The sequence below is a fragment of the Nelumbo lutea genome, chromosome 4, assembly GCF_056320005.1.
Source record: "Nelumbo lutea isolate HS-2025 chromosome 4, American lotus-T2T, whole genome shotgun sequence".
NCBI classification, from domain to species: domain Eukaryota; kingdom Viridiplantae; phylum Streptophyta; class Magnoliopsida; order Proteales; family Nelumbonaceae; genus Nelumbo; species Nelumbo lutea.
Window position 1 is genome coordinate 58,586,390 of NC_142687.1, and position 72,089 is coordinate 58,658,478.

Consider the following 72,089-nt stretch of genomic DNA (forward strand, 5'->3'; position numbering starts at 1 on the left):
TAGGAAATGAAGGGCCCCGACACCTCAACAGCTCACCTCAACCTCGTCCAATTGATTTCTAACGGGGGTGGAGAACAAGCTAGGAGAGCTAAGGACTTCGCCTCCCTTTCCTCCCATCTGAGGAAAGGGGCCCCGATCATCTCGGTGGCACAGCTTGGCCTCAACCGAACTCCTTTAACTTAACTTCCTAAGAGAACGACTGTGACAAGCCATCTCCGGTGGTAACTTCTTCACTACTTGTGACCTCTTAGAAGGGGGCACTGACCCCTCAAAAAAAAAAGAAAAAGAGTACAAGTGCAAGAAACAAGTAATAAAGGCACAAGTTACGGAAAAAAAAAGTACATTTCATTAAGTTTGATTGTTTTACTTTACAAAATGTTGTCCTCAGATGGGGAGGCCGAGCCTTCTACAAAAAGTAACTTGAAAAAATTATAAACAAAAAGAAAGGAAGAAGAAGAAAAAGGGTAGCCTACTCAGCGTCCTCGGCGGTGGGGGTAGTGACCTCGGCAACTTCAATGGCTGGATCCTCGACAGCAGGAGAAGTTGGGCCCTCGGTAGCAAGAGCAGCTGAATTCTCGGTAGTAGGGACTTCAACTTCTACTGGGACCTTCAATCAATCCACTAGGAAGTTCGGCATCAGCCTCAACACCTTGAAATTGATATCCTTGATGCCCTCCAGATAGGAGTCAGCCCCATATTCGATGACACAATGCTGATATTCCTTCGTTGTCTTCTAGATGGCGACGACATCCCTAGCCCTCTCCTTGGCCTCCGCCACTTACGCCTGAGCCCCCACCAAGGCCTCGTCAAGGCAGACACGCTCCAACTTAGACTTCTTCAAGTCCTATTTGAGCTCGACCCTAAGGTCCTTCTCTACCTTGAGGTCCTCCTCCAGCATACTCTGCTCCTCCTTCTCCTCATTCACAGCCGAGACAATAGCATCTCAGCCGCTCTCAATCTCGACAACCCACACCTTGAGCTGCTTCTTCTTATCCTTGGCCTTCTTCAGGTGTTGGACGAGAAGCCCAACCCAGTCACCTAGGCTAACGAAGTATCGAAAAACCTACAATGAAAGCACCTTCATCAATAAGTTAAAGCCAAAAAGAAAGCACCAACTAAAGAGGTGACAAAAGGAAAAGCTTACCTCGGCCAGGTGGTCCAAGACTTGGTCTCGGAGGTCAGACGGGCTCTCGTTCATCATTGCTAGATGATCCCCTTGAGGGATCATCCCCCTTATCAGAGCCCTTCCAACCCCCTAGGTGTTAAGGGAGTCCCCCTCTCGGACATCCCATTGGGGCGAAACATGCGCCACGCAACTAGCTGCCCCTCTTCTCGTAGCTCTGGCGAAGATTGGGGGCCAAAAGGACAAGGCCCCCTCGGCGTGTTGATGGTCTCCCCTCCTCGAACACTGCCCTTAGTTGGGTGATCCTTGTATGCCAACCTCTTCTCCCAGGGGGTTGTGGTGCATCGGCTAGCCTCTTCTGGCCAGTCTCTCATTGTTGGCTCCCCTCAATTGGCCTTTTGCCTCGGTGGGCCCCAACATTGGTAGGAACAGGAGGCCGAGGCATCCTCTCGATAGGCGTCCTCCCCCTTGGCATCTACCTCTCAAACAGGCCCTCGCTCGGTGTCCTCTTCTTGGCCTGGGCCTTTGCCAGTAGCATCTGCTTCGCGTAAACCGACATTTCTGCAAGAAAACAAAACACACATCAGTACCTCCAAACAGAAAGAAGAGCTGATGTTTTAAGAGCCGATAGCAGGAACTCCCCTACCGAGGTAGGTGGGACTGAGCCCGGTGAAAACCAAAGGGAGCTCTTCCTCTACTAGGGGCTTGATTCGAATCATCCCCAACACGCGAATGTAAGTAATCACCTCGGCTTCATCATCCTAGAGAAAGGGTATGGGCTTTTAACAGGCAAGCACAACTCCCCCTAGCCCGACCTAAACGACCAACCCTCAGGACAAGACATAAAGAAGAATTTTCTCTTCTAGTTGTACACAACCGAAGGGTTCTCGACGGCTCAACCGTCGTGAGCCTAGAAGTAGTAAACGCCCCTCTCGATGGGATGTGACCTTAGAACAAACATGGCACAGAAAATTTTTTGGGTCAGGTTCACGTCTTGGAGCCGAACCACCACCAGCATAACAATGATAGTCCTAAGGGCGTTGGGGGATAGCTGACTGATTGAATGTCGTACCACCTCAACAACTCGAGGATGAGAGGATGGAGGGGAAACCTATGGCCAAACTCTAAAAGGTGTTGGTAAACACAAATTTCCCCCTCCTCTAGCGTTCATGGCCGATCACCTACTCGAAGTAGAGGATACTATCCTGCTCTAAGCGTGGAAGGCATTCTATGGTCACCCCTTGGGCTGAGCTCGGGGACCTCATCGCCTTCAACCATGTCAAGTGACCCCGAAAACCCCTCTACCTCCCTAGGCCTCGTAGATCTGGCAATTGGAAAAGTTACCACCCCTTGGCTATTTTAGTGCCTACAGAGGCAGTCCTCTCCCTCACTACCTCGACCTTGGGCCTCGGAGCTGGGACCTCAAGCTAACTTGACACATTTCCACTACTACTAGCAGCTGATGGACTTCGGAAGGAGCTTGCTCCCGAAGGATCTGGGAGTTCATAGCACTCTGGGTCGAAGTCTAACAAAGACATAGCTAAAGAAGGGTTCTTTACCTAAGGGTATGAGGTCTGTGGAAGTCTAAAGAAAACTAGAAGGAAAGCTGAGGACTCTGAAAAACTAGAGTGCTAGGAAGAAAATGGTGGGGGTGAACACGATTAAGTTCCCTATTTAAAGAAAAACAGACGGCCCAAATTGCCTCCAATCCAATGGCCATGGAGCAACTGCCTCCATGGCCTCGTCGAACGACTAACACGTGTCACTCACCTCAGGAAAACGAAATGATGTCGGGTGAGCTGACCAGTCCGCTCGCCGCATCAGCTGGTCTGCCCAGTGACTCTGAATAGGAAAAAGCGCAACCTAGTTAGCTCTGTGCCCATCTCGCATATAGATATGATGTATCACCTCGAGCCCATCTCGAGTACGGATCTAACCCGACAATGCGAGAACTCATAGCGTGCATGGTCTGCACCTGCCACCGAAAGTCGTTCCTGACATGGGCTACGACTTATCCGTAGCGAGACCCGTCCTACACACAGTGAAGCCACGACCGCCTGTCACCAAGTGTTACCCTCGACGACCCCAGCCAAGGCCAATGCCTCACGCAGACTCACCTCGGCACCAATAAGACATAAGACAGGGAGCAAGCACCCCTTACACCCATATCTACTACATAATTGAACTTGCGAACACCAAAGCCAAGGCCTCTAGGGAGAAAAAATCTCTACAGCATCCCTCGAAGAAAAGAGTGAAGACCAAGTCGATGCCACCACAACAAGGAGAACCCTTCAACGCCTTCCAGTGAAGACGAGACATCATCTTCGGCCGAGGCTGAGGCCTTTGTCGAAAAGACCCACTGACGCCTCCTTGTAGAGATGACTCACTCTCTTCGGCTAAAACTGAGGTCCTTAGCTTAGACCTCCACCACGGCCTTGAGAGTGGAGGGCAAATGATACAAGCGCACATGGCTCGAACCAATAGCATGCATGCACGGAGCAGATGATGATGCTCAGGGCAAGCCCAATGAGGGTGCACGTAGAATAGAGATCAATGCATAGAACGGAGCCAATGGTGCGGCCGCATGCGGCAGCCTCGGATGGCCATGCTTCTTAAGGCCAGACTGCATCCTAGCTATTCGAGCCCACCTACCTCCGGGCAACCTCAAGTATAAATAGGGGGCAACCCTCTCCAAGTAAACATCTAGACTCTGGACTACTAAGAGATTTACAACTTCTCGTGTGACCTCGTCTGAGCACTCCTTATTCAGGCCTCGTCCACCTCCTACTACCCCCGTACTAACTTGACCATCGGAGTCTCCACCTCAGGTTAGCACCTGAGGCCTCTGACGTCTTCTCTCTCTCTCTCTCTCTTCACAGGTCTGACTTACCAACCCTTGGCCACAACAAACCTTGGACTCTTCATCTAGCCCTCTGCTCATAAGCAAAATTACCTTGTTTCCCTCGGCCCATCCTAGGCTGCAACAGGATCATTGTTCTAGTAATTGGTAATGATATAAGAAGCAAGAATAACAACTAGAAATAAAACAATGAATATTTGGATTGTAGTCATCCTTTCAATAGCTAACTTATGTGACCATGACAGTTTTATAAACTCCCATTGTCTCTAACAATTAGCGACTTCTCTTTCCAAGTTTAAATACATTCTAAAATATTTTCCCTATTGCTCATTGGTGATGTAATCTCATCGGAATACCCTGAAGGAACTGCCCACTAGAAAACTTTCCATTTTCCATCAATATTAGCATGGTTTGCATTTGACAGGTTTGCCTACATGTGTTCCAATACATGTAGTAACCTCTGGTTGCCAAACAAGTTTTGTTGGATACTAGAGACTTATTTATGGTTCTTAGTAACCTGAATGGTTCTGTTAGAGATTAGTGGAACCTTGTTTCTAGTAATGAAGGTGGGGGATCAATTAGTTGCCCTTATAGAATGGAAAATTTTATTTTCAGCTTTGGAAAAATCGTAATGATAGGGTTTTTAATAAAAGAAATGTGGCTCCTTTCATTATTATTGAGAGATCACGAAATTGTTGGGAGGAGATCCAAATTAGTGAGGAAAGGGATGTGATTGATCAGAGGAGAAGAGAAATTATTCCTATTAGTTGGTCGAGTCCTAGATTTGAGGTCATTAAAGTCAACTTTGATGCTTCTTGTATTAATGGGAACTGTTCGGTAGCTTGTATAGCTAGAGACCATATGGGCCGAATATTGGACTTCAAGGCTTATAAATTAGGCATTTCTACTGTCAATGTGGCAGAGGCAAGGACTACGTGGGAAGCTCACAATGTTGCTCTTAACTTTCCTAACAGGTCCATTATCATTGAGGGTGATTCTAAGTGGAGAGTGAAGCTGATTATTGATGGCTGTAGGTCGCTGTTTGAGAGGCTTCAAAGAATGGTGGATTACCGGCATGTCTTCAGAGAGGGGAATATGGCTGCAGATTGGCTTGTTAATCATGTGCATTCTAATGAAGTCTGCAATAGTTCCATTCCTAGGGATTTAATTGATATCTGCCGTTGTGCCTTTTGGGGATGTGCTACCCCCCCCCCTGTTTTGTGTAGCCCCTTTTGGTTCTATAAAAAAATACAAGTATTTACATTTACATATAGTTTTAATAATAGTAAATTTTTAAACAAGAATGTTTCATTAATACATACTTCAAGTTTATTAGGGCAGCTATAGAATATCTTCTCAAGTTAGGAGTTTCAGATATTTGAATGATGCGTTTCTTTTTACAATAATAATACTTTCTATCATTCTTCAAATTGCCATGGAAAGGAGTTCCACTAGTCAATTGGGTACTTATACTCGTTGAATAACATATCCAACAAAACATATGAAGCAATTTCATGAATAAGTGATACTAGTGCAAATGTTTTACAACACTAGATAGAAGCCACAAATCAACAAAGACTAATGAACAACTATCACAAGATAAAAACAACCACCGTATCCAAGCAATGCAGTTATTGAGCTCAGCATTACAAAATGTACCCCAACATGGTGTGTGGTTATCCCGCCAAATAAAAGACAGTTTTAGGGCAACATGGACTTGATGATACTAAAATGTATGACATTAACATAGACACTAAAACTTACATTATGTTTGGTTTGAAGGAAAAATGTAGGGAAAGACATGGAAACTATACAAGATTTGTAAAGGTTTTCCTATCTTTCCCTTCTTTTCCTTGCATTTTCCTTTAGGATCATTCAATTGAATATGGGTTATTTTCCTACCACTATATACAATCCACATTTTCACTACCTACTACATGCCAACTATTTACCACATTTCTAATGAAGAGAATTGCCATCCATCAATCAAATTGGACATCCCCAACCTTCCATTCACTTCATGGCTTCCACTCATTATCTATTAATTGGATATTTCATTTATGTTGTTTAATGTTGTCTTCCTTTCCTATGTTAACAAATGAGAATTGGGATTACTAGAAAGTGTCATTAATTAGTTATCTGCTTTAGCCATTCCCTAGTCTCCATGACAAATCTTGTGACCATTTTCTACCTTCCACTGTAAATTTAGATGTATTCTAGCCCATATACAATACAAATAATGTTTACTACCAAATGCAATATTACATTAGATTTTAACGCTCATTTCATAATTGGCATGGGGAAAAATTTACATGAAAGAAAAACCCTAACACAATACACAAAGAAAATAGACAACTAAGAAGAATTCACTTGATAAAATTCATCGTTGAGGGCTTTGATCTTATACAAATTCAACACAAAGCACTAACCACTCGTTAAAACCAAAACTAGTATACAAGCAAAATCAACACACTAAATAAAATTTATAAAAATACACTGATCAACTCACCTTACACTCTAGACATAACCCAAAATATATAAGGTGCAAGCGCTGGTGATATTAGGGGTGAGCAAAAAACCGAAAAATCCGATTAAACCGAACCAAAAAATCAGTTAACTGAATCGACTGGTATACATATATTTTCATATATTTTATATATATTTATATATATTATATATTTTTTATATATTATATTATAACAAATATGCATTATATATAAACATATTATTTATTATTTAAATTATAATATTTTAATAATTTTGTATTATATATTTATGTATATTTTTATAATATATATTGTAAAAACTAAAAAACTGAAAAACCGACGAATTGAACCGATGGTTAACCAACTGGTTTCGGTTCGGTTCTGGTTACCAATTTTCCAAAAGCCGGTACTACCAGTTCGGTTCAAAAAAATGCCCCACAGTTCATCGGACCGTGAACACCCCTAGGTGATGAGCAAAAAAACTGAAAAATCTGATTGAACCGAACCAAAAAATCAGTTAATCGAACTGACTGCTATACATTATTTCTATATATTTTATATATTTATGCATATTATATTTTTTATATATTATATTATAATAAATATGCATTATATACAAATATATTATTTGTTATTTAAAATATAATATTATATATATATATATATATATATATTAATAATTTTTATTATATATTTATAATATATATTGTAAAAACTAAAAAACCAAAAAAACGATGAATCGAACCGATGGTTAACCGACTAATTTCGATTCAGTTCCAGTTACCAATTTTCCAAAAGCTGGTAATACTGATTCTGTTCAAAAAAATGCCCCACGGTTCATCGGACCGTAAACACCCCTAGGTGATATTTCCAAGACTAGTGAATGGACTATGGTAGACGAACGACAATGAAGATAAACCGATGAATGGACTATGGTAGAATGTTGGGTTAGAATTTCAATAAAACAAGAACTCGGTTGATGATGCCCAAAATGATGGAAGTACATCACAACTTGAACTTGAATGGAGTGAGTAGGGACTAGTTCTTTGGGATTGCACAAAACGAAGCCCAATCTAACATTAGGTTTGGATTTGGAGGGAAGAAGAGCTTGGGTTGGGGAGATATATTAAAAAGGGGCAAAATAAGGCTAATGTGTTGAGGGTCATCCACTTGGGTGGAGCTCAAACAAATTAAAATTCTATCTAGGGGTCCGCAGTCCAATGAAATGATTAAGTACAGTGCTCCCAAGCATAATACATTTTGCACAGGAGGTTTCTATAAATTCCCCTTTATTTTAGTTAGTTGGTTTTTCTTTAGTTGACGGTGTTAATTTGCTTCTTGATTTTCCGTGATTTAGTGACCTAACTCTCTAGCTTTTCTTATCCTTGGAAGACTGTCCTTGCTCCATTAGCTGGTTTGGTGTTGGATCAAGCCCAAAAGAGATATTGGTAACTAATTATGATTTTCGTGTTCATTCGTGGGTATATTAGGTTCTAATAAGGTGTAATTTGGCCCTTTAATGATTTTGCGCCAAGTGGCATTTCTGAACCGTTGCATAACACCTTAACACCATATAGGCAGTGACATGTCCTTATCAGGTCAGTCGGAACCAGTTAAGACACACCTCGGACACCTCGAGAGACTAATGCAAGCGCCCAACATCACCTTTGCTAGGGCCAAGGAGGACATAGCCTTACACGTTGTATGAACCTCAGTGGAGCATGCTAGAGACCTTGATAGGAGGGCCGATCTCTTGTCAAGTACTCACCAACCTGACCAGGGCCCAAGGTAGTGACCTACGTGGCGTGGCGACCAACTTCCGCTATGTGCGAGTTATCATCTTTGATTCCTCTAGGACCACATTGCCTGACTAATAGAAATGAGTTTTGTGCCACTCGCTTTGGAGATAATCGATTAAGCCTTATCGCTATCCGCTAAATCTATCTTCGAGGATGGTAAGTTGATAAAGCACGTTCCTCGAGAGATCTTAGATGCACTACATGAGACCAATAACTATATAAAGGCACCTCCTTCTCCTATAGAAGGTGCGTGCAATAGTGCACTAAATTCACTCTTGCATTCGAAGCTCTTTGCTCTCTTCTTACTCTCATCACTGATTTAAGCATTGGAGTACCCACCCCCGAGTAAAGCATCCTGAGCACTTTGACACTATCTTTCTTATAACTTGGCCTACTAACCACATTAACCGACACCCAAGCTGCCCTCTGGCAAAGAGATTCCAGATTGCACACCATCAATTGGCATTGTTTGTGGGAACTGCTACGAAAAGTATAGTTCTCACCATCTTTCTACTTAAAACACATCCAATGGCTTTGACAAGAAACAATAACAACAACAACAATGCCGATAATGTCCAAATCGATAACACTTCAACTGAGGTAAAGAATCCACCTGCCTAGGACACATTGAACCAGAACATCTAGATCGGGAAAATCTCGGTTCCCTTGACGGGATCAAGCATCCCAGTGTTGCTGGGGCCAAGCATCCTAGTATTGCCTGCTTCGACTATGCCCCCTCCGTAGGTCGAGTGGCTCCTGCTAGGGTTGATAGCCAGCAGTAGGAGCTAATGTTGTACATCCACAACATTGACTTGCAGATGCAAAGGTGGGAAGATCGCCTCGCCGTAATGACTTAGATGCAGCATCAGTTCATGCTTGGCCTATAGATGCTGTAGGTGCCTCAGAAATATGCTCCAAGCTAGAATCCTACTCAAACGGTGGTGCTAAATTAGCAGCCCGATGACCAGAACAAGACCCGGGAGCCGCTCCATCAGCAGAACATCCCCCGATGAACAACCAAGCACTGACCTGGCAAGAACTTGCACGTTAGAAGCCTGGAACTCATCATACATCCCTAGTGAAGAAACTAGTTAAGCTACTTCCTCGATCGGGTCCATGAATATGACCTCCATTTAGGGGTCCCAAAGAAGACGTCAAAGATGTGTCTGACGCGAACCTACTAAGAGAAATTTCGTGCCCAAGGATGAGGAAACCCTAAAGAATGATCCATAAGCAAGCCGAACTGGGATGTTGCTCGTGCCGCATATCTCTCATACGTCTCCGCTATCGATCAAGATCCTTGCGGCCCCTCAGCCCAAGGACTTAAAGGCCCCCAACTTCGATCATATGACAATACTAGCAATCCAGTCGACCATGTGAAGAGCTTCCAAGCTCTCATGCAGATATACGAAGCAACCGAGGCCATTCTTTGCATGGCCTTCCCAACCACCTTCCGAGGCACAACTCGGATTCAAACTTGGAGGAAGTTCGTAGACCTGTTCGCTACCCACTTCACCACTAGCAAACGTTGCCCCAAGTCTATGACAAGTTTGATGAATGTTGTCCAATGCCTTGATGAGTTGCTCAGAGGCTATGTCAAGTAGTCCAACTAGGAGCATTGCAAATTCTGAACTCAACCTTGCCATTCAACTCACTGTGGTCAATGACGTTTGACACCCTGACCTGTGTGTGGACGATTGAGTTGAATGCCCATGTTACCATGAAGGAATTCCTCAATCAGGCTAGCAAGTACATCAAGGTAAAAGAATCACTTGGTTTCCAAAGCGAATTGGGCAGAAAAAGAAGGAGGTCAAATGATGACCAAAGGGGGGAAGAAACAAACACTGGAAGAGAAGTAGATTACTTAGGTACAGTAGGTCACCCAGAAGAAGCATGTCTCCTCACCACCGAATGAGGTCCTCCCCCAAAAGATCTAGGTAGTCCACCCGACACTCTTGGACTCCCCCTATCAAGACCAAGAACTATACACCACTAAATGCCAGAAGGGGTGAGATCTTGATGGAGTACTTGAAGTGGTCGGCTCATTTGAAGGTAACCCAATGAACGGGAACCAGGATAAGTATTGCCACTTCCACAGAGAAAGGGGGCATGGCACTAAAAATTGCCAGAACCTGAAGAACGAGATCGAGGAACTCATCAGGCAAGGCTATCTGAAAAAGTTCATCAAGATGGATGACCATTAGGTTGATTGATGAAGGAGAGAAGAGGCTCTACCAAGGAGAGAGCAGCCCCCAGCAACAACAGAATTATTCATCGACCCGTAGAGTGATCAACATTATCACGGGGCAGATCCATAGTAGTGGGTTGTGGCACCTCAGTTGGTGAAACCTTTGTTTGTGAGATGACTCACAAGGAGGAAAACCTGCCAAAGCGGCCATTAGTTGAAGAAGTGATCTACTTCACTAAAGATGATACATGCAGGGTCCACTACCCCCACGATGACATCCTCATAGTAAAGCTCATCATTCATGAGTATGAGGTGAAGTGTATTTTGGTCGACTTTGATAGATCGTTTGATATACTTATCTTAGAAGCATTTGAGTAGATGGGATTGTAGAGGAAGGACCTCGCCCCAGCCGACATGCCTTCGGTTGACTTTAGTGGAGAGGTAGTCCGACCTCTAAGAAGGATAAACTTGTCGGTAACAGTAGGGTCTGCATCGAACAAGACTAGATTCAACTATGACTTTTTAGTCATCACAACATCATCACTATACAATGTCATATTAGGTTGACCAAATCTACATGCACTTCAGGTTGTAGTGTCCATCTATTACTTAGCCATGAAGTTCCCTGTGGACTATGGAGTGGGAGTGGTGTGCGAGGACCAACTCAAGTCCCGAAAGTGCTATGTGGCGGCCTTGAAAGGAAAGGGGAAGCAAGCATTGGAGGTAGATCTAGAGCCGCTCCTGGAGAACGAAAAAGACAAAGTTTGCCTGATGGAGGGCATTGTCCAGGTGTTGATCTCAGATACCAACCCCCAAAAGACAATGGAGATTGGATCTTGACTCGAGAAACCACTACGCTCTAAACTGGTAATTTTATTAAAATCAAATATTGATATATTTGCTTAGTCGGTTATCGACATGCCCAACATAGACCCCTCTATTCTCATAGACTAAATGTTGACTCCCTAGTTAGACCAATCAAAAAGAGGAAAAGGAACTTTGCCCCATAGAGGTAGAGGGTAATTAACGACGAGGTCGGGAAGATCCTTGTAGCAGACTTCATTAGGGAAGTCAAATACCTAAGTTGGATCGTGAATGCGGTGTTCATGAAAAAGGCTAACGAGAAATGGCACATGTGCATCAACTACACCGACTTGAATAGAGCCTGTCTGAAAGACAACTGCACACTCCAATGATAGATTGACTGGTAAATGCGACCTTGGGGTTTGAATTACTAAGCTTCATGGATGTTTATTCCAATTATAACCAGATCCAGATGGATCATGTCGATCAAGAGAAGAAAGCTTTTGTAACCGAAAATGGTTTATATTATTATAAGGTCATGCCCTTTGGCCTAAAAATGTCGAGGCGACCTACTAGTGTCTTGTAAACAGAATTTTTTTGATTTAATTGGCAATAAAATTGAAGTTTATGTTGATGATATGGTAGCAAAAAGCAAGTCTTCAAAATCTTTAATCGTTGATTACAATGAAGTGTTTGTCGTATTAAGGAAATTTAACTTGAAGATCAACCCAATAAGTGTGTATTCAGTGTCACATCAGGCAAATTCCTTGGTTACTATCTCCTCATCGCTTAGCTCGACGGGTCCAAACTCCAATCTGGTTCTAGGTTGGTGACGAGAGGTCGATGCCTCTTTTTGGGACTATCACCGCTCTTGAGCCGAGGAGTGGCCTGGTAGTACTCCACCTTCGACTCATCGAAAGACATAAATACTAGAAAGAAAAGAGAAAAGGACTCACTTACAAGATTGAGAAAAAACTGGACCTACTTTATTGACCTCAACTATGTTTGCTGAGCTCTCCAACCTCTCTCATTTCTGCTCCAAAAAAACTCTAGGAAAATGTGCAAATGGGACCCCCTAGAGGGCCCCTATATATAGATAGAGAGGACCTGAGCAACCGAAGCTGCAATGCGTTTAATTTGATGACTCACAAGGATGTGTTGCGTGCCGCTTCAAGTTCCAAGAACGATTTTGAAGTTAAGGCTGCGTTTGGTTGCAATGCAAACACAAATATGTACATGACATATTTACCCTCTTTTCAATTCATGAATACAAACATGGTTCAAATTTTAAACCGTTTTTGCACTCATCTTGTTTGTTTGAAATCGGTGCTAAGTGTGGGTACATCATTAAATGCTCCAACTACCTTATGCTCCAATGCCTTAACTTTGGTTAAAAAGTTGATTATCAAAAGAATACAAAATTGTATTAAAAAAAAGGTATAGTAATGCTCTCTTTTCAAAGTACAAAAATGTCAGAAAATACATTTTTGATCTAATAATCATTACTTTTTTACATGTCAAACAAATGCTTGCAAAGGCGTGAACCATAGTACATAAATACCCTGATTTGGTGTTTGTATTACAAACAAACAGAGCCTAAAAGCAAATTAGAACATCAGGCTGTTAAATCTACAAGACACGTCAACCTAGTCAGATCCCTTTTGTATTTTCGGTGGAAAGATTATTATTAAATGTAATTACTATTTTTCCCTAAACCCATGCGTGGTAGCAAGGGAAGATTTCTTTTTTTTTGGGAAATTGTCTAAACTAACAAACTTTTCAAAATGTCTAAAAGTCACCATGTCACTAACTTGACGTTAAACAAACTAACAGGTGTTAATAAATGTATTATCATTTTAACCTTCATATAAAAATATAAAATATATACATATATTTTAATAATTAGACATGAAAACAAGAAAATGCTCAAACAAATATTTTCAAATATAAAATACATAAAAACACAGAAATTTCAAAAAATATAAAAAATTGTAGAAATTGCAAATAAAATAAAAAATACTTTCAAACTATAGAAACTATAGAAATTGAAAAGCAAAATCAGAAAATAAAAATTGTAGAAGAGCACCAAAAAACACCAAAAACTATAGAAAAACACAGAAATTGTAAATAAATAACAAAAAGTATAGGAAATTTTATAGATTGTAGAAAATATAAAAATGTAAAAAAAATTATAAAAGAAATATTGAAAATTATAACAAAACACTAAAAATGTAAAAAAAAACATGAAAATCAAAAACTGAAAAATACCCTTTTCCTTTAACTCACCATCCAAGGGTAATTTGGTAATGAAATTGCTATTTATGCTGATGTGGGCACCTCTATTAAGAAGCATTAACCATGCACTAATGGAAGGTAAATTTTGAAAAATAAAAATTAACATGGTAAGTTTTAAATGTTTTAAAAAATTGTGATGAATTTAAAAAAAATGCTGAAAACTCATGATAAATTTTAGACATTTTCCATTTTTTTTAATTCATTTCAACCAACAAGCGTAAGATACTTGTTGATAGCAACATCTCCCCCATTATTGGGTGGGCCCGAATTCCAAATCTACAACCACCCGTCATTTATTTATTCCTTCGCATGTTGCTTGCTCGTAGTGAATAGGAAACGCAACTCTGGCTAATTGGCTGAATTGAATGACTTAAAAGCTGAAGTGGATGAACTAAATAACTTATTGGGCATCTGATCAAACGGGTTGGCCCGAACCCAACACTGGCTCTGAATCCATATTAAAATGGGTCTGGGTTGGCAAGATTAAAAGGGAAGTGAGGAGTATTGGAGAAGGGGACAACCTCCCGCTTCGACAAATGTATAAATTGAGTCGGAGTTTTCAATGGCAGCGTTCTTGCAGAGTGCTGCTGCTTCCATGTGAGGATTCCGAAGGTGAGATTTCTTTTTTTCTTTTTTCCTTCGATCTTTTTATTTTTTAGGGTTCTCAGGGGCAAAGCATTAAGCATGAAAGCAGTGAGATTTTTTCCCATATTGACCCTATGGTCGTTTCCCTCTTGGGATTTGAGTTTTTGCTATGAGTCTTTTTTCTGTGTTTGTTTTTGCTGGTTTTTTTTTTCTTTTTTTTTTTTTATGACTAACAAGGATTTATTGGATTTTGTTGAAAAGCTCTTCTGCAGGAATTGTTACATTGAAGAAGAAATTTGGGCGTTTTTATCTACCTTTGCTGGTTTATATTGTTCGTCTTTTGTTTTATCGCTTTAAGCGTTTCTTTCTTTCAAATTTCCCATCTGGTTGTTTGCAAATTCTGAAGTCCTCGGCTATTAATTATGCCTTCTTCTTCTTCTCTCTCTCTCTCTCTCTCTCTCTCTCTCTCTCTCTCTCTCTGTGTCATGCGTGGGCCTGTTTTAAGTCTAATTTTCAGTTTTATTTGAGCAAATTCTTTGTTCTTTAGGGGGCGTTTTATTACAGCTGAATTGGTTAAGTTGAATGACTTTGTTTTCTCATTACTAAAAGAAGACAGAATAAGTAATTCAGTCAGCCACTTCAGCCCTTATCTCTCACTTTTATATTCATTGGTAAATTCTATGACTTTCCTTGTTGTTAATTGTTGTAATTTCACGGCAGGAACTCTGTTACGAGAGAAGGAGTGTGCCTGGTGGAGATTATCGGGCTGTCATCAAAGTATGACAGCTCGATAACAACTTTGAAGCAGAAGCCATCCTCTCTTTCCATCTTATTAACATCATTAGCATCACAGCCTTGTCAGCATAGCTAGTAAGATAAAGACCATAATTGCGTTTAATTTTCGTTTTTTCCCTTTCTTTTCTGTTGGTAAGGATGCGCATGCTTGCTTAATTCATGGCTTTCCGAAGTTTCTCGTTTTCTTCATTTTTTAATTTTCATCTTTTGCAATAAGAACGTGGTCGCTTCTTTTGTCTATTCAATCATGATCTGGATTAGCCGCGTGTTGAACTGGTCGGTTGCTTCTTATTGTTGATTAAGTAAAATGGTAAATTAGGGAAGGACCCTTTTGATGATCTTTGCATGGTTATCTCTACTCTTTTTCTTCCTTATTCTTGATTAGTTGAATTGAGAGAGAGACTTATAAATCCTGCATTTTCAATTATTTGGTTCAAGCAGGTAACTCAGGTCGAAGTTCTTGTTGGGTTGCCGGATGCAACTGGCGTTGTCTACGTTGCAGTTGCAAATGTGCTTTTTTGCTCGGATGAACATTATTTGATATTGGTATGAGAGAACTTGATTGTTTGCAAAATGGGTTCCTTGTCTGGAATCCTTCAGCGACCTCTAACTGCAGTGGCTGCTGCTGCCATAGCTTCTGTCTCTGCTGACATCTCTGATAAATTTCCACCACCCAGATCATCGGATTCCAGTTTCTTTACGGAATTATCAAATGCCACCACAGGAAACTCAGCTTCAAAAGCGAAGTCATGGGTGTCTACAATTTCGGTTTCTAAGCTTACAAACTTGTCATTTGCAACAAAGGTTCAGATTCCCATACCTAATATTAACTATGCAGTTCCTAATTCAGGCCTTCCTAGCACTCAGAGTCTTCTGTCCAACTCACGTTCTTCCTTGGTTGCTTTTCCTTCTATCCTTCTTACCCTTTATCATTCTGCAAAACTGGCAAAAACCCCAAAACCAATAGAACTTACATGCTCTACCCCTTTATCGTCCCCTGAGGTAATGTACAGATGGCATTTACCAGAATCTTATAATTATGGTGATTTGCGGAACTCAAAATGTTCATGTGCCAAATCCAGGACAGTGGTGGTTCTGCTTGGATGGTTGGGAGCAAAGCAAAAGCATCTGAAGAGGTATGCGGATTGGTATACTTCAAGGGGGTTCCATGCCATTACCTTCACTTTTCCTATGGATAAGATCCTCAGCTATCAGGTTGGGGGGAAAGCTGAGCAGGACATTGAATTGCTTGTGAACCATTTGGTTGGTTGGTTAGAAGAAGAGCATGGGAAGAACCTGATTTTTCACACTTTTAGCAATACTGGGTGGCTAACGTGAGCTCTCTCTCTCTCTCTCTCTCTCTCTTGTATGTGTGAGGAAGATCACACTCACAAATACACAAATCCATAAAAGATTTTAAAATCTGGGTTTTTGATGGTTTGCAAACTGGCTCAGGACGGAAACCTTTTTCTGAAATTTGGTAGAATTTCAGGTAAGAAAATCAATATCTCTAAAAAGGTGATTCATCAATTGCAGCTTTTCTCCTTTTCTGTTCTTTTCTTTTTCAGCAGTTGAAAGTATTTTGTTAATGTTATAAGAAGAATGAAATACCATCTTGTACTCCATTCAAGCACCTCTTTTGGTTCCTTTTTCTTCCTCTTTTAAATTTTTAGGCCATCTCTTTCCGGGTCCTATCTTATCTAGTTATTTAATTTTTCATTTCTTTCTCAATTATGGACTGAAATTAGAAAACTTACTACTTTATGTAGTTTACTTTTTGGTCATAATCAAAACCGAGACTAAATGTTAGAATTTTAAAATTCATACAAATTTTTAATCACTGACACATGCTTACACAAATTCACACAAAACCACTACATTGCTTTCTTGTAATAAAGCCATGTGTTTTTGTTATTTATGCTGTATGTAACATAGGTATGGAGTTATTCTCGAGAAGTTTCAGAAGCAGGATCCATCTCTGAAGGGAAGGATTAGAGGTTGCATTGTTGATTCAGCTCCAGTTGCAGCTCCCAATCCACAGGTAAAGGAAATTTGGGTTCCATAAGATTTGTTTTTTAACATCATTGGTAAAAGGTTTTGCTTTTAATATAGTACTAGATACCCCATATATATATATATATATATATAAAACTTTTTTTCCATTGTCATGTAAGATGCTCTCAAGTCATTCTGTTTCTGTACTGATAAAAGTAAGCTTTTTATACCAAGAAAAAAAATAGTTATGCTACTTATGCTCTGTGAACATGATTATCATGTTAGTGGTAATGTGTAAAATAAGATGCATGAGATTTACACCACATGGTTTGCGTTGCATCAAGGTGTCTTATGTTAAGAATGCACATTTATACATTCATCAAAATGGGTTTCACATGACAAGACAGCCAGAGATCAACCTTTTTACTTTAAAAAAAATTAAAATATTTATCTTGTAAACTAATATTTATATTTTATAATCAGTTTACATTAACACCTTGTACAGTTATATATTATGTTTAATGTATTTAGGGTATTTAAGCTGCATTTGGGAGGGCTTGTTTTTGTTTTTAATCTAAATAGGTTTGCAAAAATGCCACTTTCTCAAAAGAGCATTTTTTCTAGATGTCAGTTTTGAGCATTTGGTAAGATGCTTTTTGGCAACAGCTTTTTCTTAGAATGGCTTCCAGAAAATGTAAAAGGAAAGAGCCTTTTTTTTTTTCCAAAATGGGCTTCTGCTTTTTTGTCCAATAAAAGCCCATTTACAATTTTTTTCCAAACGTTTTTCCTAGATGTCAGTTTTGAGCATTTGGTAAGATGCTTCTTGGCAACAGCTTTTTCTTAGAATGGCTTCTCGAAAAGATAAAAGGAAAAAGCCATTTTTTTCCAAAACGGGCTTCTGCTTTTTTGTCCAATAAAAGCCCACTTACTTTTTTTTTTCCAAACATTTTTTTTGCACCCGATTTTGGCTTCCACAACTCAATAAGCCAGAAAAGCCTATTAAAGACCTCCTCCCTCCCCCAAATGCAGCCTTAAACACTTTGAAATTTTATTAATTTTACATAAAAACTACTCCAATGCTCAATGAATGGTGTAGGGTTGTCTTCATAGCTTTTCGTTGTTTGTTGAAATGGAATTCTACAATGCCTATGCTGTCTGTTATAAAATAACGAGTAAACATTATTTGTTTTCAATATGCAAGTAAAAACTGAGAAACCTTAATCCAGGCACTTTCTTTGTCTTTTATAATAATTATTTTTTTATGGTTCAGTCATTTATATATCTTATTTTCGTAAATTCTGGTCCTTATTTTTATGCATATTTCTAAGTTTTTCTAATTTTAATTCATGTTCCTAGCAAGAATTAAGTGTTTGAGCCTCCAGGCCTATATGCCTTTGTTTTCTAAACATTGGTAAGAGTTTTAGACACATGACAAAACACACATCCAGGATTTTTAGACACATTTACTTATTATTATTGTTGTTGTTGTTGTTGTTTCCTAGGAAGAATACAGCATTATAGCATTTTAAATGTTTACCATGCTTTGTATAATGCTTATTATGGCCTACTATGGAACAGTTCTATCCTCCATGAACATATGGGTGATTTGCCTTTTTTCTTAATTCATTCACTCTTTTGTCATTCTAAAAGATATCATTGTCTTTGTTTCCTTTCTCTAGGTTTGGGCCTCAGGTTTCTCTGCTGCATTTTTGAAGAAACAGAGTATTGCAACAAAAGGATCAATTAGCTTAAAAGAATCTGGCAAAATTTTGATTGGGACAAGAAGTTCAATTGAAGCCAAACCTGCATTAACCGAGGCAGCTTTGCTGGCAATTTTGGAGAAGTTCTTTGAAGTGGTTCTTAATCTTCCAACATTTAACAGGTAAGGTGCCCATTCCCGATTATCACTTGCTTTTAGATGCAATCATAATTTTTCTACCCATTCACTGTTATATTATGTATTATTGGACTTGTAATATACACATCTTACTATTGTTACTTGAAAATTGTTCTTATTGATCTGCATGTAAAAATATGTTGAAATAGGAATGAAAAAAAATTTGATTTTACATGTTTATGTTTGTGCCTCTTCCTCCCATCACATCCCCTCTCTTGTCTTGTGTTATTCTTGATGTACTATTTACTATGGTCAAATCCTAAGGGAGCTAGCTGGACTGAGAGCTTGGAGGTTGAGCCCGGAGGATATATTGCAGCTTTAGAGAAATTGTTGAACCTATCCAAGATATGTGACTTGGCCTACAAAGGTTTCTAGATCAGAGCAAACTATAGGTTTCTTTGCAGATTGACCAATTTTGTGCAGTTCAAGAATATGAATCTAAAACTGATATTTTTCTATGGACTTTTATGTGTACGTTTAGAATAAACAAATGTACAATGCTACTTAATTTGACGGGGTTCTAAGTGGTTTGGACTTTGGAAACAAAAGGATGAAAATCCTCCTTTTGGGAGAAGACACACTTGGAAAATTGGAGCCCTTAATGGAGATTTTGGTTGAAACTTGGTAGGATTATTTATAATAGAGAATAATGATGGTGAATTGAATTTCAGAGGGATTTGAATTGGCCATGCACAAAAGATATGAATTTCCTAAGGAGAAAGCCACATGGAAAGACTGAAACTAAGGAAGTTGAAAGGGAGGAGGGAAAGAACTTGCTTGGATTGTTTGACTGGTTTTAGTGGTTGATTTGAAGAAAGGAATGAAACTGAACAACCTCTTGAACAGAAGATCTTCGTCAAACCTGCCGGAGAACTAGGAAAGAAGAGAGAGGATATAGCATGAAGAAAGAAAAGAGAGAAAAGGTTTGACTCCCTTGTTTTCTTGTGAGGAAAAAGGAATACACAAGGAATAATTGCACTACCCAAAGAAACACTTTCAGTGCATTCTGCTTCAGATTTGACTGCCTTGTTTGCTTGTGAGAAGTAAAGTAGGAAGTATAATGATGTGGTCCCCTCTTTATGTAAAAGAGAACGGAGGCAGGAAGAGGATTATTTGTTTGGGAGTAAGGTAGGAAGATGTGGTCCCCACTTTATATGAGAGATAATTAAGGTAGGAGGAAGTTTTACGAAAAAAAAAAAGAATTAAAGTAGGAGGAAGTTGCTGCAAATTTTCTGGGGCAGCCACTCTGAAAAAATGCCAAAGGGAAGAAGATTAGTGAAAGGAATGATGAGGAGGATGGAATTGTGGAGGTTTTGCTCCCTTGCAGAGTTGGAGGTTGTGATTGCACAAGGGAACGAGACTAGTGAAAGGAACAATGAGGATGGAGTTGTGGAAAAGGATACTTGAGACAGAATTTTACAGAAGTTGTAGTAGGGAGAGTGGGAAGAGAATTGGGTAGAAAGAGGGTGGAAGCAGAAAAGGAGGGTCAGATAAAAGAAGATGGAAACAAACACAAAGTTCTATTGAAACCAGAAAAAAATTGAAGGCTTCAAGTAATGGTCAGTTGATTCATGTTACTAAGGTGTTTTCCAAATTGAAAGAAGGCCTCGTTAGAGTAGATCCTTGCAGCAATACAAGAGGATTTACAGGAGAAAGTGTGTGAAAGTCAAGGATAGAACTAACAAGGAGGTTGGAGGATTGTCGTCAAATCAGAAGGGATGGAGCTTCAAAATTGTGAAAAGTTGATGGAAGGAAGAAAGTGAGAAGGAAAAGAATGCTGCGGGGCAAAAGGAGGATGATGAGGAAACTTTAGATTGGGTGAGAAAGATTGAAAAAGAGGTGGATTTGGAAAAAGATTGTAGAGATGGAAATCCAAGTAAAACATTTGAGACTTTTTTTTTCTGGGAGGGGAAGATTTTGCTAGAAAATATTTTTGGAGATGGAAAAGAAGAGTTGTCAGTAGATTATCTGTGATTGTAGGTGTCTGGATATGAAGTATTTGGGCCTATAATGGTGAAAGTTGGGTTTTGTGCACGTAAGGAGCTCTGGTTGTGGGATTTTTTTCTGTAGGTTGGGTTGGGGTCCTTGGGAAGTGGTCATGTCCAAAAGTTTTTTTGTTTGGAAATTGCTTTAGGGTTTGTTGTTTTCTTTTCCTTGGATGATATCTTGCCAATTTTCCTGTATGCACTCTCTTCTTTTAATATATATATATATATATATTAATTTTTACTTAAAAAAGGCCCGAGCTTGAAGCAGTGTAAAATGCTAACTTGGACCAACCCAAATTGCACCCCTACTACTAACAAGATGCTGGACACCAGTTGTAGTAAACAAAATTATCAAAATAGCCCTGAAACCAGAAACTAATCAAAAAGTCAGAAAATGGAAAATATTCTATCATACTCCTATACCTGATTCTATGACCATTGTGACGCCAACATTAATATTTCTTAGGGTAAAAGACTTAAACCTCCCTTGGCTTTTAACATAAATACTTATACCGCCTTTCATATTTATTGTAAGACTTAAACCTCCCCTATTAAAATAAGACACCGTTATGGTTAACAGAATCATTGAAAATACATTTTTGCCCTTCATTATTCTTTAAATTTTTAAAGAAAACCACAGACTGTAACTCAAGGAAAAAAAACCAGAATGGGATGGATCTACCAATGAATGTTCGAGATACTTACAACCACAAACAAAGTGACAAATGAAAAACAGTTTTCATAGAAATGGAGAACCACAACGAAACTGAAAAGTGGAGTCAAAAGAGGAGCTCCGAGGTTGCAAATTTGTGTCACCCAGACATGCTTCCCCAAATTAGCTGAGTTGGGTTCCCATCAAGAAGCAGCCCAATGTTGACCCACAAAGCTATTATTTCCCAGCAATTCTTGTTGTTTAATCTCCACCTATCAAATCCTTTCTCACAATCACATACTTGTAGTCACATACTTGTAGAGGCTTGGCTCCATTAGATCATCGCTCAAGACTACCTGAGAATCCAAAAAGGCTATTAATTTAGCCACCATTCTCCTCTTACCAATATGAAAATTGAAAGAAACATTCTTGTTATGAAATCCATCTTCCCCGGAAATTTTGTTTTCTGAAAATGTATAGAGAGATAAGAACTGGTGCAGGAGTTGAGGTCAGCAACTGCTTCTAATATGGAACAGATCTAACACAGCTAGGAGAGAAAAAGCAGTGGTGTTGTTCTGCTGGTTGATGTTTTGAATATGTTCAAGCAAGGAGGCATAAGAGTTGGGAGTGAGATGACTGTCTGGGTTGAAAGCCAAGGCAATTTGATGAGTCTGAATCTCCTAGAGGACATACTTCTTTTTAATGTTTGTTGGTATTTCTTTAGCCTCTGCTCCTCCCCAAACTTCTGCTGTGTCTCCTTTGCTCTGGAATTCTCAGGTCTGTGACCATTAGCTCCTGTGGAGGATAATTACGATGGTGGGCATTCTAGTTGGAAACTCAATCTAATATTTGTAGGATTGAGAATAAGGCGATGTTGCTGTCCTAAGCACACCACCAACCTCAACGCTTTTCTTCACTGAAACCTTTTTGATCCCAGTAGAAGTACGGGGATGGCAGCAGCAGCAGCTGTGGAACTACCGTTGCTATTATCATAGGTGTCATTTTTTAACGTTATGGTGATTCTAACTCTCAAAAGAAGTCATTCTTTTAACATTATGGTGATTCTAATTCTCAGAAGTCATTCTTTTAACATTATGGTGATTCTAATTCTCAAAGGAATAGTTGTTTTGTTTTTGTTGTCTGATTGAATTTTCTAGGTGGATAAAACTGGGATTTTTAAAAAATTTAACAAGTACTGAAGTCATATGCAAACGGATTAGGATGGAGGGGAGTTTTTGTCTGATGACGTCACCTAATAGGGGAAGTCTTGGTCCAATTTGAAAAGACGGAATGTTTTCAGTATTTACAAGAAATCTTAAGGGATGTTTAAGTCGTTTACCCTATTTCTTATCTATATTGCTCAGATATAAAGGCTGGTGCAAGTTAAAGTACTCTTGACTATGCTACAGTACAGATGAGCCTACTATACAGGACAGGTAAACTGAGAGATTGTTCAGGACTTCTAGGTGAAAAATTCACTTTAATCCTATCTTGCCTGCCGTCATCTTTTTCTCATCTTGGCTGGACAGAATAATGTACTAAAAAGGGTGTTTTCAAGCATTTGATGACTTGTCAGGAAGTTGAATTAGATGAAACACACTAACCATATATGTTGCTGTCCAAGTACAACGATGTTGAAGAATGGTTCTTTGACTGACACATGGTACTTTTTTTGCACCGATCCTGTAAAGTGCACTTGAAATATGGATTAAATAGTCCTGTGGTTTCTAGGGTATTTATCTGGGTATAATAAATCTCAGACCAGAGCTTTTGTCTGCATCTTTCAAATGGATAAGCAATACTTCATCTTAGCTATCTATGTATTCAGCACATAAAATTTCTGGGAATCAAAATGCACTTGATTAGTTATCACGCAATATTATCTTCACCAGTATCTGATTTGTCTCTGATTTTATTAACAGGAGGCTCTCTGATGTGGTGGGTCTCTTGTCATCAAAACAACCACATTGTCCCCAGCTATATATCTACAGTTCTGCAGACAGAGTTATTCCAGTGGACTATGTTGAATCTTTTATAGACGAGCAGCGGAGGGCAGGGCATGAGGTCAGAGCATGCAACTTTATCTCCACGCCCCATGTTGACCATTTCAGAAATGATCCAGACCTTTATAATTCTCAGCTGACCAACTTTCTGAAGGATTGTGTGCTGACTTGTTGCGAAGATTCTACTTAAATGAGACTACCTAGCATGTCCCAAATTCTATCATTTCGTACTTGTAACAGGCCATACACTTCAATATCAACTGTAGTTTCCTTTTTATTCAGTTCATTGTTGTAGAGGTTGTTGAATGCAAAGAAATCAATAATCACTAGCTTTTCTTTTATCATAATTTATATCTGATGTACAAACCATAAAGCAATGCGTTGATATACATAGACGTGATTCCACTGATACAGAACTAAGTATTACTTTTTACTGTATTGACTTCACGCCATTGTCTTTTTTATCTTCCACTGTAACCTTTTAGAGCCTTGTAACAGTAGAGAATAAAGGAAGAAGCGTGTTTTACAGGGTAGATGAAGAAAAAACCCTCCTGCTTTGTTCGGTTTAGGATGAGATAGATAATCTCACCTAACAGGTGGTTGGGTATTTATATTAATCACTAATTGTGTTTAGTATAAAATAAGGATTGGAGTGCCCTGAATAAAGAAGAGACCAAAGTATACTGCTGACGGACACTACATAAATAACCTATAAATAGTTGCTACAGACAATATATTCTGACATTAAACCAAGGCCAACAACTCAACGTTTCCCTCAAGTTGAGGAGTATATCATATAATCTCAGTTTGTTATTAATGATAAGGGATTTCCTTCCCACGAAAACTCTGAGCACTCTTAGCATTGGCATCCACCAGACCCATTCAAAGCCTCGACAAACAAGTTAGTAGAATTGATTTTTACACTTCATATTAGTGGGGTAGTGGGATGCACTGAAAAACTCCATATCTAATATGATGACAAAAGGGATTAAAAGGAAATGCAAACCTTACATCATTTGCACCAAGAAAAATAATAAATTAATGTAATTAACAATTTGAAATTTGAAATTAATGTAATTCATAATATATTACTCTTGAAAAAAATAATGTTTTTCGAATTCATGTTATTTTTTGTTATTTATAATTTTTTGCTATTTACAAAGTTACTTTTAATAATTAAATATTTTTATTATTTATAGTTTTAAATATTTTTTATCATTAAAATTATATTTTATTTAATAAATCCAATCATTATGATTTTTAGTAAATAAATTCAGAAATTTATGCCCAAAAATATGAAAGACAAAATAATTGGAGATGATTTTTAAATATAAATAATAGGTTAAATCTATTTTGATGTATAATTAAAATAATATAAATATTATCATATATATAATAATATGTTTAATATATATAATTGGGGTCGGAGTGGGGTAGGACTTCACTCCAAATCCCTGACCCTATCCCTGATTAGGGATCCCTATTAATCCCCACCCCATCCCTGTCCCGCCAAGGCAATCTCCACCCTTGACTCCATTAGGTCAAGGAGGCCAAATACCCAGCGGGGATGGGGAAAATTGCCATCCCTAGTAAAATGGTCGGGCCAACCCAAGTTGCACCCTTATGTATAGATTCCATAGTACAAGCTTACCTCCTTTCCATCCAATGTTTTTCAAAATGAGATTCATAGGTTTAAAAGAAGTTGCAATAAAAACAAACTAAGAGAAAAGAAGAAAACTAACACATGTATGCTGTTCAAATTGCCTCTAACATTGTTTTCAACCCACTGTTGACCTAAATGGTTGAATCGTTCAAACCATCACCCGACCAAGATTTTAGGTCTGATTTTAGTAAAACCTGGAAGATGGCCAAAACTATGGACTTCGTCAAATCGGTGATGTGTCATCCTTTGACCCACTCGACCCGGATGGTCAAACCAATGACTTGCAACCCGGAGGCAAAAACAATTTGGCCTCTGGGCCTGTTTTAGAACATTGCTCTATAGGATATCTTTTAGGTTATTTGGACCAATAAAGGTGAAAGAAAAAAACAATTGTAGATTACTATTTTAAAGGGTCTACAATGAAGTTGTATAGCTTCTATAGCAAAAAAGTTCATCGAAAATAATCAATTCAAGAATATCTTTTGTAAACTCCAAAATCCAAGCAATGGAGAATTTTGTAAGAGTTTTAAACCAAACTAGCAGGGACCCGTGCAATGCACGGGCTTTGTTAAGCGAAAGCTAAACAATAAAAGCACATAAGAGAAGACAATTGCTTTATATTTTAACCTTCTAAATAATTAATAATTAGTTATATTTTATATATTATTTTTAATATTTTTTAAAATACAAAATTAACAATAATTAATTCAAGCTATGTTGTTCATCAAACCGATGAAACCGACCAACACAACCCAACTTGACTCGAGTTGGTTGGTTTTCTAATATTTCTGGTGGGTTTCAGTTCAGCAATTTCCCAACCTAACTAGGTTGGGTCAACTTCGGTTTGGCCATTTGTAAATCGACAAAAACCACATCAACCCAACCATATATATAATATGGAAAACTCAGAATTTTTCCATATTCCTTAGTCTAAAATATTTTATATTGTAAAATTAATTTTTTAATAATACCACTATAATTTTTAAATTTAATTTTTTAAGTTTAAATCTTTTGAACCAACCAGCCATACCAAAAATTGGCCCAAACCAATATAGCCCGAGTTGGTTGGGTTTTACTAATGGTTGGTTGGTTTTGGGAGACCAACTCCCCAACTCGGCCAGGTTAATTTGGTTGGCCAAACAACCTACAACTGAATCGAACCAACTTGTGAACACTCCTAATTTTTGCTAAACTAATAGTTTAATCTCTAATAAATAACAATAGTTTAATCTCCAAAAATTATTGAAAATTTTCTATTAAATAACAAAACAAAAATAGATTTATACATAATGAAAATATGTTTATCACAAAAATGCAATAAATATAAATTTTAGTATATATAAATATATAATAAATATAGATTAAGATTTTAAAATTATTATTAATAAATATCAATTTTTTGAAAGTTAATTGATATAAGTGAAATAGTGTTTTCATAATCAATACATTAATAATTGCAATTATTACTATATTTTTTAATATCTATTAAAAACATTTTTTTGAAAGTTATTATCTATCAATACATTAATAATTGCAATTAGAACCTCTTGATCTTGGACGGGATCTTTTTCCTCGATGGGGAATCAGAGGGTAAGACACCCTCCTTAAGATAAGCTATGTATACATCTCTCCAATCTACATCACTCACAGCAAGGCACTCCTTGTCAGTCTTTGATATGCACTTATCGTGATCATTTTGTGCCTTGGTTGTGCCCTTTTTCATCTCAGGCCAATAGTACCCTAGTCTCTATAATCTACGGTATAGTAAAGTTGTGATATCTCCACAGTAGGTTTCATGGGTCTCCCTTAACACTTGTTGCTTTTGTGGATCCTAAGCACCTTGCTCTAATTCCATTTGTCATTTTGTGATATAGTACCAATAGATACGTAGTGGTCGGTCAGACCATTAGAGTACAGAAGGTGTTGAATTAATACCACACAGGTGCTTACAATGAGTTCACAACTCATTGGGCGCTTGCGATGAGTTCACAAATCACCGCATAATTGCGACAAATCCATACCTAAAACAGGTTGTGATGAACTTTAGCCAGAATATATCTATGATAAGCTTTAGACACCCGTAGACTTGCAATGATTTTTAAACATGCACGATCACACAATGAGCTTTGCACACACGCGGATTTGCGATGGGCTTCAAAGTTATTGCAAAATTGCGAGAAGCATAGGATCACCACAAACCAAGAATAAATGTTAGAAACACGTGCCTTTCTAATTTATGCACATGACGGGATGCTCTGTGGGTCTAATGAAGATGCGCAAGCTAAATAATGACATCATTTGTGCCACATCGATTAAATGGATCACAAAAGGAAATAACACACGCAAATTATGAGAATCCTCAAACGAAATGAAAGTTAGTCCCGAAAATATCTCGTAAGACACGTGGCAAAATCCTAACAGTGTTCCCTGACAATTGATAGCGAATTCAATATTCCCTTTCATAATGGGAATCAAATGCTTTTAGCTTCTTTCTTGCAAGACCTCGGGATCCCTCCCTATAAATAGGGGTCCATCTCATAACGAGGGGATCATCTTATTATTCACATTTGCCTTAGCCTTTAGCCTACCTCCTGCACCCGGTCTTCCTTTGTCCTTCGAGGAGACCCTCATACGTAGCCTCACCACCGCACTTACAGTTCCCCGTTCACTAATTAGTAGCACAATAGCACTTTACTATCTTATGTTGTGGATGTGGAGTTCCTAAGTTTTTCAATGATGGCTTGTCTCCAATCATCTTTCTCGATAGTGTCTATGGACTCAACCCAACGCGCTACTTTCTGTTGACGGTTCACCTTGCATCTGAATAGTTATGCCGATTAGGCTTTCACTTGATTGAATTTTGGAAAGGGCAATGTTCACCTTGTCTCCAATCATGGGTACCTATGCAGGTTCGAGAATGGAAAGGGCAATTTTCACATGTACCATCCCTAACGAGATTTATGTAAATTTTATTCCATCATTATCACCATCATTTTATTCTTTTTGTTGTTGCACTTGCATTTTTGGTTGAGAAAAGATAAGTAAAAATTTAATTTAATCTTGATTTAATTTTTAATACTTCAGTATTTTTGCATTAGAAAAGACTCTTACCAAAAGAAAATATCGGAAAAGGCATCTCCTTCTCACCTTCAAACATTTCTTACTCTTTGACCATGCTTAGAACAACTTATATGTGACAGTTCTTTAGTAAAATGAAACAAAAGGCACATAGTTGTTGGCCTATATGTACCATCATATCAACTTAAATATACACATTATTATACAGAGGAAAGTCCTTGCTAGATAATTTTAAGTGAACTTTATGGATGGGAAACTAAAGGAAATTTTGAAGAAACACAAGAAAGGCAGCTAACCTCCTCAGCTAGTATCTTTCTGCCTCATTTTTTCAATGGACTCCATGGCTTCTTCAAATGATTTCTGCATGCCAAACTTAGTTTATTCAACAAAACATCTTAAGGGAATTCATTCCATTTGTTTAAAAGATCATGCTTTGAAACGCAAAGAAGGAACACGTTTTCTTTAAAAACAAAAAAAAAAAAAAACAAATGTTTCCTTCATAATCTGTTGCAATTCATCTAATTAAAAACTTCCTTGTATGGATAATTTGGTCCAATAGATGCAAAGATTAAACTACATACGGTCAAAGTAATATAAATTCATTTATTATGAATAAAAATGAAAACCTACTTTAGGATAACTATATCGCAATTATAATACCTTCAAGAATTCAGAAATAGTATTAGTACCTGTTGTATTGACATCAATATCAGATGACACTTGTATCTTCTGAGGTTTGGATTACTTCTTTCAACATTTCATTATAAGTATTTATTTGTTAATAATTATTATAAGTTATTTCTTTGATAATAAAGTTCAAAAACATTTCATGGGTCTATGCTTGTACAATCTGATCTCTATATTCTTTTATTCTTTAATTATAACTGGGAAAAGGAACTAAACCTGGATGTTACCATGCAAGCATTAAGGCCATAATTCTCTCCTATGCAAAGCAGATGGACAAAATAGCTATTAGGTTGTAAGGTAATAGCAGTTTTGCATCCATTTGCAGGTCCATCTGTATTGACTCATAAGATGTCCCTTCTAGGATGACTAATACAACTTAAAGATGGTCCCAGGGCAAAAAATTTGAAGGTAACAAAAGAACATTTAGTAGTTACACTGATGGGATGGTAGGCAGTAATGGTTCATGAATTCCAAAACTCTTGGGAATCTCTTAAGAGCACATTGGCTTGCATGCAAATCTTACTTCAGGTGTTGTTCATATGCTACTAGCACTACCAGAAGTTCAGAATTTAAAAGCCCAAGTATCTTTACTTTTCTAATCTTGAGATGTCCAGGTACCTGCTGAACTGGATGAAAGTTAGGGTGGACAAAAATATCCTAATTGCATTAGATGGGCAGAGTTTGATAAAGCACATTTAACAATTCTACAAATCGGAAGGAAATATTTAACAGTCTTGTCAAATAATGGGAAAAGGTGTAGTGGTCAACCGATGAGAAACTTTGGAGAACATCCCCAATCCCGTTTGAATTGATTACTGAATTCAGTGTGCAGTAAAAACAGTTTGTCACAGGAAAACCAATGGTTGACAATTAGCAGCCAGCCAACTGTATTCAGAAACTGGTTTCAATTACCACCCTGTCTTCCTTTTTTGTCAGATGGAGAGCAAATTGGGAACAGTATGAACTCAATGAATGAATTGAAACCAAATAAGACTGAAGAATAAGAAAAGAGGGGAGAAAGAGAAACCATTGATTAGTGAGGAAGCAAGGAGATCCACGTGTTCTCAGATCGGCCTAGGTAAGTCTGATCTAACTCAAACATGAATGGAATGTTTTGGAATATGGGAGGGATTAGTAGCACCCCTACAATGAGAAGATTAAAAAAGTTGATTACACTTCATGGTGTTGCTTTATTTACTGATGTGGAACCAATAGCTGATCCATCCAAATTATTAGTTTTACCAATAAGATATGGCGTTTTTGGAATGATGAATTTGATATAACTTAGTTATTTGAATATGTTCTAATAGTAGTGGCTCTAGTTTTTTTTTTTTTGGATAGGAAACGGTAACTTTCAATAGATTAACTTTAAAAACATTACAGAGGTTATGCCCCATAGCAAAGGGTACTAAAATCACAAAAGACTTCAGAATTACAGTTCAACCCAAAGCAATCCAACTCTATTTACCACTTGTCTTGCAAATCCATCAGCCAAACTATTTGCTAACCTCCTAACCCGCTTAAAAGAAACATTAATCTCTCTTGAAAGGCTTCTGCTGAGGCCAAAAAAAAAGAAACATAAAAAATAGAGAACAAAAGAAAAAGGAATAAAAAGAAGAAAAATGAAAAAAAAAAAACATGAGAATGTATTCTGTTTTCCATGTTTTTTGTAGTAAGATCCCAAATTGTTGTTTTTGGGTAGCTTTGTTGACAGTTTGGGACCAGAGAGGAATTTTCACCATTTTATAATTTAGATTCTGGTTAGGGGCAATTGGGTGCACATCTGTTGGGTTTTGGTCTCTTGGGTCTTTTTGTAACAAAAGTTATCTTTTGGGGGGTTTGTTTGAAGTTAGCTTTGTTCTTAAGGAGTTGTTTGTGAAAGGGAAACATTCTAGGGGCTTATGTGTAAATATTTTAATTGGTTTCTCAAACAAGCCATTGAGTCTTATAAAAAAGAAGGGGGTTGTTTCTGTAGTTTAGTTCTTTCTCTCTTGTTTGAGTTTTAGCTCAGCCCCAATTAAGGTTTTCAAGTATTGGGAGCTTGGGTTTTGAAGAGTCAACCCATTTTGGCACCTTCCAATCCCTCTATTGTTGTGTGTCCGTGCAAGAGGCCAACTTGATGCTATTTGTTACTGTAGCAGAACCGTTCCAAGAATTTTACTTCAGGTTCAGGTCTGAACTCCCTAAAAATTCAACTTGTTTTGTTGTTTTCAGCTTGGTATTTCTTGTGCTTAATGATGTACACTTTAAGTGTTGCATGTAATTTTTTTTCTGCCCACATCAGCTTCTAATCTCCCTTAGGGTCTACCTATAATTCCATATCCTCATACTGCCTGGTTGTAACCATCCTATTACCATCTTTGAATCACCTTCTACTCCCACCTGTCTAAGACCCAATTGTTTCAATAATCTTAGCCTTTGGGGAAGAGCTAAAACTTCAGCCCTAAGAGATCTCCCTCCCCTATAGGCCTGGAATATAAAACCACTAGCTTGTTGTCACCATCTCTTGTTACTTCACCAATACCCGAAGGACCCTGGTTGCCATAAGAGCTTCCATCAAAATTTAGCTTGAACCTTTGACTTGTTGGTGGGGCCCAACTCTCTTGTATCAAAGCCTTTATTGCTGAAGAAGTTGCAATTGCCATCCAACTCCTTAAAATATCATCAAATGAATAATCTTTGAACAACTCCAAAGTTTTCATCCAATTAGTAACCTTGAAGGTGATGATATCTATTAGCTCTTCCTTTGATCTTGCCTTTTCTTGGAAGATTCTATTGTTTCTTTCTTCCCAAAGAACCCAAACTATTGATGCCCTTACAGCCCTCCACATTGTTCTACCCTTTTTCATTGGCTGCCTAAAAACGTTTGTATCAAAAAGACCAGAAACACAAGTAGAGGTAACCACCCACAACCAAGAAGATTAGAAAATCATATCCAAATACAAGAAGCAATGAAGCAGGAGAATAGTAAGTGGGTTGCTGTCTCATCACAGTCAAAGCAGAGGAAGCAGATGTAAGGGGAGACACCAATTTGGTCTCCTCTTTTATAGCATGTTTTATAGAGCACCAAACCTAATGAGCACCACTTCCCAGTAGAAGGCCCTAACTCGTGGAGATACTGGAGTGCACCAAACCTATTAGCTGGAAAAGATATTCTTGCCCCGAGGATTGGAGGACGGCATAGGGCATTAAAGAAAGAGGCGTAAGAAAAAAGATCTAAAGCAGAAATAGACCCTTCTCAATTGTCAGACAAGCAAGGATCCAAGAAAACATTACTCAAGAGAGAAAGCAAACCATCCAAACATTTCCATTGTAAAGGACTGTTTTGATCATAATTCATAAAAAAAAAAGAACTTGAGTAGAATTAGGGTTTCCCTATTCAGGGTGTATAAGTATGCACTGTCTGCTTAAACCCCTAAATTATATTCCATGAAGGAAATACCCTTTGATTTTGATTTTATGTGAAAGAGCTACTTTGTAAGGGTCAAACCCAAAAACAGGTATAAGTAGTCCCATCAGCTTGGACTCTTAGTGGGTTATATCCATGAGTGGGCCCCACAATTGGTAAATAGGTCATGGGACCCATGCACCATTGGGTACTTATGTATTTAAACTTATACATCTTAACAGTGAGTCCCGTTAATCAGTAAAAAGTGGGACCCACTATACTGATTTGGTGGTGGTTATGACCCACCTTAATATTTTTAAACTTAAATATTTTGATAGTGGGCCCCACTGACAGGTGGGACCCACTAGTTTGATTTGATAGTAGGCATTGCCCACTTTAATGTTTTGAACTTAAATATTTTGACAGTGGGCCCCGCTGATAGGTAGGACCCACTAGGTTGATTTGTTAGTGGGTGTGGCCCACTTTAAGATTTTAAACTTAAATATTTTGACAGTGGGACCAAACTTAAATATTTTAGCAGTGAGCCCCGCTGACAAGTGGGACCTACTAGCTTGATTTGTTAGTGGGTGTGGCCCACTTCAAGATTTTAAACTTAAATATTTTCATAGTGGGTCCACTGCCAAAATATTTCCACAGTGAGTGTTTATAGGTGGGATCCACTGCTAATTTGGTAGTGGGACCTATTATGCTGAATGGGACCCAACTAAATCTTTTAACATTGTTATGATAGTAGATGGTCCATTGTTGACCATCTTTTGAGGTGGATAAGATCCATCGAATGTGACAATGAGTCCCCCAATTAGGGGTGTAAACGGTATTCGAAAATCCAATTTCGAATTCAATATTCGACATAATCGAATCGAATTCGGATAAATCGAATATCTAATCGGTCGAATTCGGATATGACCTTATTCGATTCGATAAATATCCGAATTCGACCGATTATTTAATTCTTATATATAATATATAAAATACTTTACATGATTTATAGATAATAATTAAGTTATATAAATAATTTATATACTTTATATCATTAAAATATTTATTTTATATATTTATTAATTATCTAAAATAATTAATTAATCGAATTCGAATACAATCAAATATTTGAATATTTAATCAGATTCGAATTCAAATATTAATTTTCAATATCCGTCGGATATCGAATATCGGATTTTCTAATCGGATTCGAATTCAGATATTGCCTGCTCCGATTCGAATCCAATCCATTTACACCCCTACCCCCAATTATGGGTGGAACCCATCAAAACTTGATTATGTATCTGTTATAATAGTGGAGTATATCTTTTCAAGTGGATGCGACCCACCGAATATATTATGCTGCATATTGACTTTATTTTGTTTTTGTTTACAAATGTCAGTACATTTGTTGAAATACTTGACAACCCATTAATCATAGTGGGTCCCAAGCATGACTTTTTGTTTTCCTTCTTTTGTTTTTATTTGCTGTAATACTGGGCAGTTCACTGAAAGTTCTGCTCTTCTAAGGTGGATAAAATCCATCGAACCAAACAATGGGTCCCAGGTATTGGTTTTATTTAAAGTTTGTTGTAACAAACTAAGAAATCCACTGAGAATCCTGTTCTTTGAGGTGAATAAGATCCACCGAACAGGGCAGTGATTCCCAAGTGTTAATTAATTTTTTTATTTGTTTTAATATTTCTTTTGTGGTGGATAAAATCCACCGGATATAATACAACTAATTAAAGAAAGAGTGAAAGAAAGAACACTAATAAAACTCTAGTGATAAGATTTAGAGTTCTAATAGAACTCTAGAGAGAGAGAAAGAGAGAGAGAGAATAAGATAAGGATTGAAGTAGGTAAAATTTAAAATTTAAAAGGATAGAGGAAAAGGATATGATTTATACTTGTGTAAGCCTATCCTTACACCTCAATCAGCCAAACTTCAAATTCCCTCCTCTATTTCTTCTCTTCCTCTCTCTTCTTTTTTTCTCTTTCTTATCTCTTTCTCTTCTCCCTTCTCTCTATCTGCCACTCAATTTTCTTCTCCTCTCCCCCTTATATAGAGGGAGACAGTTATGGGGTAGGGAGGTTAGAGCAACCTCCTCACTCTTCATACGTGGGGTGATTGCTTAACTCCTCCCCATAACCAGAACAACTTAAATTTGAATTTATGTGGAGTTGGCCATCTGTCAAATCTGCCCCCCACCCTCAAGTTTTATATTTATTTATATTGTTTTTTTACATCATATATTTTTAATCATAAACAAGGATTAAGGAAATTGGTTTAGTTTTATACAAGGAAAGGGAGTAGATAGAAGAGAATCTATCCTTAAGCGAGGTTTCCCCTAACCAAATGTCTTCCCAAAAGCACATTTTAGTACATGAACTGTTTATATTTGACAAAAGGAATAAACAAGGGAAGAATACCACTAATTGCTTTCCAAGGGGAGGAACGTAAAGCTCTCAGATCAAGGCCAGCATCTGAACTGTTTATAACTTGTCCATTGAATGCTTATGATCACCTTCTGCCACAACCTATCCTACTCAAAAGGAAAGCTCCAAATCCACTTTCCTAGAAGCGCTAGATTTCTCAATTTTAGGTTACCTATCCCAAGACCACCCTGCTCTCTACATCTAGTCACTATTTCCTATTTAACTAAATGATATTTCTTTAAGCCTTCTGGATTCCACAAGAAATCTCGCATTGTTTTTCTCTATTTGTTTGCAACTCCCATAGGAATGCTAAAGGTGGATAAACTCTCTTAGCTCTCTCCAAGATGACAAAAGAATACTGAAGTTACAGAACAGTCCAAAAAAATTGATCCCTTCCCACCCCTTTCTTTTCCAAAACATCAGCAAAAGGATTTGCACTCCTTTTAACCCACTGCAATTTGATATCTATATTTTGTGTCAAACACTTGAACTTCCTCCTTTCATTGATAAAATTCCACCAACCAATCCCTTCTTTTTGCAGCTAGTTTACTATCAACTTTGAATCCCCTTCTATGATCACTCTTCTGATTCTCATCTCCTTCAATTTTTTATTCCTTCCATCACCGCATGATTTCTGCCCTCAAAGAGTCTCCCACATCTATTGGCCCGTGTAGAGAGCAATAATTCCACCCTCCTCATTCCGAAAAACACCTCCAGTACCTGAAGGGCCCAGATTCCTCTTTCTACTACCATCAAAATTCAACCTAATAAACCCACAAGGAGGTGGGAACCAAACCAACCTGATAACAACTTTTGGAAGAAAAGAATCAGCTACCTCCTCCCATTCTAAGCAAGTCATTAGTGGAAATATCACCAAAATTGCTCAAGGACTTAACCCAATGGATCACTCTAATGGTAATGGCTTCAGTGATTGGTTCTCTGCCCCTTATCTGAGAAAATTCTTCGATTCCTTTATTCCCATACTGTCCAACATACTACTGCCCTTATACACCTCCATAGAATTCTCCCTCTCTTCTTCCTCCAGCTGACAAATGAAGAATCGAACAAGCCTTATACACTTGGTGGGGGGTTCCACTTGCACCCAAACAAAGAGAAAAACCATTCCCAAATAGAACAAAAAAGTGCAGGAGATTAATAAGTGGTAGCAAGTCTCACCATTAGCCTTACAAAGGAAGCACCAATTTTGTCTCTTTCTTTGAAGAAGATCACAAGTATTGATTCTTTCCAAGAAGACTCCCCAATTGATACCACTAACCTTAGGAAGAATAGGGTTGTTCCAAACCTCCTTAACTGGAAAAACCATCACTGAACTATTGTAAGGGTGGGTCAGGGCCGAGAAGAAAGAAGAACAAGATAAGGAACCAGGAGAATCAATATACCAGATCCCACTGTCATACAACCAGTTCGTACAAGAGAAGAAAATACAGTTCTGGGGTGAAAAACTAAATCAATTGACCCTACCCCAAGAGCTAGTATATATATATATATATATATATATATATATATGAAATATAAGCTATTTACAGAGAAGTCCTTATAGGATTAAAGAAGAAAATAAATATTTACATAAAAGCCCTCAGAGGACTAAAGAAGAAAATAACAAGAAGGAAAATACAGTACAATAGGGACTACAGAATATGAAACATCATTGGGACTCTTCGCACTTCCCCTCAAACTAATGCAAAAGCATTAGCATCAGTTTGCCCACCAGGAATAAATGTCTAGATCTCATCATGGCCTTTGTGAAGATATCAGCAACTTGCATCTCAGAAGCAACATGAGGGAGAGAGATAGAGACAACAAGAAACAAATCTTGGATAAAGTGGCAGTCCACCTCAATGTGCTTCATCCTTTCATGAAAGATGGATTAGAAGCAATCTTTATAGCACTAGTGTTGTTTGCATACAGAGGGATAGGAGTAGAGAAGGAGCGACCCAGTTCCCTGAATAGAGATTGAAGCCAAGTAATTTCACTGCATACAGATGACATTGCCCTGTACTCTGCTTCCGTAGATGTCTTGGAAACAGTTTGTTGTTTCGTGCATTTCCATGAGATAAGACAATCACCCCAGAACTGATTTAAAACTTCAACGGAGCAGTTGTGGAGTAGGAAAGCCCTAGGGTGACACCAAATCTAGGGTCCAAGAAGAAGAAAAACAAGTTGAGTGAACAAAAGAGCGGATTCACCAACCTGGTGTGTGCAGATTTTCAGAAATTACCACCCTAGAGAGGAGAACAGAACTCCCACAATACTTGTGGGTGACACAACCAGTACAGTTTCACTTCAGACAACAGCCTTTCCAAAGAGTTATGTTAGGTCTTCTCTTGGTGAAATTGCAGAACAGGGTAACTCAGGTGTACAGTTGATCAGAACCACCCTAGCTTCAGTTGATGAGTCCAGAGACCAGCAAGCTTTGAAAAATTAGTAAGTGAACTTGTTGTAGATACAGACTATAGAGCAACCTGCTCTGATACCATGTCACACAACCAGTTCGTACAAGAGAAGAGAACACAGTTCTGGGGTGAAAAACTGAATCAATTGATCCCACCCCAAGAGCCAGCAAATATATATACGAAATATAAGATATTTACAGAGAGCCTTACAGGACTAAAGAAGAAAATAAATATTTACATAAAAGCCCTCACAGGACTAAAGAAGAAAATAACAAGAAGTATAATACAGTACAACAGGGACTATAGAATATGATACATCATTGGGACTCTTCACACCTACAATCCGACTCTGAAGGGTTCAAGAACACACAATCCAAATGATGAAGTAAAACTTAAACACAACTCAATTCAGCATCCTTAAGACCCCTCCTAAACCCCAGATTCCCGGCATAGCCTGAACTTGAGCTAAAAGGTAACAAGAAGGAATAGACAAGCTCATCCTTAAGGTTAGACACGTTAAAAAGAGAAGGAAATTGTTCCTTCAAAGGTGAGTCACCCAACCACAGATGTTCCCAGAATTTAACAAGGTTACCCAAGCATAGGCTGTATCTAATGAATGGAAGGAAAATGGAAGAATATCTTGGATGGATTTCCAAGGTGAATCTCTTGTTGCTCTATTCCACAATTCAGTATCCCATCCGTTAGCCGCAAGCCCATGAATGCTAATAATCACCTTAGCCCACAACTTATCCTTTTTAGCTGGAAATCTCTACAACCATTTCCCTAAAAGAGCCATGTTCCTTTTTGGGATATTCCCCAAACCAAGACCCTCAAATTTCTTACTTCTCACCAATTCTTCTCCTCACCTAGCTCCCATAAAAAGTCCCTAATTAAATTTTCCGATTTTCCATTCACTCCTTCAGGAATTTTGAACACTGACAAGTAGTACATTGGAAAATTGGCCAAAGTAGACCTAATCAATGTGATTCTTCCCCCGAAGGACAAATAGCTTTTCTTCCAAGAAGCCAACCTTTTAGTAAATCGTTCCACCATAGGATTCCAAAAACTAACACTTCTTGGATTATCACCCAAAGGAAGCTCCAAATAGATCAAAGGCCATTGAGACACCACACAATCTAAAACTTCAGCATTTTCTGATATCTCCCTCTAATCCATATTTATCCCTGCAATGCAACTCTTATCAAGATTCACCATTAAGCTTGGCATTCTCTTGAATAATTGAACCACCATTTTCAAATTTATTGACCACTTACTATGTCCATCTTCATAGAACAAGATAGTATCATATGCAAACTGTAGGTGAGTGATTGGCACACACCCCTACCGACTCTCCATCCACCAAGTTCCTAAAATCTGCCCCAGAGATTAGTCTACCAAGAACATCTGCAATCAAAGTGAAGAGGAATGGGGAAATTTGGTCCCCTTGCCTAATTCCTCTAAGGGTAGGGAAATGATCAACAACTATCCCATTCACAAAAATAGAGTAATGACAAGTCTTGATGCATCCCTTAATCCATTTACACCATCTGTCTCCAAAACCCAAAACTTCTCAAAACCTCCAATAAGCAATCCCAATCCGCCAAGTCCTAGGCTTTCTCCAAAATCTAGCTTACAAACAAAGCCTTTTGTTTGAGCCTTTCAGGCTTACACCACAAAACGCCTCAAGGCTTAGGCCTCACCCCTATCACACCCAACCGCCTTACCTCCAGCTTTAGCCTTTCAAAACCTTGTATACAATTAAACCAAGTAATGGCTCCTTATTGATGAATTGATGGAATAACCTACATAGAAGGTTGAGGATGGAAGAATAAGCTTCTGTTAGATAAATGGTTGGACCAGGGTCCTTTGGTTGATGTTGCAAATGGTATAGAGGACTGAGGACAACTACATATACTAAAGAGTAGAAAGACAGAGGAAGCATACAAGATGGGAAAGTGTTTTGTTCAACTACCAAGTAGAATACGGAGATCACAGTGGGAAAGAAACAATTTCTGCTTGAGGAAATAAAAGCCAGAGGCTACATAACTAGGGATGGCAATTTTCCCCATTTCCCCAGTCCCCACGGGGACCTGTCCCGGATGGGACAGGGATGGGGAAATTTTCTTCCCCGTTGGTGGGGATGGAGTGGAGACGGGGAGAGCACTCCCCGCCCCATGGGGATCTCCGCTAATAAATATATATATATATATATATATGTATGTATGTATGTATATTAGTATTTTTAAAAATATGGTTGAATATGTTTGAATATATTTGAATCCTCGTCAATAGAATTGTAATTTTTAATTATTTTATTTTAAATTTTTAAATAAAATAAAAAACAAAAACAAAATAGCTGACAGTATAAAAAATCACGGGGAATGGGGATCCCTGCAGGGATGGCCTTGTCCCTGCTAGCGGGGGAGGGGACTGGGACGGGGATTTTCGTGGGGGCAGGGATGGGAAGTGGCTCCCCGTCCCCGTCCCACCCCGTTGCCATTCCTATACATAACATTGAAGAATAGAGAGGACAAGAGATATACAGTGCTTCTGTTTTGGGATTTAGTTGAATGGCTGAGAGGCTTCTTGGATGGAGAAGTACAGGCAAGAAGTATACAGTTGAGAAAAGAAATAACATTAATCGTCAGTTCATTATGCTCTGTGAAAGACTTGGAAGAAATAGGAGGAAGATTGTATGTTTCCCAGAAGGGCGAAAGGGACATGATTGGAAGATTATGACAGAGACTCTAGACAAGTTTATGGCAATAATCTGGAGCAGCTATAAGGATAACAAGAATCGAAAGGAAGAAGTGGTTGGTCAAATTGAAGAAAGCAAGGAAAGTATTGAAGAGGAGAGGATCTTAACGGTATGTCCTGTAACCACACCAAAGCTGATTTAGGAAGGAAATAAAATGTCACCCCCACCAGATTACAGTAATGTAAGACGACGAAAAAGCAAAAAACAACACTTCAGTAGAAAAACCTAATATCCTGATGATCCAGGAATCAGAGCTGCAATTAATTGATAGAAGATGGATTAGAAGCTTATGGGGTGAGATGGCACCGTACTAGGATGCATCGGAAGGAATAATGACTTGTGGCAAGAGGAGAAAATGGAGTGTTTAGAGGAACTTTTAGGGAATTTTACTGTTTCATTAAAATTAAAGAATGTGGAGGATGGATTTTTGTGAGTGCTAACCAATGTCTATGGCCCTAACTCGTATAGAGAGAGAAACATGATGTGGGAGGAATTGGCAAGATATCAGGGGATTGTGAGATGGGCCATGGTGTTTGGGTGGAGATTTTAATGTGATCAGGTTTTCAGATGAGTCTAATAGACCACGACAAAGGATAACAACCAGTGTGAGATAGTTTAATAGCTTCATTGACTCATTTCAGCTTAAAGAAATATCTTTGGGACAAACAAAGTTTACCTTGTCAAACCTTCAAGATAATCCTATATCCTTGTGACCTTAGATTGGGAGGAGCATTGGGATAGATTGTTAGGGAGGGCCCTTCCTAGACTTACTTCAGATCATTGGCCTATCTGTGTATTTCAAGAAGATGCAGGAGGCCCTTATCCATTTAGGTTTGAAAATATGTGGCTTATTCATCCAGGGTTCTTGCAAAAGGTGAAGGAATGGTGGGGAGAGTGGGGATATCAGGCAAAATGGGAAGGTGGGGGTAAAGGTTAGTAGATAACTCTTTAGAAGGCATGTTTAGGGGTTTGTTTCCATTTATGGGTTCTGGTGGGGGTGTTTTTCGGTCAGGAATGGGTGTCGAGTCTTGTGTCTATAGTTCAGGTGGTAGTTTTCTTTTGGAAAGCAAGAAGGTTTAAAGGGGTGTTGTACAGGGTTATCTTTGATATATTCTTGTTCTGGGGTCATACTTATCACCTTTTATTATAAATTTCTTTTTTTATTCATCTGTAAAAAAAATGACTAACATGATTTTATGCATTACTAAAGTGACCCATGTACTGAGGGAAGGAAATAAAGTTGCAGACACTTTGGCTAATCTAGCATGTGATGAGAGAAGGAACACGATCTTCAATGATCATGATGAGTTACCAAGTAACATTATGTGACTTATCCAGCTGGATGGGTGGGATGGAATCGGTAATCCCTATCTATGTATAGGGGTGTCAATGGACCAGTTTTGGATTGGACCCCCAAACCAAAATCAATTTGGACGGATTGGATGGACCAACAAGACATTGAATTGGACCAGTCCAGATTTAATGGTCCAAAAGTATTTATTGGATTGGATTGGACCTGGTCCATCCATAATGAATTTATATTGGATTGAGTTGGATTGAGCCAATATCTGGTCCATTCATAGAAGATAAGAATATAGGTGTCAATCGACCAGGTTTAGGTTAGAACCAATCTAAATAAAAACAAATTTGAACAGATTGGACAGTCCAGACATTGAATTAGACCGGTCCAAAATGGTCCAAAATATTCATTGGATTGGATTGGACCTGGTCCATTTGTAATGAACTCACATTCAACTGGACCGGATTGGACCAAATCCAGTCCAATTGACACCCCTATCTATGCATTGATTGTGTCTGTTCTTGCAACTTAGAGATCACATGGATGTTTTTTGTGTATTGATTAATGAATAAACTCATTGTATAGATTTCAGGTTATGGGTTCTATGCCCCCTCCCCCCCCATATATTTGTTTCTTATTTCGATTGTTTATAAAATTTACTGTGGCAAGCCCTCCACCGAGAGTAAGGTTTGGCCAAAAGAATGTATTCAGATACACTGTTCATCAAGTACACTTCACAAGGTGAGTCCTGAGGTCAAGAAAAGAGGGGCAACAACGGAAAAATTGTCCCAAACAGGTCAGATATACATGGCTTGTGATCCACAAAGGATTTTTGTTCACAAACCCTAGAAACCAAGTCAAACATATTAACAAAAGAGTTCTTAGGCTTGGTGGTAAAAAATATTTTGGAGAAATTGATCCTTACTCAAATCAAGTGAAACAACATTCAATGAATCCCAAAATTTCATATGGACTAAAGGAATCAAACTAATCTGGCAGATTTACCATATATCTTGTCCTATCAACCAAGAACTCAAAACTGGATTTTTTTTTCAATTTTCATAGAAAAGAATGGACATAAATATGATAACAGATTCAAATTGCCATATAAATTACACCAATGTTCTTCTAAAACCATGTGCCATCAAAAACAAGGGTTCACTCTATTTGTGGATTAGACTGACTGTTTATCCTGTTGATGTCAGAAGTTGGCAACAATGAAATAAGTAGCCAACTAAAGTTTTAACAATCAGCATAAGATGAGAATCAATCTCTGAGACCAACTTGACCAATATGTGTGATGTTTGAGAGGCATTAATATGAAGAAAATAGAAGATACAAGAAAGTAGAGAATAATAGAGAGGAAGAAGAGACAATTGTACGAGTCAAGAGTATGAGGTGTAGCTTCTTTCATTAATATTTATATTAGCACCTAAGTCTACATAAATTTCCCTGATTAACACATTGACTGAACTGCCCTTATAAGTTTGCTATCAACACTGAGTTTTCTCCTTTCTCTATCATCTCCCTAATTCTACAAGCAACCAATACAATCACCAATAGTTCACAAATTCTTCATTGAAGTTCATTCAACATCTTTTAAATAAGATAATGGGAAAAGTGTTAGGACTGGATGTATCCCAATTGAAGTTTGAAAGGCATAGGAGAGGTAGGCCCATTTTAGATAATTAAACTATTTAATAAGATAATGAAAACAAAAAATATGCTAGATGAATGGATGAAGAACACCATGGTTTCTTATTTAAAAACAAATGCAATGTACAAAGTTCTAATAATTATCATGAGATTAAACTTATGATAAACACTATGAAACTTTGGAGAAAGTAATTGAACAAAGCCTAGACATGAAACAAGTATATCAGAAAACCAACTTTGTTTTATGACAAGGATATCGACAATGAAATCTATCTTTTTTATTGAGACAACTAAAAAAAATAGTTCAGTCAAAGGAAGAGATATCTTCATATGGTATTCATTGGTTGAGATAAAGCATACGATAAGAGTATCTAGAAAGATAATATGTGAATATGGTGAGTTTTGGAAAAGAAAGGAGTGTAAAATAGATAATATGGACTTAATCAAAGACATGTATTAGGGCGAAACACCAATGTTACAACACCTGTAGAAGAAATAGAAGAAATATTGGAGTTTTCAATTGCAATGGAACTTTACCCAAGTACTAGCACATAGCCCTTATTTATTGGCATTAATCATGGATGTATTAACTAAACATTTCTATGGTGCATGTTGTTTACTAATGACTTAGTATTAATTAATAGAACTAGAGAAGGATTAAATGTAAAATTAGATTTATGGACAAATACCTTAGAAAACAGAGGTTTTAAAAATAAGGACTAAAACAGAGTATATATGCAATGTAAATTTAATAATAGGAGCGAAAACCAGGGTACACTTGGGAATAGAGACCAAGAGATGACTTAACGTGATCCACTTCATTACCTTGGTTCAATGATCAATGGCAAGGGAAAGATTGAGGAGGATGTTGCTCATGCATTTACAGCGGGACGAGCAAAATGGAGGATTGTATTTGGAGTCTTATGTGATAAGAGAATACCATTGAAAAAAGGAAAATTTTATAAAACAATTATTATAAGGCCAGCAAAGTTGTATGAAGCAGTGTTAGGCAATCAAGAAAAAACATGTCCGGAAAAAAAAAATGATTGTGGCAGAAATTCAAATGTTTAGATGGATGAGTGGGAAACTATAAAGGATGAAATGAGGGCAAAGTAGACTAAGATGGTTTGGACATGTGCAAAGAAGACCATATAGAGTACCATCAAGAAGAAGTTATCTGTTAAGAATTGAAGGGACTAGAAGAAGTGAAGGAAGAAGACCAAAAAAGACATGAACTGAAGTAGTGAGAAATGATTTAAGGGCCCATTATTTAACAATGGATATGAGATGAACAGAATGGAATGGTGGAACAAGATTCATATAGCCAACCCAATATTAGATAGAACAAGGTTTTGACGATGATGATGATCTGAATTTATGATATTAGTTAACATAGAAGAATAAGAATCTAAGAATGTCGTAAAATATAATAAAAACATGTGGACTATCATCCATGACATGCATAGCAAAACATTCAAACAGACGAGATTTTTTACATACCCCAGAGTTGTGCATTTTCCAAAGTACTGCCCCACTTCTTTCAATTACAACTGCCCCACCTAACAAAAAACTGCAGAGGGATATTCATTATCAGATTCGAGACTAGATATATTTTCATCAAACTTGACATATCCATGCACAGCATAAAAATTCCATCAAGTACTTTAATATCTCAATAAATTCATATAACTTAGACTGGACTGCAACTCACATCCTAATTACACCTACGCTTTCCCATTCCATAAGTAGACCACATATCAAATGGCTTGAGAATCTTTGAACATAAAAATCATTGAAATAAATAGAAGATAATATTCTCAAGAATAGAATGTAACTAAAATAACCCTTCATCCCTAGATCAATAAGAATTGTCAAATAAAAGGCCATAACTCAATGTTGGACCCAGCTATCTGAGGTCTAAGGTCATGCGAAGCTGATGTGGACACCGGCAGCATCAGCAGTAATTTAGTGCAGCAGCAGCAGTAATTTAGTGTTCTCAGCAGCAACAATTTAGTGCTCTCATCCTATCTTATCTATTCAGTATTCTTGCCTTATCTGCTTTCAGTAGTAGGGATTAGTAGGAGTCTTATCTATTTAGTGTTCTTATCTTATTAGTTCAGTAGTATGGATTAGTAGGGAGTCTTATCTTATCTTATCAGTTCAGTAGGATAGATTAAGGGAGTCTTATCTTATCTTATCTTATCAGTTCAGTAGGATAGATTAAGGGAGTCTTATCTTATCTTATCTTATCAGTTCAGTAGGATAGATTAGTAGGGAGCCTTCCTAAAAGTAGGACTCTTATCTCTTGTAATCTCCTATTTAAGGAGCTGAGAATATTGAATAAAATCATCGAAAATTTCAATCAAGAAAGAGAGCAAGGAGAGTTGATGATCTCTTGAACAAATCACCATTAAGGCGCCAAGATAGGTTCCTCAAGAAAAAGGAGGAACAAGGGAAAACGGGAGGTTTTCCCCGTGGACCGACCCGAGACGAGATCTTATTCGCGGGCCCATAACAGAAGCATAGAATAATACAGACTTAAACTTTAGCATTTTTTTCATAAAGTGGCAGCTGTCAGACTCAAACCTACGTTTTCATCCTTGTCAACCTGAGAATTTACCATTACACCAAGCAATGGCCCCTGTCAATAAGAGTTGTCAAATAAGAAACTTGTAAGATTAGACAAGATAAATTCTTCAATAAGTTGGTATTATCAAAGGACAGAATTGGATCTCATAGAACAGGTTGGATGTTGAAATGTTATTGAAGTTTATATGTTTTTTTCTATCAGAAAATAAAACCTTTTTTTAATTCATTAATTATTGATTAAAGTACAAGAGTTTTGAAGTTTCAGCAATGCAGTGATCTAGATTCCAATATATATATAACAACAGATTTCATTAAATAGGAATAAGCTTACAAGGTAGAGGAAATAAAGTATCTTAACTTCCCAATAATGTGGGCAGGCACCCAAAATGTAAAGAACAATTACAACTGAGCCCAGAAACCAGAATCCCTATTCACCCCTTAACTAGCTAATCCATCAGCAAAGGAGTTTGCATTTCTCTTTACCCAAGTACACTGAACTTATTCTTGATAAGCCATTTGAATTTTGTCTATTCATTGCTGTAGCTCCAAAGCTTAGAAGTGTCTTCTCTTAGTCAGTTACTACAACCTTAGAATCCCCTTCTATAATCAGTTTCTTGACATTTAGGTCTTTAGCCCTTTGTACCCCTTCCAAAGCTGTGAACACCTCAGCCCTCAAGGAGTCTCTCACTCCAATTGGGCCAGAGAACATAGCTATTACATTCCCTTTCTCATCTCTTAGCAACCCCCCCCCAATACCCGAGGGCCCTGGATTCCCCATGCTGCTGTCATCAAAATTTAGTTTGATAAAACCAAGAGGTGGAGGGTTCCATGTGGGATTCAAGGTCTTCTTAACTTAGGCTGAACTTGCAATTTCTTTCCATTTTCTTAACATATCATCCGTTGAAAAATCCTTGAGTTTCTTTCTTCCCATATAGTCCAACAAACAGCAGCTCTCACACTCTCACACATCTCCACATGATCCTTGACCTTTTTGTTGGGCAGTTGAAGGAAGAGGAATTAAACAAGCCTTGCACATTAATTGGGGAAATCCACCTACACCCAAACAAAGAAGCAAACAATTCCTAAATATTTTTTGCCAAATCACAGGATATTTGTAAGTGGTAACCAGACTCACCAGCAGCTTTGCAAGAACACACCAATGTGGAGATAAACAACTATTGGGTCTTTTTCTTTGAAGCAAGTTGCCTGGGTTGACTCTTTCCAGGAAATAAAGTAAGTCTATCTGCTCCTTGTTTGGCTAGGATATCTGCCAATCCATTTGCTTCCCCTTTTACCCATCCAAACTGAGAGTTAAACCTCCTTGCAAGTACATCAATTTCTCCGAAGATAAACCTGAGCTTCCAAGGTGCTGAATTGATTTGCTTTTCCTAAGCTATAACCAGGAGAGAATCTCCTTCAGTTTCCAGTTCTGTTGCTCCAATCAACTCAGCTAGTTTCAAGCCTTGTAGGAGAGACAGATATTCAGCCTGAATTGAGTCACCTAATGCCAATTGGTCCTGATAATAGTGCCACAACTGCTCCATGATGATTTCTTGGCACTCCCCCTATACGTACTCTTCCCAGGTTACCAAAGGAACTCCCATCAAGGTTCAGTTTTAGTTTATTTGGTGCAGGTGGTTTCCAATCCATTCTCACACTTTCTCTAATGAATCTATTTGTACCTGTAGAGAACATTGATGTGGGCCCCACGTCTGTGGTCCCCACTGTGTTCGTATGACAGCACAGCATGTATTCTTTGTTAGTTATGTCAGTGTTAGCTAGTAGTTATTTCAGACAGCTTGTTATTTCAGCTTATTATTAGTTTATTTGCAATGTAAGCATTAAGGGCAATTCTGCCTTTTTTCTACAATTAGTAAACATATAAATATTAAGAGTGGGGTGGCGAATTCATCAATCTGTCCCTCTCTCACCTTTCTAAAACCCTTGTGTACTTCTGCTTCTCCTTCTTTTCTTCTTCTTTTCTCCATCTAAAACCCTTTTTACTTTTGGATTCAAGACTGATTGTAGTCTTGATCGACTACTTGGTATCAGAGCCAATCTAGGGTTTCTCATGTGTGTCTAGTCCAGCCGACCACATGAGAAGTGCCTAGGGCTGGAAGCTTAGAAAGAACTGTTCGTTAGCTGATTCTTGGAGGTTACCATAAGGGTTTAGCAACTGTCCGAAGGCTTGTAGAGGCTTGGAGAGTGTTTTGGTAATCAGGAAGAATCAGAGAAGGTTAAAAGGATCAATATTAGGGTTCAGGCCAAGATTGAAGGTGGCGATCAGAGTTTTCTGGGTAAGTTTGTATCTTCCCTTGAGATCATCATCAGTCAAAGATAGGTTGGACTTATCTAGGAGGAGCGGCTGAGCTCTCGTTTATTTTCTCAGAGGCGATCAGAGTTCTCTGATTTTTTTAGGGTTTGTCCTTAACCCTAGACCAGATTTGACTGTGAACCTATTTGGAAGGTGCAGCTGAGCACTGTTTCTGTTCTCACAAAGATTTCCTTAACCCTACGATCAAACCCTAAATCTGTTTCAGCATTCCAGATTATTTTCTAAGTGAGTTCTAGACCTGTTTCGGATTCAAAGCCTGTTTTGGGGGTGAGAACCTTTATCAAGAATTGGACTGCTTACAATCTGAACTGTCAATTGGTTTCAGATCAGATCTGAACTGGGTTCACCCTAAAATTCAGAACTGTCGATTGGTTTCAATCAGATCCGAACTGAGTTCATACAGAATTTTGTTTCCCTTGTTTGTGGAAGACCTAGGCTGACCGTGATCAGTTGTTTAAGTGTTGTTTTCTATTACAGTAGCTCTAACAGTTTTTTATTACTGATTCTTAACCAAGAATGGAGTTCAAGAATCAGGGGGAAGGTGTTTTTGGGACTAGCAATTCTGGTAATATGTTTGAGACTGCATTTCAGATTACAACTGTGAGATTTGATGGATCCAACTACTTGGAATGGGCCCAATCGGCCATGATGGCTATTGGGGGAAGAGGAAAACTTAGCTACCTATTGGGAGATGTGAAAGAACCATCCAAGGAGGACCAAATGTATACCAAGTGGGTTCAGGAGAACTACTTGGTTATGACATGGCTGTGCAACTCTATGCAGCCACATATCAACCGAAACTATTTGTGGGCAAAAACAGCCAAGGAGATCTGGGATGTAATGAAAGAAACCTACTCCCAACCCCTAAATGTTGCTAGAGCCTATGAATTGAAGTGTGAGGTTAATAACCTCAAGCAATGAGAGAAACCAGCCTCCGTTTACCCTTCTATACCCGGATGAAGAATTATTTACTGTTCCCCTTAAAACCTTTGGTTGCACCTCTTTGTTCAGATTCTTGGACCTCATCGTTCCAAATTTGACCCTAAGGCCTCCAAATGCATTTTTCTCGGTTATGCACAAACTCAAAAGGGTTATTGCTGCTATGAACCTACTTCCGGGAGGAGATTTGTCTCGATGGATGTTACTTTCTTTGAGGAGTTACCCTATTACCCTAGGGTTTCTCCTCAGGGGGAGAGTAGTGAGAATGGGGGGTTTTTTCCTCAGGGGGAGAGCAGTGAAAGTGGAGTTAACTCATCTGAAGTTCCTTTACCCATTCCATTGAGTGATGAGGGTTGTAATGGGGAGGGTTGTCAGAGGTGTCAGGAGCTGAAAATCTATCACAAGCGGTGGAGGCAGGTTGATTTCGATCATCAGCAGTCCAGGCCAGCCCCAGTTCCTTCTGCGGATCCAGATCCAGGTGCTACAGTCCCCTTATCAGATCCAGGTCCCACTAAGATACCTTCCACTGTTGCTACTTCACTTTCTTCGAATGACCTTGACCTCCCTATTGCAGTCCGTAAAGGGAAACGGCGTTGCACCATCCACAGCTCATTGCATTTCTCAGTTTCTGTCCTATGATCGCTTGTCTCCCTCTTACAGGTCCTTTCTCACTTCCATTGCTAATATTCCTATCCCCAGAACAATGCAGGAAGCCTTGTCAGTTCCTGAGTGGAAAGATGCAATGAAGGTCGAAATGGATGCCCTTCTGAGGAATAATACTTGGGAGCTAGTTGACCAACCCAAAGGAAAGAAATCGGTTGGATGTAGATGGGTATTTACCGTGAAACATAATGTTGATGGTTCCATTGAAAAGTATAAAGCCCGGTTAGTTGCAAAAGGATTTACTCAGACTTATGGTATAGACTACTTGGAGACTTTTGCCCTAATTGCAAAGATGACCACTATTCGGGTTCTGTTAGCCCTTGTAGCGAGCTATTCTTGGCCTTTGTTCCAAATGGATGTTAAAAACGCCTTTCTAAATGGAGACTTACAAGAAGAAGTCTACATGCAATTACCCCCTGGATTTTATGATGCAAAGACAGGTAAGAAGGTTTTCTGGCTGAATAAAGCCTTGTATGGACTAAAACAGTCCCCCAGAGCTTAGTTTGATAAATTCAGACAAGCCCTTGGAAAATTCATCTATGTACAGGCCCAGTCAGACCATATATTGTTCATTAAAAGAGTGGACTCTTCTTTAACCCTGCTTGCTGCATATGTGGATGATATTGTGGTGACAAGGAATGATAATAGTGAGATTGAGTCCCTCAAACAACTCCTTCATCAAGAGTTCGAGGTGAAAGATCTGGGTGCACTACGATACTTCTTGGGTATTGAGGTTGCTAGATCTAAACATGGGATCTTTATTTCTCAAAAGAAATATGTTCTAGATCTGTTAGCAAAAACTAAAAAGTTGGGTGTCAAGCCTGCAGATACACCCATTGAACAAAATCACAAGATCAGTGCAGAGGGTGGAGAGTCTCTTGAAGACAAAGCTATGTTCCAACGGTTGGTTGGGAAACTCCTATATCTTTGTCTCACACGACCAGACATCAGCTATGCAGTCAATGTTATCAGTCAATACATGCATTCTCCTACAACTACTCACCTCCTTGCAATTGAGAGAATATTAGCATACTTGAAGAGATGTCCAGGTAGAGGTATATTATTCAAAAATAATTATTACATGAAAATAGAGGTCTACACAGATGTTGATTGGGCCGGGAGTGTTGATGACAGGAGGTCTACCTTTGGATATTGTGCCTTTGTAGGAGGTAACCTTGTCTATTGGAAGAGTAAGAAACAAAGTGTTGTTTCTCACTCTAGTGTTGAAGCTGAATATAGATCAATGGCTAATGGAGTGGCTGAAATCCTATGGCTGAAGTCATTACTTGAAGAGTTAGGTATTGATTATGAGAAGCCCTTGATGCTGTATTGCGATAATCAGGGTGCTATTAATATAGCTCACAATCCGGTACAACATGACAGAACTAAGCATATCGAAGTTGATTGACATTTTGTCAGAGAAAGGGTTTCATCTCAAGAAGTGTGTCTCCCGTATATCACCTCCAGCATGTAGCTCGCAGATCTTCTCACCAAGGTTGTTCCAATGAAGAAGTTAGAGGCAGTCCTATGCAAGTTGGGAGTGACAAATATCTATTCCCAACTTGAGGGGGGGTGTAGAGAACACCGATGTGGGCCCCACGTCTGTGGTCCGCACTATGTTCGTATGACAGCACAGCATGTTTTCTTTGTTAGTTATGTCGATGTTAGCTGGTAGTTATTTCACACAGCTTGTTATTTCAGCTTATTATTAGTTTATTTGCCATGTAAGCATTAAGGGCAATTCTGCCTTTTTTCTACAATTAGTAAACATATAAATATTAAGAGTGGGGCGGCAGATTCATCAATCTGTCCCTCTCTCTCCTTTCTAAAACCCTTGTGTACTTCTGCTTCTCCTTCTTATTCTCCTTCTTTTCTTCTTCTTTTCTCCATCTGAAACCCTTTTTACTTTTGGATTCAAGACTGATTGTAGTCTTGATCGACTATTATACCACTTCAGTCCAATTCCTTAGAATGTCATTTATAGAGACATTCCCAAAGAATTCCATAGTTTTTACCTAATGTGCAGATTTGATTTTTATAGCTTCAATCACTTCCTACTTTTATTTGCTTTCCTCGGAGAAAATTCTTTGATTTCTTTCCTCCCAAATAGCCTACACCACAGCCGCTCTTACTACAAAAGAAAGAGCAGAAGAATACAAGAAACAAAAGAGCAAGATAATAGTAAATGGGGTAGGGTTTTACCACAAGCCTTACAAAGAACACACTTATGAGGAGAGAGGCACTTATTCGGCCTTCTTTTCTATAGTACGTCACAGGTGTTTACCTTCACAAGAAACACTTCCCAAAATAAGGCTTGTACTTTAAGAGGGATTGGTTTACACCATATTTCTCTCACAGGAAAGTTCACCCCCAAATTTTCAGAATAAGTAAGCAAACTAAAGAAAGAGGCATAGGAAAATAAGCTATTAGAAGCTGGAGACCAGATTATACTGTCAGCAACATTCTGGTCCAAGTGGACCTCCAAAGTCGAAACCAAGAGCAGTAGGGAGTCACATTCATAATCTCTCAGACCCCTTCTAAACCCAAAGTCCCAAGATAGCCCAAAATCTGAAAGCACACCAAAGTTAGCAACAGGTTCAGTCTTAAGGTTGGCTAAGGAGTAGAGTTCAAGGAACTGGACACTAAGGGGCAAATCCCCTACCCATAGGTCTTCCCAAAATAACACTTTATTTCCACACCCAATGTCAAGACAGATAAAGTTAAGGAAGGTTGGCAATAAATCAATGATTACTTTCCAAGGGGAGTTTGGAGTTGCATGGGAGACTAGTTTTGCATCCAAACGGTTATCCACTTCACCATAAATGCTTTAATGATCCTATGCCACAACCTATCTTCTTTGTGAGGGAATCTCTCACAGCCATTTTCCTAGAAGGGGCGTATTTTTCTTCAACAGGTTTCCTATACCAAGGCCACCTTGCTCCTTGGCCATTGGGTTTACAAACTTGTTGCCATTTCACTAAATGGGCTCTCTTTTCTTCTCCTGGCTCCCACAAAAAATCCCTCATTATCTTTCCAAAATATCTAGCTATTTTCGCCGGGATCCTAAAGGTGGAGAAGAAATAAGTGGGCAAGTTTGCTAGGGTGGAATTTATCAAGGTTACTCCCCCCCCCAAAAAAAATATATATATATATATATAATTTCTCTTCAACAATGGCAGCTTCTAAGTAAATCTCTCTAGAACTGGTTTCCAAAAGCTTTCTGATTTTTGGTTTCCCCCCAAGGGCATACCTAGATACTCTAGAGGCCAGTTTCTGTGATGTAATAAAGTCACACTTATTTACTTATATTGTATTATCATTAGATATTTCAAAATCATATTAAACAATCATGAATTAAGCCTATTTATGTAGGAACAGAAGGAGAACAGTCCTATTAGGGTGAATGTGTTGGTAAAGTAGGGAATTAAATATAAATTATGAAATGAAAAAAAAAATCGGATATAAATAAAGAAGAGACATATTGCACCTTTAAAGATAAAGAGGTAGAAAAGAGAAAGAATATCATGATCATACCAGCAGGTAACTTCTAACAAAATTATATTTTATTCATTCAACCATAAAATTCAAATTATAATGACTCTATTTATAGATTAAAATAATGGTCATATATCCCTTTATAAACTCTACTTTAGACTCAAAAAATTGCCAAAATTATAGGTAACTCATGAAGACACTTAATAAGAATTAGAATGGTTATAACAACACCCTACCAATCCTACTACAACTAAACAAACCAAAAAACCATTTCAGGATTGACTCAAAAAAAAACAGAAAGGAACAATTTTTGCATTCCTGCAAGTTATTTCCCTTGGCAAACTTCCACTGGCCACTGTTCCAGCTTGACATCAAGAATGCCTTTCTCCATGGCGATTTGTAAGATGTGGAATGCAAGGAGGAACACCTTAGCTGTATTGCTCAGGAGAGGAGCATAAGGTTGTAGACTATCAAAGGCAATATAATGGAATAAAGCAATCACCTAGGGCCTTGTTTGGGTGGTTTAATGAGGTAGTGATGAAGTTAGGTATAAAGTAATGCAAGGTTGTCATATGTGTGCTCCTTCATAAATTTTGGGTCTCCACCAAAAGGAACTTCAAAAATCTTGGGTCTCTCTTTTTTTTGTTCAATTTATGTCCGATTTATTGTTAATTTCTCGCTTTTTGTTATCATAGGCTTCAAAAAAATAAGAAGCTTTTTTTTTTGTTATAGGAGTGCATCTAAAGAATATAAAGTGTTATAATGTTTCAAAAGGATCTTACTACTTTTAAAGCTTCAAGAATCTGAATTTGCAGGTCCATCACTTTTCTATCAACGTAAGTTTTAGGAATCAAATACTGACTGTTTGACTTGCTGTTTTGTCAATGTATCTAATGAGACCAAGATCATATGAATTTGGAGACAGGGTCCAAATCTTTCTAAACTTTCATTCTATCTTTGAGTTGATTTTGGTTTATTTAGTTTTAATAAGATTAGTAATGGAAATTTTGAGTTATTTGAGGAACCCAAGTATCCCTATTGGTTATATATAGATTTTTTTTTATCAATAACTCTGAAAAAAAAAATCATTAATTAAGATGCTTTAGGATACAACAACAAGAAGTTGCAAAAGAAATCAGCATAGAAGCTGACCCAGGACAGAATTACAAATGTTCCCAAAACATATATGTTCTTTGAACCCCTTGCTTTGCTAAGCTATCTGCCAAACTGTTGGCCGATCTCCTAACCCAAACCACCTGAATTGACAAATTCGTTGACATCCATTTAAATCTTCTAAAATCATTCTTCAACTACCATGTCACCCCTTCCCCTTTCTGCAACCATTTTATCACAGTTTTTGAGTCTCCCTCGATGATCAGTCTATTAATCCCCAACTCTTTAGCCTTCTCAACCCCAGATACTGCAGCTAGAAACTATGCCCTTGCCACATCACCCTCCTCCACAGGACCGGAGTACTATTGTTTGTATATAGATTTATCTTCATCCAGGTTGAATTAGGATTGTTTCCTAGCAGTTTCTGAGGCTAAATTGAAATCTATAAATGGAGGTCCAACCTCTTATGTTGATTCTATAAATAGACTCATTGTAATTGAAGAAGAAAGTTATTTTCCAGTGGATTGTAATTGCGAGAATTATCTATCTTTTCTTCTAGTCTTTATCTATAGTTTGTTGTTTTCTCTCTAATACAGCAGCAATTCTTTTTCTTTCCTTATATTGGATTCTACTTTAATTTCTTATTGCTGAAATCTTCATTCAGCATGTTTGTTACACAAATAAGGCCAGTTGTATTTATCCTTCATCCTAATTTCTATCTTTAAACTATTTTTACCTGTTTTCAATCTCTCCAATCTGTTGCACATACATTTGTCCACCATCACAATGTTAAGAAAAGGTGAAGGTGCAGATTGCCAAGACTTTAAGAACTCGCTTGATTATACTATCATAAGAGTCCCTAATGAAGGACAGCTAGGGTAGCACCAGTTTGGATCTGCAGTCAACACCCTCTTATCATTTATCCACAACAAACATGAAAACTTCTTTCGACTTACAAAACAGAGATACCTCCTCAAAATATTCAATTGGAGATATCCAGATTGAAAGCTTATTCCCTTGGAGATGAAAGAACATGCAAGTTTAACATGTAAAGATGTCTGGAGTATCAACCTTAAGGATGCAGTTCTCACCAAAGGAAAGTATTGTCAACCCTGACGAGTTTCACGGATGCATTTGTCATCTATAGTAAGTTTAAAAAAGCTATTCCGTTCAAAAGGAGATGGGAAGTGGTAGGAGAACAACTTGGATTTGAAATAGAGTACGATGCCATGGCTTATGAATTTGGTTTAGTTGGCAATTTAGGGAAACTTAAATGTAAATTTGAACATGACGAGGCAAATTATTCTTCATGCAGACCAGCTAGTGCCCCAGGGAAGCAGAACAAAGATCAAAAGGAAAAAGATTAACCAGACAAACAAAGCAAAGAAGATTTATGAAGGAGAAAAAAAATAGGAAAAGAAAGTACCTCGCAAAGGCAAGGTTGAGAAGAAAACCACGTTGTGTTAGAAATAGAGCTATGGCATCAAAATTGAAGACCCCTTTAACCCCATTTGCAGCAGACGGAGTTCTGTATCTAGGTCTATATGTATTCCCACTATGATAACCGTACCCATAACCACCTGCGACTCCACCTCTGGCATTAGAATAGCCAAACGTCCGATTATAGTCTGAACGCTTGCGGTCGTCTACCAGAACCTCGTAAGCCTCTGAAACCTGCTTGAATTTGAGAGTCGCTCCGTCCCTGACAGCCTTCGGTGACTGCAAGTGTTTGTCCGGGTGGAATTTGAGAGCCAATTTCCTGAAAGCTTCCTTAATTTCTTCTTTGCTTGCGTCCCGACTCAGTCCCAGTACCGTGTAGTGATCCATCGATGAAAAACGAAAACTAAGTTTTTCTCAGAATTGATATTAGATGAAGGCCCATGTAATGGAAACCAAAAATTCAATGTGGATTTTGAATAAGGAAGCTGAAAAGCCTGAAATTCAAAGAAATTCTGAAATATAATCGAATTTCATGCAGCACTGTGGAGGCTTTTTCGTTTGGTCTAGCCAAAGCACAAAAGCGATGACGTTCGCTCTTTGTGAATCGTTCAAAAGAGAGCAAGAGAAGTGTTTTAATGGCGGGTGGGGATTTCGAGCAATTATGACACCGAAATATCGTACGACTGGCGGAGAAAGAAAGCCACGAGTATAATCGAGCCGAGTCGACTTTTGGCTGACTCGAGGTCTCGAGCTCGAGATCGACCCAAAAACTCGGAGCTATCGTGTAATCGTGTTTTGACTTTTGAGCATCTGCGACACAATTCAGGTAGGCACAACGCTGAATATTTATAAACCCTCATTTTTCATAAATTACTTAAATATATGACCCTATTTGACTTTAATATACCAAAGAAACTTACATGTCCTTTGTATATCACGTCATTTGATCTAAGAACGACCGGTCAGCCAGGGTCAGAATTTGTAGGTTCAAAATACTTCTTCATTAAAATTTTAAAATTCCTATTATGCCCTTCTTCAAATGGATCATATATAATTAGTGGGGCCCGTGCGATACATAGGATGGGACACTCGTCTTGTTCTTCACCCTGTAAGTCAACACTCTACTCCATCTCCACCTTGATCTACACTAAGAAAGCAAGTTCTGGGCAAGGTATTCATTCCTCGTTGAGGATGGGGAGTCCTCAAATTTTCTCCACCTTAAAACAACCACCTAAAAAATCTAATTTATAGATAGATAGACCAGAGACACTACCAAAATGCTCCATAGACACTGATGTTGCTCGATACGAAGTGGTGCATGAACCAAGGTCACAATTAAATAGTCCTTGCCAACTAGGCGGAGCCGTGCTCCAAAATCTGTAATCAAGAAAGATGTCAGAGGCCCGAGGAGTTATCCCCAGGTAGGCACTTTGACACTCAAGTCAGTAGAAAGTAGCAAGGAATCGGGTCGAGCAGTTGGAGAACAGTGTTGGTCTGAGCAGTATAATGGTATGAGTGCTAGAAGTTGGAATCCCTTACCTTGAGTGTGAGATACCTTTTTATAGCTGAAGGTCTATGTCCTGATCGGATTAGGCTTCCAAGGTTGCTGGGATGAGGTTAACCGCCGAGGTCTTCGAGATGAGACCTAATCCCTAGTGGGGTTGTCCCCATTTGCTCTCCTGTCTTGGTTGTACTTATCTACATGATGTGGAATCTCCGTGGCTGGGGGGATAAGGTGGGGGCCATGGAGGCAACGTGTCGTTGATGTGGCCGAGGTGATTTGGCAGCCATGTGGCGTCTGGAGCTAGCTTGACCATGATCCGAACACCACTCCCCTAGTTACGAAGGCGAGGAGTAAAGCACTCGGCTAGAGTGTAGTGCGAAAGAAAACTTTATTCCTTGGCTGAGGAACTAGAAGATGAAATCTGGTTGAGCGTCTAGTCCGGTTCATGTAGAACTTGTCAAAATTCAGAGTCTGCGCACTGCCTTCTAGTGCTCGTCTGCAAGGCATTGCTGAGGAGCTCTCTAGTCATCGACTGAGGAACTTAGAATTCGAAATTCGGAATCCCAAACACCACTCCCCTAGTTCCGAAGTCAAAGAGAAGAGTGCATGGCCGTGGTGCAGCACAAACTCTTCAGTCGATGGCCAAGGTTGAAGAAGTTGATTCTTGTTGGACGCGTCGTGGGAGTCCAAGGACTTGATCAGACTGGTCTCATGGGGTAAACTAGTTGGGTCAATGATCACACCATCTTCGAAACGGGTCGTTAGAGGCGTCACTTTGGTTCCCAAGGTCTCACGCGTGTGGTGGGTAGTTGTGTCGATTGGTCTTCTTGTGCTTCTCAGAGCAACGCTTGATCTTCGCCGTCGATCTTCTTCGATCCATCCCCAAGGAGTCTTTAAATAGAGGGGGAAGAGCATTTCTCCTTCATTGTGAGAGGAGTCACTTAGAGAGCTCAGCGAGGGGTGGTTTGTTGTGCTCGGGTTGTGCTTTAGTTACGCGGTTCTATGTACGGTAAGATGTCTACCTCGTCTTTTCGTTCTTCCTCTTCTTCTGATTCTTCTAGATTTAGTACTTCCTATTATGAATCTGAGTCAGGGTCCTTGACTAAGGTCGTGAACTTTGATGAGGTAGAGCCAGGGAGAGCCGTCGAGGACAAAGAGGCTGAGGCTGGGCCGTTGAGTGTAGAGGTAAAGCTCCCTACGCGGGCTAGCCGTCAATTCTTTACCAACCCTTACTGTTGGACTCTCGGGGATATTGCTCGGATTTGAGCTTTGTATTGCATCCCCAAGCAGTATGAGTTAAGGTGTCCACAAGCTGGTGAGAGGCCTACAGATGCTCGGTCGGGCAAGCTTTGTGTGTACAAGAGTAGTTAGGTTGGGGTGAGCTTTCCTTTGCACGAGGGAATAGTCAAGGTGTTCAAGTGGTATTAGGTGTTGTCGGTACAGTTGATGTCAAACTCCTTTAGGTTCTTGATCGGCTTTATGTCATACTACTTTGCCCATGATCTCAAGCTTACCCTTGGAATGGTGAGCTGTTTTCTTCAATTGAAGCACCACCAGCAAGGTTATTTCTATTTCTCGACCAGGCAACGCATTAAGGTGCTGGTCGGGGCCCTATCCTTGGCGAAGCACTGAAAGGGGGAATTCTTCTTTGTGCGCTATCCCAAAGGCTCACCCCTTCTTGCCGTGCTCCAGGAGCCGAGGAATAAGGTGTCGCAACCCAAGGGGCACAAATTGACTGGGAGGAGAGATTGGCTATCAACATGATCGAGGAGATTAACGTGATGATGTACACCTCCTTCTCGATGTTGATACGCACCGAGCTTATGCATGGAGAGGTTGGTTCTTCGTGTTGCTTCTACTCACTTGTTGGTTTTTTCCTCTCTCTCTCTCTCTCTCTCTCTCTCTCTTTTTTTTGCTTGTCTTAACTGATTTCTCACCCTTGGAGCAGGTGTCGATATGGCGAGCGAGGAGGAGATCGTTCGTAGAATGAGGGACGAGCAACTGAGGCGCAACTAAGGTGGTGCGAGGGCCCAAACCCGCTATGAAGCGAATCTGCCGAGGTCTGCTGAAAGGGCATCCCGGCAGTAGAAGAGGGCCAGGCAGTGTGGCGACGATGAAGAAGTAGCAGTGGTGGATCTAGAGGAAGGTTATTAGTCTGTTATCCCTCCTTCTCCACTGATGGATATGCTGGGGAGCAGCGGCTCGGTCCTCCATGTGCCACAGTGGACCGTTCACTCCAAAGATGGGCTTGAGACAGACGAGGTACCCGAGCAACTACTCCGGGGAACCATGACAATGGCTATTTGAAGGGAAGGCGTACAGACAACGAGTAGTACCTTGGAGTGCTCACTCCTCCGCCAAGTCGCTTCGGTAAGTCCACGCTTACTATTGATTTCTTATTTGGTCGGGGTTGTTCGTGCTGACGTATCTTCTTTTGTAGAGTGCCTGCTCAGCGATCATAATAATTAATTGCCTTCGGCAACTACAGGAACTCTATGATGAGGAGCACACCGAGCTCGTGGGCTTAAGAGCTCGGTTGGTTGAGTTCTAGACTACTGGTGAGTGGTGTGTCTGAAAACGCGTCATAAAACACTTCGGAACACTAGTTTAAACATTTATAATTTTTACCGTTTCTCAGACAACTACTAACATAGTAAATGGGTGTGAACAAGTCATATCCACAGGGAAGCAAGTGAAAATTTAATATATACTTAGATCTGGACAAGAGAATGCAATCCGAAATGGTAGAAAATATAAAAATAAAATATGTTATTGCTGAAATTAAATGTTTCGAATTTAAACAAGACAATAAATAAAAATCAAAATTTAATAAAGTATGGGAATCGACAAAGGAAATAAAAGAAATAAATAAAAAAATGATCTAGAATCCAAATCCGATGGCAGTAGCTAAAGATCGGCCAGACAGCTTGCAGAAACCCCTCCTCACAAGAACCGGGTGCCTGTCCTTTTTACAACCCTCGAACCCCTTGAGACACCTTAGCCTTGAACCGAATGAATTCAAATCTGCAAAACAGAGAAACGAACAATAATTAAATCTAAAATATTGCAGAAATAAAAATAATAGAAAAGAAAATAAAGAAAAGAAAAGAATGGTTGATCAGATCCAATGGCAGTAGTTGCATAATGGTTGAATAGTTTACAGGAACCCCTCCATACAAGATATGGGCATCCTCCCCTTCTACAACCCTTGAACTGTTCAAGAAACCTTAGCCTTGTTAACTGAGTGAATTGACCAACCCCATCTACAAGGCCCCTATGACCCTTTTTATAGAGAATGGTGGACACAACTGAAAATAGAGAGAAATATGGGGGGTGGAAGCTGGGATTTAGCAAAGTTAGGGATGCCCTAGGGTTTCTAATGGGTGGCTAAGATGTTTTTGGGGTGATCCTATGGCTGAAAATAAAAGGAGAGGGCACACAATATTATGTAGGGCTGATATTTGGACACCCAAAAATGGAGGGTGTAGATTAGAACATCTAGTGTTGAAGCGTTAAGATTAAAAGAATAGGTGGTGCCTTAGATTGAATGGTTGGGATATAAGATGGAGGGAGTGGCTGAGTTGGAGGTGAGGGGCTGAATGGTGAGGATTAGTAGAAAAGGTGGCGCCCTAGGGTTTAAAATCTATAAAGGAGAGCCCTAAAATGAGTGGTTGAGATTAAAAGAGGTGGAGGGTGGAAATTAAACACCTAGGGCGGCTAGGGTTTGCTAAGAGTGAAAAGATTAGGTGAAAAAGGCTCCCTAGGGTTTACTAAGGGGAGTGGAGCATGGTAATACAACAAGATGGGCGCCAACTGGGTTTAGCAGATAGGAGGCGCCTTCCTATTCTCAATTCTTTACAAAAACACCCCCTCTCTCAGTTGGTCTTCACACCAACTTCCCAAAAACTGCACTTTAACCTAAAAAACTTCACAGTTTTCTACATAATTTGCGCATAGACCCTCAGAAGTCTCATAATTGATTTTTACTGGGAAAGGGTATACTTTGACTATTCTAAGGCTGAAAATACCCCTGAATTGATGCCTTAAATGCCCTTAAGGTATCAAAATGCAGGGTTATCAATGAGCGAACGACTACGATTGAGGCGGAGATTTCCGAATTGAAGTGAGGATTTGAGGAGCCGTACGACACCATCCGCAACCTTAAGAGGCGCATTGCCTATCAGAAGGAGGCCGAGGACAGGGGGCTCAGGCTGTTGACCAGTTCAAGAGTTCAGTGGAGTACTATAACGCAATGGACGACTTTGTTGTGAGCTCCTTCGAGGCATGGTTTAACCTCTTCAGGAGGAGGGCATTGCGCCAGTACCCTGACTTCGCGGGAGTTGCGTAGACTTGGGGTCCCTATGACAATGCGTCCCCGCCCACTGAGGACGGCCTCACTGCGTACATTCCTGAGGAGAATGTTGGGGTCGAGGAGAACGAAGATGCCTTGGATCCTCTTACCGAGGATTGAGTTGTTGCCTGCTGATGTTGGTTTAAGCTTCTTCTACCTTGCTTTACTTTGATGTTGTTGTTGAAATGTTGGTCTTCTTTTTTTTTTTAAACAGCTCGGTATGTCGAGCTCACAGTGATGTACAAACTTTGGGTATTTAATGGAAATGTTTTTCACCCTTCTTTTTTATTATAGGATTGTGTACTACCCTTTTCCTTCTCCCTCTTTGCTAAGTTGTAGGCCTTGGTCTTACCGTGGTTGAGGTTGGGCGTGGCCGGGATATTTGGTCTCCAGCTTTAGAGGCCAGAGTGCATTTCAAGATCTCATCTCTCGGGGAGCTCAGTTGTCGGACTTAGGAGCTTATCGACACTTCGAGGGGGCTATCGGTTCTTTGGCTAGCTACGGTCTGACTGCACATCAGCAGGATCTGTGGAGTCTGATGACCGCCCTTGGGCCTTGGAAGGCAGGAGCATTCTTCTCTGCTTCGGGCTCTGGACATCGATAGCCTAGTCGCTTTACCTAGCCGACTATGCACTACCAAGATAAGCGTCGTGGGCTCTAGCCATTGTGTGGTCAGCCAAGTTGGTGTGTGTTGTGCATTTCTTGCTGTGAAATGTGTCGTGTGCTTGGTGTGCAACATGTGGTGTGTGCGTGTATACTGAGCAACCAACATGTAGATGAAAAAAGGTTCTTTATTAATATTTAATCACTAGTAGTACATTCGAAGGTTCCCGGTATTCCAACTCCTCTGCATGAGCTTGCCGTCGAGGATTTCCAACCTATAAGGTACTGGGGCTGAGGACTTTAGTGATTCTGTATGGTCCTTCCTAGTTAGGTCTGAGCTTGCCTTCTCCTGGGGTGGGCACTATAACTTTGCGGAGGATGAGATCGCTGATTTTGAATTCCCATCTGTAGATTTTGGAGTCATAGTATTTGGCCATCTTCTGCTGTTGTGCTACCATCTTGAGATGTGCTTGGTCTCGTGCTTACTCCACTAGGTCTAATTCTGCATGGAGGTCTCCGGCGTTCTGCTCCCCGTCGTAGAACTCGGTCTGGAGGGTCAGTGAGCCTATCTCTATGGGTATCATGGCTTTAGCCCCATAGGTCAAGTTGAAGGGTGTTTATCTTGTAGCCGTTTGCAGAGTAGTCCTATATGCCTAGAGAATGCTCGGCATTCCCTCGACCCACCTTCCCTTGGCCTGATCAAATTTGGTTTTCAGGCCATGCAATAGGGTTCGGTTGGTCACTTCGGTGGTCGATCTTCAAGTTGGTCCAGAGGGCTTCAAACTTTCGGTCAGTGAACTATGTTCCATTGTTTGTAATGAGGACCTGTGGAATGTCGAACCAGCAGACAATACCTTGCTAGAAAAAGTTCCGAGCGTTATGCGCAGTAATGCGTGCTAGGGCTTTTGTTTCCACCCTTTTAGTGAAGTAGTCCACTGCCACTAAACGAAACTTTTTCTACGTGACCACAGTCAGGAAAGGGCCAAGGATGTCCATGCCCCACTGTGTGAAGGGTCACGGTCTGGTGATCAGCTTCAGAGGGACTACTGGCTGGTGGTGAAATTTAGAGTGCCGTTGACAGCTATCGCACTTTTGGATGAGCTTAGCTGCATCTTGCTTCATGGTTGGCCAAAAGTATCTTTGCCGGAGTGCCTTGCGAGCAAGGGTTCAGACGTCGTGGTGGTCTCCACGAATACCTTCATGTATTTCCCAAAGGACGTAGTCGACTTCAAAAGGGGGAAGACACTTCAGGTAGGGGAAAGTATGTGAGCAGCGATAGAGCTACTCTTGGATAAGACAATGCCGGGTTGATTTGTGCTGGAGCTTCTTGGCTTCTGTTCAGTCTTCTGGAAGTGTGCCATCCCAGAGACACTGTATGATGGGATCCATCTGGATGGGCCCCCTCTTGGACGGGGAGGACGAGGAGGGCCATCTGTGCGATGCTCGGCTGGGACGAAGCTTCTCTTCTTCTACCTGATAGGTTGGTAGCGTGGATCAATGTTCAAGCGGTGGGTGATGACTTCGGGGTTGATTCCCAACATGTCCGCTGCCGACCAAGCGAGCACGTCGGAGTGATCCCTCAACAACTTCACTATTTCATCTCGAAGACGATCTCCCAGGAGAGAGCCAACCTGAATTGTCCTCTCGAAGTCTACCTCAGAAAGCAACACCTGGATGATGTCTTTGACAGGTTGGTTGCACTATGTCTTCACGTCGTCTCACAGGTCATATGCTTTGGCATCAACGTCTCTACGATAGGGCATGATCCTCTATAGGAGGTCAGGTAGCACTTCTGTGTGGTTCTCTGGTCTCCACGTGCCACTCCCACGCTATATTGGGTTGGGAACTTTATCGTGAAGTGGAAAGTGGAGACTGAGGCCCACAAAGAATTGAGGGTCAGCCTGCTGAGGATCGCGTTATAGGATGATGGGAAACGGACCACAATGAAGTCTACCATGACCATTGCAGTGATGTCACCATCTCCGATCAAAAGAGGGAGGGTTATCCTCCCAATCGGCAAGAGGGATTCCCTGGAGAAGCCCATTAGGGGAGTGTTGATGGGGGTGAGGTGGTCTTTGTCGATGTTGAGCTTCTCGAATGCATCTTCGAACAGGACTTCAACTGAACTGCCTGTATCAAACAAGACACGCCATACTTCGAAGTTGGCTATCTCAGCCATGACCACCAAGGCGTTGTCCTATGGGGTTTGGACCCCCCGAAGGTCATCCTCGGTAAAGGTAATTGATTCTTCCCACCTTTTCTTATGTCCTCGGTCATTGATCATGAGCAACCACACATACTTTTTGTGCCCTGAGCTGTTGTCCCATCCGGTAGTGATTCCCCCGATATTACGTGGATGATGCTGGCAGGAGGGGCCCAAGGTGGTGACTGAGCCTCTAGGCGTGACTCTTCCTGTGCTGGCTTCTCGCTCTTGTCAATGAATCCACCATGGTACTCACGCCAGATCATGTCCTTGATGTGGTTGCGGAGGTCGAAGCAATTGTTCGTGTCATGACCGAGGTCCCTGTAGAACTCACAGTATTTGTCGCGGTTCCTCTTGTTGCCCTGGGTCTTCATCTTCTCGGGCCACCGTACATAGGTACAATTGCGGATTTGCATTAGAACTTCAAACCACAGTGTGTTCAACGGTGTGAAGTTCTGGTAGGTCGGTGGAGGCATCCTCGGTCTGCGGTCGGGTCGGCAATCCGGTCCCTTGTGGTCTCGGTCTGATCTCTTTGTTTTGCGTTCCTCCATGTCCCTTCTCTTTTAGTCAGGCCTTTCCTCTTCATCCCATAGTTGTGCCTAGGCTTCCTCTGTGTTGATGTATTTCTGCACGTGTTTCATCAGCGCACTATGATCTGAGGAGGATTCTTGGAGATGGAGAAAATAAATGGGGAAGGGCAGAATCCATGCTGTATAGCCATGACGGCCATAGATTGATTCAGATTTCGGACTTGCAGTGCTTCTGTATTGAATCTTGTTAGGTAGTCTCTAAGAAATTCCCCCTTTCTCTGTCGCACTTGCATGAGGTTGGCTGAAGTCTTCCAATGCTTTTAGCAGGCTGTGAATTACGCCAAAAACTGGTTCCCTAACTGCTCCCATGACGCGATGGAGCGCAGGGGAAGGGATGAGTACCATGTTAGGGCCAGTCCTTTGAGTGTGGAGACGAGAGCTTTGCATATCAAGCCCTCAAACGTGCCATGGAGCACTAACTGAGCCTTACGGGCTACAATATGGTCGCCAGGGTTAGTGTTTCTGTCATATTTATCGAGTTGTGGCACCTGCCAACTCGCGGAAAGGAGCTCATTCATGATCTCCTGGACAAAGGACAACTCTTTGATGGGTTAGCCACTAAGTTGTGCGGGCTGGTCTACGGGTGGTGTCGCACTCCTCTATGCTTGGTTGTGCTCCAACTAGGCCAAACGTTGTTGGAGCTTCCGAATATCTGCATCCTTGTCATCTGGGACCGTAGCATGCATGGCTCTTACCGCCCTACCCTATTCGATCTCCAATTCTTGGAACTGATCAAGATTTGATCTTGATAGAAGAAACAATTCTGAAGCTGTGCTCACTACCCCATTTGATACTTGCTGGAGAATCACAAGTTTTTGGTGAAGAACTACCAGCTGATCCTGCCTCATCCTAAGTTGTGTCATCTTCAATAGAGAGAGGATTTGGTACATTCTTTGGGCATGAGCACCTGCATTGGGAGGAGTATATTTTCGTAGATTCCGTATTAGGTATGCCTCTCCCTATTTTGGTTTCAGATATGGTTCGATTTGGTAACAAAAACGAACCTTGAAAATGTAGTTTTCAAAACTGGGAATGCGATTCCCGAATGGGAGTAAAGAAATTTTTTGAAAATTTGCCCAACCTTTTTGTAGGGTTCGGCCATCCATATGATGGATCTCCCATCCCTTCAATGGTATCAGAGCCAGATTCAAGTCTTGAACCAAATTAGATCGGATCTGGATCTGCACAAATGGGCAGAAGGCGTTCAACCTGATTTGCACAATTGTCGATCTTTCTAGGAATTGGTTCCCAGATTATGGGAAAATGATCTGGAAAATAATTCTTTATTATTATGTTATATTTATAGAATTGTTATGTGAATGTTTCTTGAATATTTGGGCTACACATGTGATGGAGATCAAATCTTTCAGGTGCCAAGATTGGCGCACCCTGCTATTTCTTTTCTATTCAATTTGGTATGTAATTTTTTTTTTCATTTTTAGACAAATTGTATAGGAATTCGATGTTATGTAATAATAGAAAAATTAGGTTTTTCTATTTTAATTCCATCTGAAGATTGCTGGAGTGCGCAATAGAGGAGAAGAAAATTTCGTAAAAATAAGTTCTACGATCTGCAGTTTTGCAGATATCGATTCTGCAATTTGTGATTAATTGTTCTTTGCAGGTTTGCAGGATATCCAAGAAAATCATAGTGCATCCCTCTGATTTCGTTTTCTTGATAATTTGATTATCTACATTTAATTTATTTTTCAGATCATTATTCTTGAATTAAATCTCGAACTGGACACCAAAATTTCGACCGATTTGCACTAGATTTGGTCTAAACTGGTTGGACCGAATTGTTGGTTTGATGGGGTTGGTTTTTTTTACCCAAATTTGATTTAGGCCAGAGGGTTGATAGACCACTTCAAGTTTTAATTCGGCCCACCTCTGTAAAAACCCAGATTTAATATGATAAAACTGAATCCGCCTTGATTTAGCTACATGGCCCGAACTACTTTTTTTAGTACAACCCATGAACTTAGATAATGTTATATGATAACAATATGGGATTTGTTGGGCTGATACTGATTTAATCTAATTAATTAAGGGTTTTACAGAGACTTCAGCATATTTTTATTTATTTTCTTGTTAATTTTAGTTTTATTTAATTTTTGAATTTAATTTCTTGTTTTTTTTTTTATTTTGAATATTTAATTTCAGCTTTAATAAATTTTATTTTTTTATTTCCTACAAATCCCAAATTTGTTTTCTTTTTCTTATTTGTTCGAAACAAAATAATAATTTTTAACCTTGCTTCCCTAAGGATTTGACCCCTTCCCCACCACTAAACTACATTTCTTTATTTAGTTTTGAGGATTGGAAAAATATAAATTATTAAACTGGTGTCCCAAGTGTTTGACAATGCATCCTGGGTGCACCACGTTTTTGGCGCTGTTGTCGGGGATGCAACGGATTGAAAATTTTATTTCTTTGTTTCGGATCCGTTTACATTATTTTTTTTTTATTTCGTTAGTTTTCTGATCATTGGAAATAAAACTCTCCTAATTCTTCTTTGTTTTCGCAAGATGTAGCAGTCGAAGGCGGGGTGCCGGAACACTACCGAACTACACAAAAAAAAAAAGAAAAACATTTTGTAGCGATTTAGGTGTGGTCGTCCCAACTTATTTATGATTTTTCCTTTTATTTTTTAATTTATCTTGGTAGATTAGTGTTTTCGAATATTTGGTTATTTATTTTTATTTTTATTTCTTTATAGATTCGGTTATATTTTTTTCTTCTGTTTCGTCTTTAAATCTAATTAGTTTTTTAATTAAATAATTAATTGTTAATTAGGAAATTATTCTAATGTTTTGAATTTGAGTTTAAATTTCAAATTTTGATTTCAATATTTGAATTTGAATTTGAATCTGAATATGAATTTGAATTTCAAAAAAATAATATTTAATATATATATATATATATATATATATATATATATATATATATATATATATATATTGCATTCCAACATTTAGGGTTTGATATGTTCTAGAGCATGCATCATACAAGATTATTTAATTGCTGAAATCATCTTGTTAGGTGTTACTGTGTTCGGGTTTTTCATTTATTTAATTGCTCTCTTTGCCGAATTAATTTGATTTATTATTTTATGGCTGAATTACATATTTGAAATAACTATCCATGCATTGTAATTAATTGCATTTGTTTTGTATATTGTGTTTTTCCATTAATCCATTTAAGGGCAATCCAATTTAAATAAGATAAGGTGGGGATTTCATCACCCTTCCTTCGCCCAAAATCTACCACCCTTTCATGTGTGATTAACCCTAAACCTTAATTTAAAATTTGGATAGCAAGCTCCTTTAGGAGGCCCCACGCATTTGGTTCAAAAGCTTGCTGAATTTTAGGGAAGTTTGTAATTATTTTCCATAACCACTGGTTGGTGTCTAAGGAAAGAAGTTAACCAGCTAAGCCTAAGCGGGTTTTGTGGTTACTTAATTAGGTCCTTGCAGGAGCAAGGGGAGCCTCCCACATCCCCACCTCTTACCTGCCTAACCAAAGGAAGTGGTGTAATTGCAAGTGAACCTAAGAGGATTCACATTGGTTAAACCATTACTTTAGGAAACCTTAGTTTTGCCCTAGGTCGTGCGTTTTACTTGTTTGTGATTAAAAAAATTAAAACAAAATATAATGAATTCAATGGCCGGAGTTTGTGGATTGAAAAACTACTTCCAATCTAAGCCACGAATAGATTGGAACCATGTGTCTCAACAACTGGATAAGATTAATGGGATGGCCCAAAGACTTGATCAAGTCCTTGCATTTCCTCAACAAATTGGCCCATGCCCAACCTTGTCATCCTACCCAATATGTCTCATTTGTGCAAGCCCATCCCATCATGTTAGCCAGTGCCCTACGGTGGGCCCATGTCAACCAGTCATTCCAGAGCAAGTACATGCAACTAACGAATTTTTCAACCCAATGTTAACCCATTCTTTCACCCATATAACCCTGGCTGGGAAAATCATCCCAACTTTGCTTATTGGGCCCAAGCCTAAGAAACCACCCTGCCAGATGTGCACTCTCAATGGTCTGAAGCCCAGACTCACTGTGAGTATAAGGATTACCCCAGGACTCTACCGGCTCAGCCATGTCAAACCTACCCTCAGCCCTATCAAACCGATTCGCTTCATGATATGTTTCTGCAGTTGCAACAGTTGATCTTAACTCAACAACAATCAATCCTAAGATTAGAGAACCAACTAATTTAGGTAATGGAAGCTAATCTATAGTGGGAGAATAATTTAATGATTAGTCAGCCGATTGTCAACCCCAGAACTGAACCCCTAGGTCTTCCCCAACACCTTATAACTTCTAATGTCCAACACTTGGAAAATGCTGGAGAAATTTTGGCATTTCAAAGTGGAGAAAGGTTTAAAGACTGGTATGAGTCTGGAAGTCCTTCTGCCTACCCAGAACAAATTTGTTGTATAATAAATGTAAATAGAAACCATAGAGAAACCAGTCTGGTCACAGGACCTCACCCAACAAAGGAAGCTAATGTTTTAACAAAGTCTCCTCACCCATTACGGTCTTGGCCTACTGTTGAAACTCTCCCAGAGCTAAAGAGTGAATCACCCGTGCCTTCTCTTGAATCTCCTCTACAACTAGAATTAAAACCCTTGTCGGACTCCCTTAAGTATGTGTTTCTAAGACCCGACCAAACACTACTAGTAACTGTAGCAGCTGATTTAACCCCTATACAAGAAGAGAAACTGATTGATGTTTTAAAAGAGTATAGGGGTGCCATTGGTTGGTCAGTGGCTAACCTGAAAGAGATTAGTCCATCCATTTGTATGCACCATATTTATACGGAGGAGAGTTCCAAACTGAGTAGGGAAATGCAAAAGCGGTTGAACCCAAATATGAGAAAAGTGGTCAAGCAATAACTAGTCAAGTGGTTGGATGCGAGTATAATCTACCCAATTTCATATAGCAGTTGGGTAAGTCCTACACAAGTGGTGCCTAAGAAGGCTGAACTCACCGTGATCGCCGGTGATCAAGGTGAATTGATTGCCACTTGGCTTACCACGGGATGGCGAGTATGCATCAACTTTAGGAAAACTCAATGCAGTTACAAAAAAAGACCACTTCCCTCTGCCCTTTATTGATCTGATTATGGAAAAAATTGCAAGGCATAAATATTTCTCCTTTATAGATGAGTATTATGGGTATAACCAACTAGCCATTTACCCTGAAGACCAAGAGAAAACTACTTTCACCTATCCATATGGCACATTTGCTTTCTGAGAATGTTGTTTGGATTATGTAATGCACCAATAACCTTTTAGAGGTGTATGATGGCAATTTTCTCGAAAATGGTAGGTGAGTTTTAAGAAATACTTATGGATGATTTCTCTGTTTTTGAGGATTTCTTTGAAACTTATCTCGAACACTTACGAAAAGTTCTTCAATGATGCGTCGAGACAAATTTGGTACTAAGTTGGGAGAAGAGTCACTTCATGGTCTAAGAGGGTATTGTCTTAGGGCACATAGTTTCTGAACGAGGGGTCGAGATAGATAAGGAAAAAGTTACCTAATCTCTAAACTCCCACCACTGTCAAGCAAATCCACTCATTTCTTGGACACGCTGGTTTCTATCGTAGGTTCGTTAAGGACTTTTCTAAGATTTCTAAGCCTCTGTGCAATCTTTTGGCGAAGGATGTCCCATTTAATTTCAATGAGGCTTGCTTTAAGACTTTCGATTATCTGAAAGAGGCATTGACTAAAGCCCTAATTCTTCAACATATCGACTGGTCATTGCCTTTTGAAATAACGTATGATGCCTCTAACTATGCCATCGGAGCAGTTTTGGGACAAAGGGTGAATAAATGTCCTGTGGTAGTATATTATGCCAGCCACACCCTATCTGAGGCCCAGTTGAACTACACCACTACCGAGAAAGAATGGTTAGTTGTAGTATTTGCTCTGGAAAAATTTCGCCCATACCTATTGGGCACCAAAGTTGTTGTATATTATGATCACTCGACCTTAACACATTTGTTGTCTAAGAAAGAGGCCAAACCTAGGCTCATCAGATGGATCATTCTTTTACAAGAATTTGACCTTAAGATTCAGGGTAAGAAGGGATCTAAAAATGTTGTAGTTGATCATCTGTTCAGAATTCAATTTGAAAAGAGCAAGCTTCTGCATGACTATTTCTTTCCAGATGAACACCTCTTCGTTGTTTGCTCATATTGTCAACTATTTAGCAATGGGTAAATTCCTAAAGGGTGGTCCAAGAATAAGAAGGACAAATTTTTCTCACAACTCAAATCTTATTTCTAGGAAGATCTTGAGCTATTTCTTATCTATTCGGATCAAGTAATTTGAAGATACGTCCCCAAGTCTGAACTCTAAAGTATCCTTAATTTTTGTTATACTCTTGCTTGTGGGGGGCACTTTTCAGGGAAGAAAACAACGGCCAAAGTACTGCAAAGTGGTTTTTATTGGCCAAGTTTATTTAAGGATGCCCATGCTTTTAGTAAAAATTGTCTAAGATGCCACTTGTCGGGAATATGTCTCGTAGAGACATGATGCCACTTAATCTCAATCTAATTGTAGAAATCTTCGATGCTTGGGGTATTGATTTCATGGGACCGTTTCCGCCATCATCCAGTCATGAATACATCTTCAAGGTCGTTGATTATGTTCCAAAATCGATTGAGGCGGTAGCAACCGGGTCCAATGACCACAAAGTTGTAATGATTTTTTTTTTTCAAAAGAACATATTATCTAGTTTTGGGTGTCTACAAGCAATCATTAGTGATGGGTGTCATAATTTATTAATGCGCAATTCCATGCTTTGCTCCACAAATACGGAATCACTCATAAGATAGCAACCCCCTACCATCCCCAAACGAATTATCAAGTGGAAATTTCCAATTGGGAAATTAAGAATATTCTGCAAAAATCTGTTAGGCCTGACAGAAAAGATTGGCCCGACAGATTGGACAATGCACTTTGTGCTTATCGGGCGGTGTATAAAACTTCCATTGGAATGTCTCCTTATAGGCTAGTCTTCGGCAAAGCTTGTCATCTTCCTATAGAATTAGAGGATCGGGATTATTGGGCCATCTAAAAGTTTAATTTCGATCTAACCCAAGTTGGATCCCACCGGGCTCTGTAATTAAGTGAGCTGGAAGAATTTCACAATAAAGCTTATGAAAGCTCTCACATTAATAAAGCCAAAATGAAAGCGTTCCATAATAAAAAAATTTCAAGAAAAACATTTGAACCTGGTAAAAAAGTTTGGCTCTTTAATTCTAGGTTGTGGTTATTTCCGGGAAAAGTAAGTCCAGATGGGATGGGTCGTTTGTTATTGATAGAGTGTTCGAGCATGGCGCGGTTAGAATAGTTAATCCTAAGAATGGAATCGTGTTCAAGG

The 72,089-nt window shown here is 39.3% G+C and overlaps 2 protein-coding genes across 5 annotated transcripts; one reads left to right on the forward strand and one right to left on the reverse strand.

Moving 5' to 3' along the window:
• The first annotated feature begins 13,871 nt into the window (after positions 1-13,871).
• LOC148860782 (uncharacterized) lies at positions 13,872-23,883 on the forward strand. 4 transcript variants are annotated; one of them, XM_088985319.1, is made up of 6 exons: positions 13,872-14,167; positions 14,861-15,010; positions 15,374-16,269; positions 16,871-16,976; positions 18,610-18,812; positions 23,390-23,883. In XM_088985319.1, the coding sequence occupies exons 3-6, from the start codon at positions 15,509-15,511 to the stop codon at positions 23,658-23,660; spliced, it is 1,341 nt and encodes a 446-aa protein (XP_088841445.1). In that variant the 5' UTR covers positions 13,872-14,167; positions 14,861-15,010; positions 15,374-15,508; the 3' UTR covers positions 23,661-23,883. The 4 variants fall into 4 exon arrangements, with proteins under 4 accessions (XP_088841445.1, XP_088841443.1, XP_088841444.1 ...); XM_088985317.1 differs by having other exon boundaries at positions 14,052-14,167; positions 15,377-16,269; XM_088985318.1 differs by lacking the exon at positions 13,872-14,167 and adding an exon at positions 14,174-14,761 and having other exon boundaries at positions 15,377-16,269.
• Positions 23,884-28,254: 4,371 nt separating this feature from the next.
• On the reverse strand, positions 28,255-56,246 carry LOC148860783 (Chaperone DnaJ-domain superfamily protein). The gene is made up of 3 exons (XM_088941034.1): positions 55,414-56,246; positions 44,354-44,423; positions 28,255-28,571 (listed from the first exon to the last, which is right to left on the reverse strand). The coding sequence occupies exons 1-3, from the start codon at positions 55,812-55,814 to the stop codon at positions 28,512-28,514; spliced, it is 531 nt and encodes a 176-aa protein (XP_088797160.1). The 5' UTR covers positions 55,815-56,246; the 3' UTR covers positions 28,255-28,511.
• Positions 56,247-72,089: the final 15,843 nt, after the last annotated feature.

Coding starts and splice junctions, on each gene's coding strand:
- LOC148860782 (XM_088985319.1), top strand. CDS start 15,509: ATGGGTTCCTTGTCTGGAATCCTTCAGCGACCTCTAACTGCAGTGGCT. Junction 16,270..16,870: donor AGCAATACTGGGTGGCTAAC/GTGAGCTCTCTC, acceptor TATGTAACATAG/GTATGGAGTTATTCTCGAGA. Junction 18,813..23,389: donor AATCTTCCAACATTTAACAG/GTAAGGTGCCCA, acceptor TTTTATTAACAG/GAGGCTCTCTGATGTGGTGG.
- LOC148860783 (XM_088941034.1), bottom strand. CDS start 55,814: ATGGATCACTACACGGTACTGGGACTGAGTCGGGACGCAAGCAAAGAA. Junction 44,424..55,413: donor CTCAACCTTGCCTTTGCGAG/GTACTTTCTTTT, acceptor ATCCCTCTGCAG/TTTTTTGTTAGGTGGGGCAG. Junction 28,572..44,353: donor GGAAAATGCACAACTCTGGG/GTATGTAAAAAA, acceptor TTTGGCATGCAG/AAATCATTTGAAGAAGCCAT.